Below are 51194 nucleotides of genomic sequence, written 5' to 3'. Positions count from 1 at the left end.
TTGTTGTTCCTAGAGTATTTAAAAGTAGAATGGGAGGCAGAGCCTTCAGTTTTCAGGCCCCTCTTCTGTGGAACCAGCTTCCAGTTTGGATTCAGGAGACAGACAATATCTCTACTTTTAAGATTAGGCTTAAAACTTTTCTCTTTGCTAAAGCACATAGTTAGGGCTGGATCAAGTGGCCCTCCTCCCTTACCAGAGGTGTTAAAAGTACAGACATTCTGTACTGAAGTAGAAGTACAGATACTAGTGTTAAAAATGCTCTATTAAAGATGAAGTACTGATTCAACTTCTCAACTTAAGTAAAAGTGAAAAAGTACTGGCTCTGAAATGTACTCAGAGTAAGAACTCACAAGTCAAAACTCCTTGAAGAACATTTCTGCCACCTATTGTTATTAATATTATAATAAAATAATATTGGTAAATCAGAATACAACATTATTTCAGTCTAAATTTTTATTCCAATCATTCTAATTCTAATAAATGTGTTCAGCTCAGAAAAGTAGAACATGAGAAGAGAAAAAGAAGTAAAATAAAAATAGCTCTGTTTCCTGTTGCCTCCATTGTAGAGGGGGACTTTAAACAGGAAATAAGCAGGGAAGAGGTGGATTCAGCAGGGGGGGGGAACCTAAAATCAGCTGTTATGTCTCAGTGTGGGGAAAACAATCACAACCATTCCTACTGAGAGCTTCAGCTGAATTCACTCCCATTACTGTCAAAAATTCTGGAAAAAGCAGTTGCAGATCAACTTACTGCTTGTTTAGAAAAACATGAAATTTATGACAAATTTCAGTCTGGTTTTCATAATGGTCAGTCAACAGAAACCACATTAATTAAGGTCACTAGTTATATTATGATGTCAGCTGACTCCGGAGCATCCACAGTCATGGTTTTGCTGGCCTTAACATTTGCCTTTGACACTGTTGACCATAGCATCCTGATTAACACCGGGTGTGTCCGGTCTCGCTCTGGAGTGGTTTCAGTCATAGCTTTCAACAGATCTTTTAGTGTCTTTGCAAATCAGTTTATATCACACTCTAAGAACCGGACATATGGGGTCTCACAGGGTTCAGTTATTAGTGTTTGTTCTTTTTTAACTTGCAGTTCTAAACTGGAAGATTATTGTGATCTTGAAATATAAAAATAAAATTATATGTTATTATTTTTTATCGCTCAAATTAAGTGTCACACTCGCATACACCATACCCGCCGAAATACCGTTCATTTATGGAGACTTTCAACCCCAGGCAGGCCAATTACATACGTATGTAAACAGCTAATCTCCACTATGAACTATGGTAAAAACAAAAACCGCTCACGCCTCAAACATGACAGCTTACAGTCCTCCGTAAAGATGAAGTGACTTCATACAGCCCCAGTTCGCAGATGCTGTGCGCAGACGGCCGGGGGGCAGAAGTCCCATTGTAAACATACCACGGCAGACCCAACAATGTTTGCGTGTAAATGCTTTCTTCTTTATTGATCACTGTAGCAGCCCTTGGCATTAAGAACGACAGAAGAGTCTCTAACGGGTGCAGCCATTTATTTCCTCACCACATTCGGCTCATTCTCTGAACATTGAGCACCGTGAAAACTATAAAATAAGAAAAAAAATTGATAACCGTACAGTCCTTTTGAACTATAACAATGAGTAATAACAACAATGAGCTTAAGTTAATTCAGGTAAGTTCAAACAAGTAATTCTGAGATATACAGTCACAGATTAAATAAAACAAAAGGGGTTACACAGTTCGGTTAAATAAAATATAACAACAGATCACTTCTCATCACATACCTCAGTCCGCTTGCCAAGGGTGCAAACTCCGGTAAACACTTAAACACTTCGGCCCGTTTCTCATGGGGTGCTGCTAGCTTGCATGACACACATGTCTAGATGGACTTTGTACAACTTATTCCTGCCACGACAGACTGCTCCATACACGTTACGGGGCATGCCTCTGAGCACATCTGTCCTTAGTGCGACTGCGCATATAGTTCCGACAACCCCCGCAAGGATGACTTATAGTTAGGGATGGGTATCGTTTAGGTTTTATCCGATACCGGTGCCAAACCGGTACTTTTGAAACGGTGCCGGTGCTTAAACGGTGCTCAAACCGGTGCTTAAAGAATGGAAAACACAAAATTGGTCCAAAAACCTCTCATGTTCAGCTGTTTTTTTGTAAAAAGATAACAATATTAGCCTTTTCTGCAGCTATGGGGCATATGTGGTATCATTCTTGGCTGGAAGCAGTGCTTAAACAATGGGGAAAAAACACAAACTTTGTCCAAAAACCTCTCATGTTTAGCTGTTTTCCACTTTTTCTTTGGTCATTTTAGTCTTTTTGGCCAGGGTGAAGGGAGTATCTGCCATCAAACAAGAAGGCAGCCGCATGTAGCTATGATGGTGTTTGCTGTTCACCTTACATGCATTAATGTAATAACGTGGTTAGCCTATTCAACGTAAATTACACACGAACAACATTAAGCTACTCACGCAGAGAAGAACGGCTGCTGCTGCCATCATCATCCGTCATCATTTCTGCTACACTGGCAGGGGTAGGGGCCAGGACTCTCCTCTTCGGGTTTTTGGGGGATGATGCTAATTCCGGGTCCGATAACAGGCAACCCACAAGCAGTAGATGTGCACGGTGTGAGGTCTCGCAGCAAGCTATCAAATACGGCGCATTTCTCGGCTTTAAAAAAAAACACTATGCGTCGCCAGGTGTTTCATCGGATTTGAGGTGTTACCTCCTTTGACAGTATCACAGTATCAGCTTAAAGCACTTGTTGCAGCTGCTGAGTTTGCATCTTTTGCTGTGAAGCACAGCCAGACTTTTGACAGCTTCGCCTTGGGCATTTTTAATCTGTAGCTCTGCTCTAAAAGAACGTACGTACCTGGACCCGCCTACTATTCTCGGAAACTTAAAATGATTGGCTAGAATCTAAAGTGTATCATTCCATACCAGTTGGTGGCGGTAATGCACCTTTCAGTTGTTTGCCAACCGCCAATACAAATGTAAGGAAGAAGAAAGTGTATCACAGCTCAGGAAAAAAAGCACCGAAATAAAGCACCGAAATGTGCGCTGCTTTTCGGTCTGGTTACTACCGTTTATGTCAGAACCGGTGCCATCATGGCACCGGATACCGGTACCCATCCCTACTTATAGTACAGATCAGCGGTTCATTACACTCACTTTTCACACATGGTTGCTGTAGCCACACAGCAAGCTGTAGTTTTCCAGCTCACAGCCCGACACATACCAACACAACAGCAGCGAGAGCACAGACTTTAAGGTGGCGAGGCGTGATTGTGGATGCCGCTCAGGTGCGTCCACCTCTCCTGCAGCGGCACTGCAGACCACGCCCCGCCACACACATCAACCACGTGAAATAAATGTTTTTGCAGATATTTTGCAAATATTTATTTTTCTTTTTTTTTTTTAGCAGTTAAGTGATTTCCCCCCCAATTATTTTTAAAATTCGGGTCAAGGCTCCGCTGCAGGCTGCGAAATCCCAAAGGTGATATAAGGTTGACGGCTCACTACAGTTTTTGTTTAGTATATGAATAATTTAAGTTCACCTTTTGAATTCATTTAAAAGAGACCTTCAACTAGGTGTCTTTCCTTTTTGTTATATTTTATTAAGAGTTCAAAATGTGTTCATTACATAAATAACATTTAATTTTTTATATTTCAATATTACAATAATCTTCCAATTTAGAACTACAAGTTAAAAAAGACCTAAACACAAATAAAATACACTTCAGCTAAATACTTCTAATCAGTAGCGGTTTTAGATACGGGCGACACGGGCGGCATGGTGGTGGGGGGCGGCATCACGGGCATCTGCAAAAAAAAAAATGCTCGTACTCATGCTGCCCCGACGTCAGCCAGCGCATACTGGGAATGTCACAGGCACCGATCGGTGTTCTATCGCCCATTTGCTGGGAGTAAGGGCGCCTCCGTTCGCGAGGTGCGCCTGCTGCTTGCTGCAGGGAGGAGAGGGCGGGGCGGCGGGGGAGTCTCTGGTGGCTGGAGCAGCGTCTAATAACCAACTCACAAAATAAAACAAAATAAAAACAAACAAACACGAAAACACCAGACATCATGATACAGACTTATAATCTGCACCGATGTTTTTTCTATACGTGAAAAGTGAGAGCCCTCGGTGCGCCTGCTCGCTGCTGAAGTCAAAGTAAACTTTATTGTCATCTCCGCTACAGACAGTCCAGTTTATAGAGAGACGACGAGGCTCCAGTTACAGCAGCGCAAGTAAACAAACAATAAATATAAGAGTAAGAAAATAAATATACACTTTAGGACTCGGGGTAAAGGGATCAATAACAATTTAAAATGTATAATTTACAGTTTACAGTTTGATGATTTAAAGTCTCACACAAGCCGTCGAAAGGGGAGGGGGCGGCTGCTTAGAGAATGTTTCATTCATAATGATGTAAATCCAAGCCCATCATGGATTCATGATTTGAATCCTGGGTTGTGCGAAATCCCAGAAATGCACCCTAGACAAAGGGAGTCTGTGAACTAAGGTGTAGGTGTGTTAGGTTATGTTGTGTTGATCCTCGGGTTGGGGGGTTTGTGTTCATACTGGAGTGCAAAATTCAAACCAAGATGGACAAGAAAAGTTCAAAGCCATCAGGTGCTCAGTTTAGAAAAAAGAGAAAAGAAGAGGAGGGGAAACGAGCAACAGATGCAGGTAAGCAGATGTGTGATTGGATAATGGCAGGTCATCCTGAACCAATCAGAATCAGAATACTTTATTAATCCCTAAGGAAATGATGTGAGTTACAGTTGCTCCAAGAAGAAATGGTAAAAATAGCAACAGTAACAGACTAAACTCCAAACAATACATTATGTTACAGATTTTAATATTAATGAGTCATTGTCAGTTGTTGATTTGTCCTGTTCTCATTGTGTGATGAATTATGATGGCTGTTTGCATACTATGCATACTCTCTCTCTTCATATGTGTGTGTGTGTGTGTGTGTGTGTGTGTGTGTGTGTGTGTGTGTTTCTCTGGTGAAATGCAGTATGGCTCCGACAACAGTTTTATGTTAATAAAACATATTAATCCTTAGTATGTTTTATGTGTGTGTGTGTGTGGGGGGGGGCGCCAGAGGGAGTGTTCGCCCAGGGCCCAAACAGCTAGGACCGCCACAGAAATGAAGCCCTTGAATCATGTTTTACAGTCCTGTGGTCTCAGCCTCAGATACTCAACTAATCAAAGTGATGTCATGACAAAAATGAATGACCAACAAAACATTTTTCTCCTTCATTTCTGTCAAACAAAGCTGTATGAAACGTTTCTCGCGGTTAGTACCATGGTTGCTAGGCAACCTGAACAGCGCGACGAAGGCTAGACCGTCCCATTTACAAGCCTCTCACTTCCGCACTTCTCGTACTTATAGTACGCACGTACGTAGTACGTAGTGCGCGTACTTCAAGCGTGCAGACCCTGAATTGGGACACAGCCACAGGCTACAGGCAGAAGACGTTCAGGTGGGGGGTCCGAAACACACACCCAGCCCTGCCCCCCTCATTTCAATCCCACCTGCAACAACAAAGAAAATACGCGTGTGCGTGAGAGAGAGAGAGTTGGGGGCAGGGGTGAGGAATTTCTTTTGTCTGTGGACCTGAGAGGGAGGAGGGGGAGAGTGGGGGGGATTACCGAGTTTCAGATGAAAAAAACTTTTTATATGTTTTAAACAGCTGCAGAGACATTAATCAATCAATCAATCAATCAATCAATCAGTCAAATAACGGCAATTAACGATGAGGAGGGCTAACAGCAGTTTACTCTGCGTGTGCTGGAATCGCGTTACTGATCACTTTATTCTGCTCCAACAGTTTGAACTCTTTAGTTCTTGGTGTTTTTCTCGCTGTGAGCACAACCACGTTACTCGGGCCGGATGTTTTAATTTGAAAGTCGGCCGGTCTGTTCGGAGGTGTCTGTGTGGAGGAGGAGTTTGAGGGGAGCTGAGGAGGTCCGAGGAGGTCCGGGGGGTCTTCAGACTGTGAGGATTTGCAGCATGTTTCAGCTTCAGCTCGCGCTGCTGCTCGGTAAGTTAAATAAAGTTCAACTTTTCCAATTTCAAACTTTCCTTAAACACGTCCTGTCGGATCCGTTTGATTTAAAACATCCAGAGTTGTATCTTCGTGTTTCTTTGTTGAAAATTACAAAATGCTGCTGCTTCCTCTCAGCCGCTCGTTTCATTCATGATAAAATAATCTAAAATGAAAATAAGTGTTAGACACTTTCAAACTTCGGGAAACTTTCAGAATAAAATGGGCTCGGAGGGCTTTTTTATGAGTTCTAGTGGAATAATCTTTAGGAATAATCTTTAGGAATTTGTCGACATGTTTGATGTGTAAAAGAATTCAGAAGCTGATGATCATGAAACTCAAACCAAACGCACACATTTTGCCAATGTGTGATAAATAAAGTTTAGTTTAAATCTGTGCAGTTTGTGTTTGTAACATGTTTGGTCCTCTCAGAGATCAGCTTAGACCGTAATCAGTAATCTGTAGGCTGCAGATATCAGATAGTCACTCGTGAAGGTTTGAATCACTGATCTTTCTCTCCTCATGATGTCCTCCAGAATACAAGCGGAGAAGCAGCTCTGGGTTTAGGTTCCAATCAGCTGCGCTTTGTCTCTTTAATCAATAAATGTGGGCGGGGCTTCGTTAATCCTGCTCTCAGATTTTTACCATTAAAGCCTTTTCTCTCAGGTCTGCAGGTGTTTACCTGTGCTCAGGAGGGTGGGGCCGCGGACGACATCGGCCAACCCGAGCTCAGTGATGTGTGCACTGAAGGCAGCTGTTACCCAGCAACAGGAGACCTTCTGATTGGCCGAGCCCATCAGTTGTCATCCACCTCCACCTGTGGAATGAACCGACCCGAACCATTCTGTATCGTCAGCCACCTGCAGGTAAATTTAATGGTTAACAAGATCATGACTGAAGGTCTCAGACAGAAAAGTCCAGAGAGACCCAAGAAGAACGCAACTGGGCAAGGAGGCAACACAGGGGGCAGCTGTGGTTAAAGGGGCACAGCAGATCGCCCAGCAGACTCCGCCCCCGGCCCCTCCGTGCTCCTCCATGCTGCATGTCAGAGTGTACCAGTCTATTTAGCTCAACAATCACCAACTCATCACTTCAGCTTAGTCTTTAGCTTCAGAAATACTGAAAATACTGTAACTTAAAAACTGAGACAAGTCGTTGGTGACCTCTGACCTCTAATAAGATCCTATATGAAGGATTCAGGATGAATTTTCCATTGAAGTCCAAAGAATGGGACATTTATGCTGCTCAGGTAGTCTTCATCCATGGATGAAGTGTAAGTGATCACTTCAGATGTCTTTAAACATTAGGTGGTCTAATTAGGTCTGAGTAGAGTTCAGTGCAGCGCTTTTATCAGGGCTGTTTCAGTACCGGAGACTCGAGCGACTTTACCGGAGGATCCAGTATCATCAGACAAACTCCAGCCATCCAGTTTAAACGACCTCCAGCTCAGTCCCACTCCCTGTGTGTTACAGTCTGAAGTGTTTCCTGTGCAAAATGAGCTCCCTATAAGGAAACCGCTGGCTGCAGACAGATGTTTGTCCAGATGTTCCTGTGGAGAAAACACAACAAACTTTGTAGGTCAAAGGTCACACTGTTTTCATCCAATCAAAAGTCAATAAACCACACAGGCTGATTGTAAACATCAGGTTTTAATGTTTGAGGCAGATGTGTGTGGACATGTCATACATAGATAATAACAGCGTGTTCGCTCTGAGTCGCTGACATTCTTCCGTCATGTGACTTTGATTATACATCCTCTAATTCCTTCCTTTCATTCAGTCATTCGTCCCAGATCCTCGCTCTGCGTGGTTGCTGCTTGAACATCACAAACTATAAAATGTATTGGTTAGCACTGGATCGCTCGGGTTTCCCCCCCTGAGAGAAGTCTGAGCAGCTGAAACACGTTGGGCTGTCAGGGAATCAAGCAACTTTCTGACATCTCTTAATGACTGAGACGTTCCAGGAAGGAACTCTAAAAACAAAACCAGTGAAAAGCTTGCATTATTTCAGGTGAAATCAGACTTTTCATTTGTGGGAAGTTTGTGGTCAGAAAGTTTCCTCTTATCTCACTCAGGAATCCGAGGAATTCACCTCCTGTTAACCTTTTCCTCCCCCTCTATAAACCAGGAGGAGAAGAAGTGCTTTGTGTGCGACTCGTCAGAGCCCTACAACGAGCTGGCCAATCGCACCGACAGCCATCGCATCGAGAACGTCGTCACTACGTTTGCCCCGAACAGACTGAAGACCTGGTGGCAGACTGAGAATGGTGAGGAAGAACATTCAGAGAGGTCAAAGGTCAGACATGTCGTTACAGGTTTAAAGACTGAGAGCTTCAGACATGTTTTCACTGTCAGAAGAAAGGCTGTGTTTTATCACCCTCTATCCTCCATGATTACAGGTTCTCAGGCTGTGGGGCGGGTCCCTGCTGGAGGCCATGTAGTTATTCCCAGGGGTGGGGGATGTTCAGCTTTAAAAAGCCCCGCAGTGAGGAGGCAAACACAGTCGACCTGCCGTTTGTCCAGGTTCATCAAACAGATAGTTTTACTGCAGAACAAACCTCTTCTTCATTGTGCTCTTCACCACAAACCCAGTGTGGTGAAGCTAACCAGGCAGCTTCATGTCTTTGTTAATTTTCCATTACTCGCTGTATCTGTATGTCTGCACTGATTGGCTGATGGTAGGCGCTGTGAGCTTGTTGCCTCGGCCGAGCTCTGCTGCCCAGATGAACTCGCTGTTCCCGTGATGAGCTAGCGCGTCTAAACGGCAGCTTCAGAGCTGCGCCGCGGTGTTTTGTGCAGAATCAGGTACTCGCTGCAGTGTTTGAGACACTTTATGGTGTCCGTCATCCTCTGACAGTGGGCGTGTTAACACAGATGCTCTGCTGTTACCTTTGGTCGTCACTCTCTGGAGTCCTGTTGTCCAATATAAAGCACCTTGAGGCGACTGTTGTTGTGAATTGGCGCTATATAAATAAAACTGAATTGAATTGTTGGTTCTTGGACACAGATTTAGTTCTTTTCTCAGCTCCGATCATGTTAATGTGCAGCGACTGCAGCGTGTTGTTGATTTCTGGGCTCTTTAACCGATGTGGCGCAGAGTCTGATCTACAGAGTGTTGGTGACTGATGATCTGCTGTCTGTAGGTGTGGAGAACGTCACCATCCAGCTCAACCTAGAGGCTGAGTTTCACTTCACGCATCTCATCATGACCTTCAAGGTGAGTTCTACACATGCAGCAGGGGATTCTGGGTAGTTGACAGGTGATTCTGGTCTCTTTTAATCTGAAGAACCAGGTCCACACAGTGATTGAGGAGTTGTTGTGAGTTGTGTATTGAAAGGACATAGCAAGTACTCCATAATCGGAAGGGTTACGACCAGGGCTGGACTGGTCGGGCATTGCGGTGAGCCGACACACGATGCAGCTGTCTTCTCCCAAACCTTTGCTGTGTGCTCACGTAGCTTGTAGAAAAGTTTAGTGTGGAAGAAAGTGGAGCTGAAAGTCTGAGAAAACAATAAAATAATGAATTAAAGTGAAATTACTAACATGTTAGCTGCTGTTAGCTGCTGTTAGCTGCTGCACCGTGAACAGCAGTACCAGTAACAGCCAGTAACCAGACCTCACAATCACAGGAGGCTACAGCTGCACCAGCTGAGGAGAAGTGAGGAAGAGGAGGTTAACATGGTAAGAAAACAGATGGAGGGAATCGGGACGACAGATTCAAGGATTCAGGCTGCTTTGACCACGAGTCACTACTAACAGCTTAAGTGTAGACTTTAATTATTGTCACATGCTGCAGTGCAACTAAGGACAACACCTGCGCCAACCTGATTATGTATCAATGATCTGAAATCAAACAGAATGTTTGCATATGACGCCTCTGGTAGAGGACCCAAGCTTGAAGGATAAGTCCCGCCCACAGCGCCAGAGGGGAATGAACTCTAACTGGGGTTTTGTCAGTGATCATGGTGCAGTCCAGCCCAGGTCTTCACCACACCATCATCCTCACCACATGATCCTCAGTTTTCCCACTTTTGTCTTTATTTCCTCAGACCTTTCGACCTGCTGCCATGGTGATTGAGCGGTCAGCTGACTTCGGGAAGACGTGGCAGGTTTACCGTTACTTTGCTTATGACTGCGAGTCGTCCTTCCCGTCCGTGTACCGGGGTCCAATGAGAAAGGTTGACGATGTCATCTGTGACTCGCGTTACTCTGACATTGAGCCATCCACTGAAGGAGAGGTACATCTGCTGCTCCTGTGAATAATGCTAACATTATTCACACTGCTGCGGGTAATGCTGTTTGTTTCTTTTCCTCAGGTGATTTTCAGAGTTTTGGATCCAGCATTCAGGATCGATGACCCCTACAGTCCCCGAATCCAGAGTACGTCTCCTTCTCTGCGTCGCGTAGGGGTGTTGACCAGTTATTGATGAATTTTACTGGTTCTTTGTTTAGACATGCTGAAGATCACCAACTTGAGGGTGAAGTTCACCAAACTGCACACGCTTGGAGACAACCTTCTGGACTCCCGTATGGAGATCAAAGAGAAGTACTACTACGCCATCTATGACATGGTGGTCCGAGGAAACTGCTTCTGCTACGGACACGCCTCTGAGTGCGCCCCCGTCCAGGGAGCTGGGCAGATAACAGAGGGCATGGTGAGGACGATTACGGACTGTATTTATATGGCCACGTTGCTATGACGACAACCATGCATTAGGAGGTACCCGATCGTGATAGGAAGCGTCACGCAGATACCTGCCAATTAGTGTCTGTAACATCCAATCAAATCAGGGACTCTAATTAGCTGAGGTGAGGCCTCGCAGACAGCTAGCAGCTACGTCCACCTGTCAGTCAAAGAGGCCACGCCCCTAGTAACCAACACTTTAAGCTTAAAGCAGTTTAAACATGTGAGCAAACAGCATATCAAGTAAACATGTTGACTTCTGCTGTAAAATTCAACATGGCGGTCTGTGGGTGAAGTGTAGGCTTTGATGCTGAGCCGGTTGTGAAAGTAGAAAAGTATAAAATCACACAGACACTGGAAGAAACGGTGCAACAGGCAACTGACTACATGTAAAAAAACCCAGCTTATGACCAGTAATGTAAGTGAACGCTGATTGATTATTGATTATTTGTGTTTCAGGTTCATGGTCACTGCTTATGTAACCACAACACCAAAGGTCTGAACTGTGAACAGTGCCAGGACTTCTACCACGACCTCCCCTGGAGACCCGCAGAGGGACGCAACACCAACGCCTGCAAGAGTGAGTCTGCACCGGTCCATACTGGGCACAGCCCATATCACTGCTGGGAGTAGTTTAACTGTCCCTTCTTCTTCTGTGGTGTCCTCAGAGTGTAACTGTAACCAGCACTCGGACTCGTGTCACTTTGACGGGGCAGTCTTTGCGGCTTCGGGAAACGTGAGCGGAGGAGTTTGTGACGACTGTGAGCACAACACGGCTGGAAACAACTGTGAGCAGTGCAAACCGTTTTACTACCAGCATCCAGAGAGTGACATCAGAGACGCCAACATCTGCCAGCGTGAGTTCACCGCCACTTTGACTCTAACACACCGGTGGAGGCCAACAGAGCCTGCAGCTCCACCAATTATTCTAAGGGTGTTTTTTAGCGTCAGAGTTTGTAAACCGTCGTCGTTTTACTGGTGCCAGGCTAAAAGTTAAAAGCATCTACCCAAAACTTCCATCGAGGTCGTTTTTTTGGCTCTTTTGATCATCTTCTTTGTTCTTTGAGGACTTTTTGTCCTCAATGTTTGCTTTCACATCAACAAAGAAACTGAATGTTGGCTGTTTTCTGAGGAAGCTCACGTTTCATGATGACACAGGCAGACGCGGATAGGAGGTTGTTTTGTCAGCAGGAAGTAGATTAAAGGCTGGATCTCAGACTAAACATGGAGGAGGAGGGTTTTTGATGTGACACATGAAGGTTTGTGGTTTCCCTCAGGCTCAGACCTGCCCTCCTCACAGGGATCAGTTCAACATAGCTCGCACATCCCTCTCTGAGGGCTGAACAAGCAGCACCTTCTGTTATTACTGCCACTGCATTTCTTTAATTAAAGTAGCAAAGGATTGTGGGTGATGTGAGTTAAAATGTGCTCCAGAGATCAAAGATGGAGGCGGGAGTTTAATTTCCAGGACAAAAAAGAAACTTATTTTGGGTCAAAGTTAGACACATTCACGGTTTTTGTGATGATGTCATTCCACGGCACTTTTATGTCCTTCATTTAACTCATTAAATTATAAAATGCTTCAACATATCAGAGACATGCCTGCGTCTGGGCTGGTGGTGGCGCTGTAGAGAAGCTCACAGTATGTGAATCGTGTCCTCGTCTGTCTGTGGTGTCACAGTCTCACACCTGAACACGCCCTGTTGTGGTTCTGGTTAAGCTAAACGTCCTGTTTCTGCAGCCTGTGACTGCGACCCCGTGGGCTCTCTGAACGGAGGACTCTGCGACGGCACGACGGACTTCCGAGCCGGGCTGATCGCCGGTCAGTGCCGCTGTAAAGCCAACGTGGAGGGAGAGCGCTGCGAGCGCTGCAAGCCGGCGCATTTTGGGCTGAGCGATGAGCCTGCAGGCTGCAAAGGTACGAAACGTAACGAAACACCTGCAGGACCAGCTGACACCAGATTACCCAGAACTCCCCCACAGACGCCTCACGCTGTAAAGCACCTCGAGGGGGCGTGGCTGGGACTAACATTGTTGTTATGAATGAAGCTGCGTTGCCTTGGTGATGTACTTTTGTGTGTTACTGTGTTGGACAGCGTGTACCTGCAGTCCTCTGGGAACTCTACCTGGAGGAAACCCCTGTGACAGAGAAACAGGAAGTTGTTTCTGTAAACGTCTGGTGACCGGGCGAGACTGTGACCAGTGTGTGGTGAGAAACCCGTTCAGACCATTCATGCTGGTTAGACTGGAGTCAGACCAGCAGCAGAAGGAACATTTGTGTCGTCTCGCGCCTCACTCTCAGCTCCTGTCCTGTAAGGCTGCGCTGTTTTCTGATTGGCTGGTTTTCACGAGTTGAATCTGTTGCAGTGTGAAGGGGATACGAAATATCCCGTTTGCCTCTGCGGTGAGTGCGACAGGATGAAGAAGGAGCAGTTCTTCTTCATATTAAACAAAGCTCCCAGTAATGAGGGACCAGTATGTCATACAGAGCTGCTCCAATCCAGTTAGAGGATAACCAGTTCACACCAGCAACAAAGTCCTTAAAGGCTTTGAACATGGGAGCGGTGTTAATGCTGCAGAGGCTTCGTTCTGAAGCCACATTCATGCATGAAGTCATCGGGTTCATGTTTGCTTTTGCTCTGTTACACAGTCAGCCTGAGCTGTGAGCTCTCAGACATTTACAGAAGACACGTCAGGAAGTGAGGCGCAGACGCACACACACACTCTGCAACATCAGTCTTGTTTAATGAGATTTATGCAAGGGCGTAGATTTGGCATGGACGGAAGGGACATGTCCCCACCAATATCCAGCGATTATTGTTTTATCCCCACCAATAATTTTTGGTGGGGATAAAACAAAAACAAAACAAAACCGATAGAAATAAAATAAAAAAAACAACAAAAAAAAACGATCTGTCAACGTCTCACCCAGCGGTGCAGAAAGAGTTAAATTACGTCCTCTACTGGAGTCCTACGTCATGTGACAAATATGGCCAGTGTGATTGGCTGAGCCTTTCAGGGAGCTCTGTTTAGTTTCAGCAGCGGCAAACCTGCTGCGAGGAGGAGAGGAGGCAGCAAAGAGGAAGAAGCTGGATATAAGAAAGTATTTTTCAAAGAAACCTGTAACTCACTTAAAGTCAAGTTCACTCATAAAATCTGTCCATCATAATAACGTTACAGGCTATGCTAGGACATACATGCCCCTCTTATTGCTCTTTCTGGGTTGCAAAATAAACTTTTAAAAAATTTTCAGGCGAGCATGTAGCTGTGCAAACTTCAAATATCTGAACCTGGGAGAACAGCAAACTCACACATCGTTTTAGGCTTTGGCCCACATCAGTCTAAAGTTGTATGTAACCATGAATAACGTGTTACCATGGCCACCAGGAGAGACTGGACAGTACAGATGTAAAACAAACATGCCAGCAGTTTATCTCTGTTAATGAGAGGAGCAGGCATGTGTTTGTCTGCTTCACATAGTGGACGTTGAGTTGTTGTGTGGGGCATGTAGTCCATGTCTGTTGCTGTAACAGTGGTTCATGTTTAGAATAAAAAATCCCAGCTCACTGATCTGATCGGGGCAACAGTGCCTAAAATGTTGCATAATTTTGCTGAGAGATCTTTTACTCTGTGGTAATCTTAGACGAGTAGTTTTATGGACAAAACCAGCAGGTCATTCAGTGTTCCCTTAGTGCCAAAGTATAACAGATGTTGGTGTAACTGAAGTAATGTTGTTAAGTCCTTAAAGTCATATTCTTTTATTGTCATGACTGTATTTGAAGCTATTTTTACTTTTGTATGATACCTGATTTATAAGGAATATGGCTGAAGTAAACTAAAGCCTAAAATACTTAGTCAGTCATTTGTTTAATAGTAATTTAACATTATATCATTCACATATAAAACTATGAATTGTAGTTTTAAATGGTTTAAAAGCACGTAGAATAGCACATGTAGGCAAGTACATTTCTCCTTTTTTATCAAGAAGCAAAGACAAAAAGGGAAAAAAAGAAACAGGGCAGGGTTTGGTGGTTGAATCATCCGTCCCCACCAACCCACAACCAAATCTACGCCCTTGGATTTATGCAAACACACTATACATCACATCAGTGCAGAGAGATGACTGTAAACAGTGTGGGAGTAACCAATCAGACCTGTGTGTGTGTGTGTGTGTGTGTGTGTGTGTGTGTGTGTGTGTGTGTGTGTGTGTGTGTGTGTGTGTGTGTGTGTGTGTCCAGCCTGAACACTGGGGTCTCAGTAATGACATGGACGGCTGCAGACCATGTGACTGCGACCTCGGAGGCGCCATCAACAATCAGTGAGTTCAGTATTATGTCACATTTGCTCCGTCGGGAGTTGAACCAACAATTTTATTTTGTTGTGATGTTTGTATTTCCTGTCTGCGTGCAGGTGTGATCACGTGACCGGTCAGTGCGTCTGCAGAGATCACATGTTCAGCCGCCGCTGCGATCAGGTGGAGTCTGGGTTCTACTTCATTGCTCTGGATCACTACACCTACGAGGCTGAGGACGCAAAGTTTGGACCTGTGAGTGTCCTTTCAGTCTCTGACCGTACTCTGGATTACAGGCCGGCTGTTACAGGTGGACCTGCAGCCTGTGAGGATTGTTTCTCCTCAGCAGGGTTATGTGAGGTGTTGAGGGTCTTCATCAGCTTTGTGTCTGCATCTCTTTAGGGAGTGACGGTGGTCCAGAGGCCACACCCTCAGGACCGTAGTCCCACTTGGACAGGCATCGGGCTAGCCAACGTACCAGAGGGGGCCTTCTTGGAGTTCACTGTAGACAACGTCCCTCACTCAATGGAATATGACATCCTGATCCGCTACGAACCGCAGGTGTGAGTCTGCCATTGAACGCGTGTGTCGTCATGTCCTGAATCAGTGGGAGAATTTTGGCGCTTATCTCGTAGTTGTAGCCTTCGTTGACCCGTGTACCTGCCTCATCTGTTAGCCTGGAAAGATAAACGTGCACGCGCCTGCTTATTTATGTGCATAGAGGTAACATCTCTGCGTCTGTCGGCTCTGCAGCTGCCGGACGTGTGGGAGGAGGTTCTGATGACGGTGATGAGACCCGGACCGATCCAGCCGGACAGCCGCTGCATCAACACGGTGCCTGACGACGACAACCAGATGATCTCGCTTCACCCAAGTTCACGGTCAGGAGAGAAGTTTCTAAATCGTGACAAGTTTGAAATGTCAAGTGTGAAATATAAGACTAGTTCCTGCAAGCCTTCTTCACCATCTCAGCCCATCATCCTGTCACGCTGACCCTCTGCGTGGCCTCTATCTGCTTATCTCGCCTCGTTTCAGTATCTAACCCGATCTCTCCCCACAGGTACGTGGTTCTTCCCAGACCGGTTTGTTTTGAATCGGGTCTGAACTACACAATCCGCCTCAGCCTGCCACTGTACGCTACCTTTGGGGATGTCCAGGCTCCATATACGCTGATCGACTCGGTGAGCGTGCTCAGATCTTCTACTTCAGGAAGTAGAGCGTGAAGTCAGTCAGAGTGAAACATGCTGACCTGTTTATTTGGGATTTTCCTCAGATCGTGTTGATGCCTCACTGTAAGAACTTGGAGATATTCACAGGCTCCGAGGGCGGGGACTCGGGCGGGAATGTCGCCTGGGAGACTTTCCAGCGTTATCGGTGCTTGGAGAACAGCCAGAGCGTCATCAAGACGCCGATAACTGACATCTGCAGAAACTTCATCTTCAGCATCTCCGCCATGTTGCACCAGGGAGCTAAAGGTAGCACGGCTTAGTGACTTCACTTTAATAACCTCGCTTCCTGGCTGGAGTTTAAAAGCAAAGGGATGCTTGTGAGGCACTCAGGGCTTAGAGCTTAGGGCAGTGTCTGTATTTATGGTGACTTTGGAGGGGTTGGGGTTTCCTCCCGTTAACAAACCTCCCGGGAAAATCAGAGAGAGTCAGAAAGAGAAGGGGAAAATATTTCTGCTGTCCAACTCTGGACAGGAAGGAGGAACCCAGAATCAGATTCAGAGAACCTTCCAAACAGTTTAAAATCGGGAACAAAAACCTCTTCCTCATTCCAACGCCGACCTTTGATCCCTCACATCTTTATCCCTTCCCCTCCTCCCCCGCTTCACGTCTGTCACCCATCCTCTCACCATCGCCTCAGGCTTCACTTCCTCGACAGGACCCGGCAGGTTCCTCCTCCTCCTCCTCCTCCTCCTCCTCCGCATTCCTTGCAGTCATAAATCTATTGTCACCGAGGCTTTAGCGTCTTCTCGTTATTCTGACGTGTCTCCTTGTCTGATGCCATTTCCCAGAATGCCAGTGTGACCCTCAGGGCTCGCTCAGCACCGTGTGCGACCCCCACGGCGGGCAGTGTGAGTGCCGCCCCAACGTGGTCGGCAGGAACTGCGACAGGTGTTCTCCGTCCACGTTCCAGTTTGGACCCAACGGCTGCCGAGGTCAAAACCACCTCCATCTAAATAAGTCTGTTTACAATCAGCGCTGAAGCTTCATTGACCTCTGTGTGACCTCGTCGTGCGTGTCTTTCAGCGTGCGGGTGCGACCCTCAGGGCTCTCTCAGTGTGTTCTGCGATCAGCTGACCGGACAGTGTTCCTGCGTTTCGGGTGCGTACGGTCGGCAGTGCGACCGCTGTCTGCCGGGTCGCTGGGGCTTCCCCGCCTGCCGCCCCTGCTCCTGTAACGGTCACGCCGATGTCTGCGACCCCGACAGCGGCCGCTGCATCGACTGCAGGGACCACACGACGGGACGCGCCTGCGACAGGTAACTTGCCCACCGTCCGTCAGCCAATCGCCGTTGGGTTTATTTAGCAGGATGATGCCATTGGTGCTCTTGTCTGTCTTTCAGGTGTCTGGATGGTTACTATGGTGACCCAGCACTGGGGTCAGGTGACCACTGTCGTCCCTGCATGTGTCCCGACGGCCCCGGCAGCCCGCGGCAGTTCGCAGGAAGTTGTTACCGCAGCGATGACTCTCAGCAGGTCACCTGTGTCTGCAACACAGGATACAAAGGTGAGAACTTTATTTACACAGACGCTGACACAGAGACCTCATCACAGATATTTAGATGCAGACGCTTTGTTGGTCGCAGCGCCAGTCCAGCTGCCATGTTGGTCTGGTTGAGGCGGGGCTTCTGGTGCGCATCTGTTAGAATCATTGAAAAGCACGCCAACACAACACCTCTTCAGTCCACTGACGACAGCATCGCAGTATTTCTGATACGTTATCATCAGTGTAAAAACTTTATTAACACGTGTGTATCGAGGTAAGCGCTGATGACACCGTGGCGCTTGGCGTGTGAGCAGAGACTGGTGACAGGTTAGCCTCCAGCTGCTCTTTTCCACAGGAAGTATTCTTCTGCTTTATCATCCTAACAGCTGCCACTGGCAGGCTTTTGTTTTGAAGGGATCAGGTCTGTTATTACAGATTCCTGTTCACCTGAAGTCAGCCGCTGACAGATGTCTGAAACATTTTCCCACTGTTTCCTCTGAGACCCTGTGATCTGATTGGCTGCCAGGTTTATAGGGAACCCCGGCTATTAACACATGTTTGCGCTAAAATATGTACTGTGCTTTCAATAACATATATGTGGTATTAAAATACGCCAAATGTTTTCCTTTTAAGCACATTTCATATAAAACCGATTTACACACTGGAAATGGCTTCTGTTCGATCTTTCCAGTTTGAACCAGAGCAAACCGAGAGAATGGAAATAGTCAACCAGCACTTAGTTTAGATGAAGATGAAAAGTGCTGGTTGACTATTTTCTTTCTCTCGGTTTGCTCTGGTTCAAACTGGAAAGGTTGAGCAGAAGCCATTTCCAGCGCGCTGCTAACTGTGAACTGCATGCGGTGCAACCGTATGACGTCACTACCCAGAGTGCATTGAGAAGTAAATGACAATGGCGGAGTACTGGTAAATCGTTTGGCGTATTTTAAATGGTAAATGGCCTGTAAAGCGCTTTTCTAGTCCCTAAGGACCCCAAAGCGCTTTACACATCCACCCATCCACACACTGGTGATGGCAGCTACATTGTAGCCACACCCACCCTGGGGCGCACTGACAGAGGCGAGGCTGCCGGACACTGGCGCCACCGGCCCCTCTGACCACCACCAGTAGGCGGTAGGTGAAGTGTCTTGTCCAAGGACACAACGACCGAGACTGTCGGAGCCGGGACTCGAACCAACAACCTTCTGATTACAAGACGACCTGCCAACTCTTGAGCCACGATCGCCCTATTAATACCACACATATGTTATTGAAAGCACAGCACATATTTTAGCACAAACATGTCTTAACAGCCGGGGTTCCCTTTAAATAAGCATGAATCTCTGGCTGCTGATTGGCTGTTAAGTTTAAAACTGTAGTTAAACGAACTCGAACCTGAGGATGAAGCTCGATGTGAGGCATGTTGCTGGTTCAGGTTATGTGATGATGTCACACCTGAGGAACGATCACCTGTTGGTCATAAATGGTGTCCAGCTCTCACCTGGCTGTAGCTGAGGGGCAGGTCACCTGGTCTTACTCAGAGTTTGGTGGTTCGATCGCTCGCTGCTCCAGCCCGCCTCCCAAATATCCGTGGGCTAACCCCGAGTTGCTCTGCGATGCATCCAGTGTGAAGTGGTGTGTGATTGTTATGCTACCTGTCTTTATAAGAAGCATTTGCTACTGCAGGTACTCGCTGTGACGAGTGCTCGCCTGCTCACTATGGAAACCCCGAGGAGGCGGGCGGGCAGTGTCAGCCGTGTCAGTGCAACAACAACATTGATATGCTGGACCCCGAATCGTGCGACGCCCGGACCGGGGAGTGTCTGCGCTGCCTGTACCACAGCGAGGGTGCCGCCTGCGAGAGCTGCACGCTGGGTTACTATGGCAATGCCCTACTCCAGGACTGCAGGAGTAAGTATGCCGGGGTTACCATGGTAACCATATTCACAGAATCAGGCGAACGATTGTCGCTGAACCTTGGCGGTTGTGTACCCGCAGAGTGCGTTTGTAACCGGCTTGGCAGCGCTCCCTCCAGCTGCCCGTCCTCTGACTGTCACTGCGACCGCAGCAGTGGTCAGTGTCACTGTCTACCCAATGTGGTTGGTCAGCACTGCGACCGCTGTGCACCTGACACCTGGAATATGGCGACGGGCACCGGTTGTCAGACCTGCGACTGCGACCCCAAACACTCGTACGGGACATCCTGCAATGAGGTGAGCAGCAAATGACCGAAAGTCCTCGAGGTGAAAACAAATGTTGTATTTCATTAAAGGTTTGTCGTGTGAGCTTGATCTGATGGGATCATACTTCTGTGCTCCGTCTGACACGTCTGACTGCAGTTTGTTTGTTCACAGATCAGCGGTCAGTGTTCCTGTCACACCGGCTTCGGAGGAAGAACCTGCAGCGAGTGTAAAGAACTGTTCTGGGGAGACCCTGAGGTCAAATGTCACGGTAGGCTTACCATGTGCTCATGAGACAGCGTGATAGATGTGATGGTGTAATGAAAAATAAAGCGGACCTGACAGACCTGGAGCAGAGTCCCGATCTGTCAGGCCCCAGGTCAGAATCCGGTCCAGAGTTTCGGTGCAGTCTGGGACTTGTTTCTGACTGAGATCAAACTGCAGACGCTTTTATTGTGGGATCCTTTCAGCTCCCAGCATCCTCGGCGGCTGCAGCTCAAATTAAACCCAGATGTTTTGAGGCCCAGCTTCCACAGAGATGGGACCAGTCTGTCCGTCTCAACCTCCAGAAGTCCACAAAGACGCTTTGTTCAGTGAAGCTGAAGGTCAGGAGGAGGTCTTACAGAAACAAGGAGGAGAGAGGAAGAAAAACAGAGCTGAGACAGCAGCCTGGAGGAACACAATCAGTCCCTTTGTTTGTTTTCTATCAGTTCACATGAGAGAGTAGCGCCCTCTGCTGGAGATGAATTAAACAGCAGTTTGTGTTTCCTTCAGGTTCTTGAACTCGTCTCCTGTCAGAGCCTTCGGACAGAGCTCCACATCAGTCATCCAGACTAACCCTAACCCCTGTGACTCTCTGGCCTTTCAGGGCTCGCCTGGTCAGAGTGAATCAAATTTAAAACAACAAAAATTAGCCTTAATTTGTTGTTCCTGCAGCAGAATAAAGCTTCAGATGTTTGGAGCCAAATGCTGAACACATGTTCTTAATGTGCAAACAGAGGTGTGGTTGGACAGGAAGTCACTGTGAAACTGTGTTTTTGCACTTGAGTGTGTCTCCTGCAGACTCTCATTGGTTATTGTTCTCCTCAGCCTGTGACTGCGACCCTCGTGGGATCTCCGAGCAGCAGTGCAACAAAGTCAGCGGTCACTGCGTGTGCGTGGAGGGTGTGTCCGCGCCGCGCTGCGACACTTGCGCTCGCGGATTCTCAGGAACTTTCCCCAACTGCAGCCGCTGTCACGAGTGCTTCGCCGAGTGGGACAACATCATCGGCCAGCTGACCAATCAGACACACCGCCTGGTCAACAAGGTAAACGCCCTCAAAGCTAGCGGCGTCAGCGGGCCGTACAGGAAGTCCATTGAAAGCATGGAGAGGAGCGTTGCCGACATCCAGACCATCCTTGATGGGAATCCGGCATCACAACCGCTAACGGAGATCCAGGAGCTGCTGCAGGAGGCCGGGTGGGATTGCATTTATTCTGATTAATGTTTCTCTCAGACTCGGTTACCAAAACGGTCAAAGTGCAGTCTGACACATTTAGATACGCTCTTCGAGTGTCTGTCGACCACTCTGATGATCTCTGACCGTGCTGATGAGAGCTGAACATCAGCAGAGGTGATAAAAGTACAGACATTCTGTACTCAAGTACAAGTACAAATACTACTGTTAAAAAATACTGCAGTAAAAGGTGAAGTACTGTTTACCCTCCTTACTGTTGTCTGTTTTCATGATTTCAGACATAGCTAATAATCAGCTGTGTATCACAGGCCTTCAAGCTGTAGTTAAACCTTAAAAAGCATCTCTAGACCCAGCAGTCTTAGCTAATTATAGGCCAATCTCCAACCTTCCTTTATATCAAACATCCTTGAAAGAGTAGTTGTCAAACAGCTAACAGATCATCTGCAGAGGAATGGTTTATTTGAAGAGTTTCAGTCAGGTTTCAGAGTTCATCACAGCACAGAAACAGCTTTAGTGAAGCTTACAAATGATCTCACTTATATTTCCTCTGTATAACTGAGACATGGGTAAGGTTAGTCCAGCGTCTTCACAGATCTCTTACCGGAGGACAGCTGCTCTTTAAACTCTCCTCGAATATCAGGCAGAGGAGGACTAGCGGTTGATAAGAAGCAGTATAAATGTAAACCACTGCCCTCATCAACATCACCTAGTAGCTTTGAACTGAGTGTTTGAGCTGGGTCGCTCTCACACAGGGCTCTGTGTCGTGGTTTACAGACCCACAAATACAATAAGGACTTCTTCAATGACTTTTCTGATCTGTTGGCTGAAATTATGCCAAAATATGATCATGTCTTTATTGGTGGGGACTTATTCACGTGTGCTGCCCCGACAAGCCAGTGGCAAAGGACTTTTTAAATCTTACTGACTCTTGATCTTGTGCAACCTGTGTCTGTGCTACACAACAATATGGGCACACGTTGTTTTAACTCGTGATTTACCCGTCTCTAACCTAGAGGTTTGTGACATGGTCGCATCATGAGCCTGTCTTGTTTGAGGTTTCCCTTCCTTGTACCAAAGTTAATCCTGCTGTTGTTGCTCGGTGCTGTCGTATTTTGAACCCTTCCTCTGGTTTTACTCCGTCTGCCAAACCCTTTTAGATTCGGTGCCCGTTTAAGCTTTAAGTTGAAGCCAAATCTGAACCCTGGCTGAATGAAGACACTCTTAAACTTGAAAGCCAGGTCAGAGCTGTTGTAAGAGCTAGCGTTTTTCATTTGAGGCAGTTAGCCAAAATAAAGCCCATCTTATCGAAGCGGCTTTGTGAGACAGTAGTCCATGCCTGTGTGACATCTAGGCTGGATTATTGTAACACACTTTATTGTGGGGTTAGCGATGCGTCCATGAGGCGTCTGCAGGTTGTGCAAAACGCTGCAGCTCGTCTTTTGACTGGAACAAAGTCTGAGCACATTACCCCCATTTTAATTTCACTCCACTGGCTACCTGTACATTTTAGGACTGTTTTTAAATCCCCCCACCTGGTGGGTAACAGGCATCTCCGAAAACATCAGAGCACTTTTGGAAATATGTCCTGATAAATCGAGCAGGTATTTGAAGTTCACACAGAAACATTCTCACATGAAAATATCTTAAAAGTTTATTTTGTGACACAGACAGAGTAATACTTCAAACTCCGCCCCTCTGTGCTCCTCCGCCACTGCCTCCTTTGAGTTTTGGACAAAATGCATTCTGGGATATTGCATTTTGTCATTTCGAGCTGATTGGAGACCAAAACAGCCAATCAGATTTTTTTGCACAAATATAACAGAGTAGAGAGAGTTGAGCGCGCACGGGCAGAAATGTTGAGAGCGCGAGCAACACATTGCAAACAAGTGCAAATGCAACACCTGAGCGAGAGGGGGCTGCTGTTGTGTGTGTGTGTGTGTGTGTGTGTGTGTGTGTGTGTGTGTGTGTGGATAATAGCAAACACTGAAATACGTTTTTGTACGCAGCAATGAATTTTGCTGCGTGCAAAATAAATTTCTCCTCAAAGTGCAACACTTGCACCTGCAACCGTTTGTACGTGCGCTCAGAATAAGAAACAAGAATAACGCCGTATGCATGAAGTGTGATTTTTATCGTGGTGAAAGCAAAACTAAGAGGGAATTCATGACGATGTTTACGTGAAGCGTAGTTTGGATCTTCTTTTGCTGCTGGTTCAGTCAATATTGTTTGGAGAGAGATCAAACCTGCAGCTTCTGAATCAGCGCAAAAAGGACGTGAACACAAAGCTCAACTCGCCGAAACATCAGAATCAGCGAGCTGTCGGCTTTCAGCCCCGACCGTGCCGTCCGGTGAGAAAGGTGATATCTCACTGATTCTGATCCGTCGGCGCTTTGTGTCTGTTCTCATTTACTGTTTCAGCTGTTTGGTGGTTGTTGAAATTTTGTGAGGTTTAATTCGAGATTCTGGCGTTTCGAGCAAAATAAATTTATATTTAAAAATCGATTCAGGATTTTAATGAATCGATGTCACGTCAGCCAGAATCGATTTTAATCGAATAATCAAAACCCACCCCCAGTGGAAGCCTTTTCCAGATTAAAAGTGAAATAATCTAGAATATTGTGTCAATTAAATTGGGTTAATATTTCAAAATATAACAAAACTTTTTTACAAGCCAGTAAAAATGTACATGGGCCATTAGGTCATAAGAACTCTTAGTTTGGGCGAATCCTCACCACCTCTAATTTAAACTACATATGTGCTTCAATCTCATCTCCTTAAAGCTTGGGTTCTCTAAGTGTGGCCTGCGGGTCGTTAGTGGCCCGTTCAAACATTGTTTTTGGCCTGTGGACTTTGAGAACTCCTGTCAGCAGAGGGTGAGAGTCTGCTGAGCTGGTAAAGGCGTGTGGCGGTCTCCGGTTAGCACTGCATCAGTGTTTTATGAGGAATCATTAATCTTGGTGGTCCAAAGATCCAAAGGCCATTTGCTGAGAACACGTTTGTTGCAAGAACTCTGAGCACTAAAGCAGCTCATGCTAACCTCTGACCCGTGTTTGTCCCTCAGTGACCTGATGGGAGCCCTGAGCCACACATTGAACCTTACTGAACAGACTCTGGTCCAGGTGGAGGACTTGGACTCTGCTGCAGGAACTAAACTGGACTCTGTGATGTCAGAGGCACAGAAGCTGGAGGGGACAGTCCAGGAGCTCCTGGACCAGGTCGAGTTCATCAAGAACTCCGACATCAGAGGTAAAGGGTTAAAGGTCACAGGGGAAATAGGTGGGCCAAGGAGTACTAAAATAGGTAGTACAGGGATTTCAGAATTTAAATAAAGTTGCCTTCAGCTGATTTTGACTTCCTGTGTGTTGCTAGGTGCAACAGACAGCATCACTAAGTACTTCCTGCAGTCCCAGGAGGCCGAGGCCCGAGCTAACGCCTCCACCATCGACAGCGGCAGCCCGGTTGAAGCCTCTGCTGCTCTACGGCAGCTCACAGAAGACAAACTGAACCAGACCCGAGAGAAGTTCATGAAGAGACAGTCTGAGCATGCTCAAAAACTGGATGACCTGGCAGGAGAACTGCAGAGTCTGGACCTAGCAGAGCTCAGCAGCAAGGTGGGAGAGCGGCACAGGTCAGGTTGACAGAGTTCAGTGTATTACAAACACAAACGTTTGTTAGTATAAACGCATGAACACTGAGTGTCGTCTGTCCTGCTTCTGCCAGACCTGTGGCAGTCCATCTTTGGGTCAAGACGCATGCGGGTCTTCTTCCTGCGGTGGTCTGGGCTGCGTGAATCCTGAGGGCGGGGCCAGGTGTGGAGGAGAAGGCTGTAGTGGTGCGGTAGCAACGGCCAACAGTGTCCTGAGGAAGGCTCGGGACTCTGAACAGGAAATCGTCCACGCCATGGAGGAAGTGGAGAAGCTGTCTAAGATGGTGGGTGTGAGCCCTGCTGCTCCGTGTTCACTCCAGGTGAACTGTGGTGGGTTTTCTCACCTGAATTTTGTCCTCAGGTGTCAGAAGCAAAGCTAGAGGCGGACAAGGCCAGGCTGAGTGCTCAGAATGTCCTGATGAAGACCAACAGGACCAAACAGAAAGTTGACCAGAGCAACGAGGAGCTGCGCAGCCTCATCAGACACATCAGAGACTTCCTCACCCGTATGTGTCACTTCCTGTTTGGTTCAAATGTCTCCGTAGTTACGGTTACATCAGTTTTCCCAGAGACAATCAGGAGAGATCATTGGAAGGAAGTGAAATTGATTCATTGACATAAAGACTTCAGTTAAGGTATTTAGCGATTAGGTTCTGATGACCCATTGAAGCAGAGTTGACCCCGTAGAGTCTAGACATTGGTGGTGGAGATGAAGATGGAGGCTTGGATGGAGCCTGAGCAACATGGGAGAGGGTTAGGGGGGTGGGCTGCACAAAGGTGCACTGAGACTGAAAGTAGAGTCCAGCTGATTAGACTACAGATGATTGGACTCGACCGGTAACATTGATCACTGTGAGAAAGTGATCGTAGATTAACCACCAAACACCTGGACAGCAAACAGATGTGTGACTACAGATCTTCCTTATTGAACTATAAGCTTCTTTTTATGAACGTCATGTCTGATGGTGGCCATTATGCTCCCCGCCCTCTTCTCCTGAATGAAACGTTTTTATTTCAGGAAAAACTAAATCAGTCAGACTTTTTCCTGAATCATTATTAAACTGCTTTCATTTAAAAAGCAAAGATCACAGATTTATTTCATGTTGAAAAAACAGCCCTCTTACATAATATTAGCAGGCTTCTTACAGCCTGCTCAACCATCACATGACATTACGGGGAAAAAATCAATTCAGGTTATAGCCGACACCTGGATCCAAAGCTGCTTCCAGTGCTTAATACAACCAAAACTCCCCAACTGATGGAAAAACAAAACAACGTTTGTTCTTGTATTTCTGCAGGTCTCATAGATCCTGTTTAACAAACATGAACTCAGAAGCTCTCTGACTGTCTGTGCAGCAGCATTAAAGGATCCTAGATCATGTAGTGTACATGAAATCATCAGAAACTAAACCGTCTACTCTTATGTGTCTGGGACGCTCTCAGAGGCCACCACGCTCACACACTCGTTCCTTCGTGTCGTCTGCTGCGTACGACACATTAAAGAAACCATAAGAACCTGCATAGTGTAAGCTAACGAACGCTGAAATTATTTCTGATAACTGGTTTCTGATAACCTGACAAGCTTTCAGACACGGTTGGATAGACTGAGAATAATTTCAGGAATTTATTTTCATTGATCGGAGATTAAAAGTTATTTTTAAAGAGGCTGGCTGCAGATAAACTAACTGCATTTGTGGCACTTCAGAGGACGCTGCAGATCTTGAGAGCATTGAGCTTGTGGCAAACGAGGTTCTGGACATGCAGATGCCAACCACGCCGGCTCAGCTGCAGAACCTGGCCGACGAGATCCGGCAGAAAGTGGGAGAACTGGGACATGTGGAAAACATCCTGCAGGAAAGCGCCGACGACATCCAGAGGGCCGACAAGCTGCTGGACGAGGCTCGCCAAGCCAGGTGAGATTTACCTGTCCATCAGTAATGTTTGCCTGGTTTAGCTTCAGGGGATGATATCTTACAAGTTCTCCAGACTGAAATCTGTCTTTCTTTCAGAAGGGATGAATATTGTTGCAGCTCAACAGGATGCTTTTGGTAGCCATTAATAAGCTTCTGTCTGATATCTGAATTCATTCGTTCATAGTTTGTCTTCCTGGCACGGACCCAGCCTTTAGGTATACTCCACAAACTGATCCTGCTCTTGAATACCATTTTTCTCTCTTCTGTGACAACTTGGATCTTCTTCCAGATCTCTGCGAATCAGTCACATATCGGAAAAACCGTGCTTGCGTACACTTGTTTGAAATTATTGTCTTGAAATATGCTGTTATTTTCTGCCGAGCAGTTATGTTTTTGGTAGTGTTTGCATGTAACCCATTCGTGTCCGTGATGAGTGAATGGATGAACCTTCTGCCCACAGCTGTACGCGTTTCTCTGCTCACACACAGCTGCATTTGCTTTCCTTCCTTTAACCAGCGGCTTCTGAGATGAAGAATCTCTTCTGTGTCAATGCCCTGAGCCGACACGTGTAAGAGTGGCCGAGCTGGGTTCAAGCCAGCAGACTCTGTGAGGCAGCAGTGCTAACCACTGAGCTACTTCAGTGTGGCCAGTTTGGATTCAGGAGACAGACACTATCTCTACTTTCAAGATTCAAACTTTCCTTTTTGCTAAAGCATATAGTTAGGGCTGGACCAGGTGACCCTGAATCCTCCCTTAGTTATGCTGCAATAGATGTAGGCTGCCGGGGGATTCCCATGATGCATTGAGTTTTTCCTTTCCAGTCACCTTTCTCACTCACTATGTGTTAACAGACCTCTCTGTGTTGAATCATATCTGTTATTAATCTCTGTCTCTCTTCCACAGCATGTCTTTATCCTGTCTTCCTTCTCTCACCCCAACCAATCACAGCAGATGGCCCCGCCCCTCCCTGAGCCTGGTTCTGCTGGAGGTTTCTTCCTGTTAAAAGGGAGTTTTTCCTTCCCACTGTCACCAAAGTGCTGCTCATAGGGGGTCATATGATTGTTGGTTTTTCTCTGTATCTATGAAGCACCTTGAGGCGACTTTTGTTGTGATTTGGCGCTATATAAATAAATTGAATTGAATTGAATTGGCTGCATTTAGCTATGTGCAGTGAATTAAAGCGAACCTGCCTACCTTCCTGTCCTGTCGGCCATGATCAGAGAGCTCAGACTGCCTTTTTGTCAGAGTTTCTCAAAGTTTTAACAGCTGGTACAATGAATTAATGATTAATAAATATTGATAGCAGCACAGTTTGTCTTATCAACACTGCAGTACTTACTAACAGGTCAAATTTATTGATTAAAAGACCTGAACGTAGGGATGGGAATGGAGGAGAACTGGTTCCCAGTAGTCCAATTCCTTGTTCCTATCGATCACGCTTATCGGGTCTTGCAACCTCGCTACAATCAGCTGATTTCAGTTTGTGTGTCAGAGGAAAACAGTGGTGCCGTCTCCAGTGGGGACATGACTTTTATTTTTATTGCATTAAAAGATGAGAGCATGATGGTAAAGTGGAGACTGCTCCAGGACAGAAACAGCTCCATTATGATGCTAACAGACTTCAGCTCTTTGCACAGACAGCATGCTAACTCTAAGCTAGCCAAGAACCCAGAGTGATGCTAAAGCTGAGTGTGTGCAGACCTCAGCCCAACACCCAGAGCCTGAACTTCAACAGGTAACAAACTGTTGAGCAGTCAGGCTGCAGCCTCTACCTGTTCATGCTTCTACAGTAGAATCACCATGACGACCGCTGTGTTCATACCTGAACAGAAAGATGATGTGTGTCCTCATCAGGAACGGCTTCGTGTCGGTGTGGGGCTGAAGCCTCAGGTTTATAGTGTTAAATGATGAGTTTCAGTTTATTCTACGGAGAAACTTGAAAATAATGTAACAAATTTCTTTCTCCTGGGTGTAACTAAGTAACGTACTGCTTTACTTTAAAGAAAAGTGTTCTGTGTAATATGTGCAATAATTACTTTGAGTAACAGCGCTGATCACAACAAACACCTCCAACATGCACAAACATGTGACCCGCAGCGATCGTGGCTCAAGAGTTGGCAGTTCATCTTCTAATCGGAAGGTTGCCGGTTCGAGCCCCGGCTCCTTGGACAAGACACTTCACCCGTTGCCTACTGGTGGTGGTCAGAGGGCCCGGTGGCGCCAGTGTCCAGCAGCCTCGCCTCTGTCAGTGCGCCCCAGGGTGGCTGTGGCTACAATGTAGCTGCCATCACCAGTGTGTGAATGGGCGAATGAATGTTGTGTAAAGCGCTTTGGGGTCCTTAGGGACTAAGTAAAGCACTATACAAATACAGGCCATTTACCGCAGCAGGCAGTGTATGTGACCACACATCACAGTGAATGTCCATGAGTGTAATGTCTTTGAGAGGCTGCTCAGAGATGGTGGAGCCAATGAAAATCAATAGGAATCGAATAGATAAGCGATTTTGATAATGGAACTGGAATCACTAAATTCAGATTCCCTGGTCTACCTGAAAGTTTCACCTGTCCTCTGAACCTGATCAGTTGTCTTCCTGCATTCCTCAGCGAGGAGGCGCGTGACGTCAGAGACTCTGTGGAGAAAGTGAAGCGAGCACTGGAAGAAGCGCAGAAAGCTCAGACGGCTGCCAGCAGCGCTATCCAGCAGGCCACGGCCAACATCCACAACACCAGCCACCTGTTGTCCTCGGTGAGTCTCACGGTTACTGCCTGTTTACTCTGCACACGGCTATGTCCTATCAGAAACATGCAGGTAACATGTCAAATGTGTTGTGTTCAGGTGGAGTCGGAGACAGCAGATGCTGAGTTGAAGCTTTCAAATGCCACCCAGAGGCTGCAGAAGCTCGAACAGGATGTGACGCTGCTGAAGGACAAAGCTGTGAACGTTACTCTTAGTGCCAAACTGACCAATCAGGAATCAGTGAGCGTCAGAAGCATGGCAGAGGAGCTGAAGAAGGTGAGCTCACCTGTGTGATCATTAGAGGCTTTCAGGTTGGTCTGTTTCCTTTGTAAAATTAGGTGTTTGTGTTAGGAGCTGGACGGCGAGCTGAAGGAGAAGTATGCCACCGTGGAGCAGCTTATTGGTCAGAAGACGGGAGGCATGGTTGACGCCAAGAAGAGGGCACAGTCACTTCAGCAGGAAGCCAAAGAGCTGCTGCTGCAGGCCAGTGACAAGCTGCAGCTGCTGAAAGGTGACACCACACTGTACTCCTACAGGAAATGTTTCAAGCTGAGGAGGCGGGACATCCCTTCATGTATGCTCTTCCCTTTTCAGATTTGGAGAAGTCTTATGAAGACAACGAGCGCGCTCTGGAGCAGAAGGCAGAGCAGCTGGTGGAGCTGGAGGCAGCAGTGAAGGGGCTGCTGCAGGAGATCAGCCACAAGGTGACCGTCTACAGCACCTGTGTGTTTTAGGATCAGACTGAACGTCTCGAGGACAAGAACTGCTCCACGTGTATTTTCTTCTATAGTTTTTACTTCCATGTTTAATCCTCGTGTTAATCTCAATAAAAAGATCAAATCAGACTCAGTTTGCTGCTCATTTATTTCGACAGGTAATTTTACCTGATTGTCACCAGCAGTCGGTAAAACTGAACTCCTGGTTAAATATATCATTCTGCATATTTCCAGTTTACAGCAATAACACAAGAAGGGCTGAAAGTAAAGTATTCTATATATTGCACGCCCTTTGTTATTTTAGATTGTTAGATGTAAGATTGGTCAAAATCTTTGCTTCTTTTATTTCATTGTTACTTCATTTTCGTGGGCGATCGTGGTTCAAGAGTTGGGAGTCCGTCTTGTAATCGGAAGGTTGCCGGTTCGAGCCCCGGCTCCGACAGTCTCGGTCGTTGTGTCCTTGGGCGAGACACTTGACCCGTTGCCTACTGGTGGTGGTCAGAGGGCCCGGTGGCGCCAGTGTCCGGCAGCCTCGCCTCTGTCAGTGCTTCCCAGGGTGGCTGTGGCTACAATGTAGCTGCCATCACCAGTGTGTGAATGTGTAAACAATAATTATAAAGCTCAATAACATTTTAAACATGTATGCGCTTCACAGCTGCTTCCTTATTTGCATTTACACACACACCGTCTAAAAATAGCAGCAGGCCTTCAGTGCATTGCTGACTCGACTCACAGCCTCCTCTCACACCAAACTCTCTTATTTTATATCACAAAGACGTCTTCTAATTACAACTGCAGATTCTCAGGCCTTTTAACACCTACACAATTTCGACAAATTTAAATTAACGATCCAACCGATAAACTCCCTGAGTTTTTGCAATCACTTAACCAGTATCCGTCCCGGACGGTGGCCGATTTCTAGTGCCCTAACTCAATTTAAAAGCGTAACACGCCCGAGGTCCGACCTCTGCCACACAAAAAAGCGCAAACCACCGTTCCAAACGGTAAAGAGACTCAAACTCTTAGCTTATTTAGGAGTGTCCCAGGTCTCCACAGTAGCCAAACTGGACTATACCTCTAATTCGAGGACAATGCCTACACGTCCGTGGCATTGGCAAGCGTCACCTCTGGACCCTGCGCTTCCTAGCAGCCGCACTGCCGTTCTAGAAAAATTTATAATACTTTGAAACAACAGTCAACACCCCAGAACAAGTGTATGACCGACGAAGATCTAACCTGATAACCAATGGGGACTTTAACCCGCAAAATGACCAATTCCCTATCTTTCTTACTTGGGACTTTAACCCTTTTACCGTTTTTCCTTTTTTTAGGGACTTTAACCCTTTAGGGACTTTAAAAGTAGAATGGGAGGCAGAGCCTTCAGTTTTCAGGCCCCTCTTCTGTGGAACCAGCTTCCAGTTTGGATTCGGGGGACAGACACTATCTCTACTTTCAAGATTAGGCTTCAAACTTTCCTTTTTGCTAAAGCATTTAGTTAGGGCTGGACCAGGTGACCCTGAATTGCCAGTTACCATTGCTCCATTGTCAATGGCCATGACATTTTGCATATTAATGACCAAGAAACTGACCTCACAGCCCATCGTTCATTCAGTGGTGCAATAGTCAGTCATTACTGTTTATGAGGTTGGAAACTGAAGAAGTCACCTGGAAACACCGAGATTAGAGCCCACCACCTGAACCTGCTGAACTGTTAAATTGCATTCAAAAATAAACAAATAAAATAAATAAATAAATAATGTTCAAACAAAAAAACAACTAGAATTTAGGAGAGATGAAAACAAAGAGAAATGAAAATGATTTGAAAAAAAAAATGAATTAAGTATCCCCCCCTCTGCTTGGACCCTCCATTACACCAGTCTAACTTTATATTCACACAAACATGAATACAGCTCATAGACAAAGATCTTAAGAGCTCTGTCAGCTCCTTGCTTTTATAAATGACCCTCAGGTCACTGAAAACTGTCCCTGTGCAAGACTCTAAACTGAAAGGATCAAACTCGCTGTGGAAACAAATGGAAACTAGACTAAATCCAGTAAATCAAGACAAAACAAATTAAAAACAGTGTTTTTGCTGTTTACTCATTAATGAAGGAAGGTTGCCTCTAATATCAGCTGGTTTTCTACCTTCACACATATTTAGGCGAACATGGATGTGAACTGGCTAATTTGAGATCAGGGTCTCGTCATGACTTTAACCCAGCTGTCAGCTGTCCTTCTGTCTCATGTCTGATACTGTCGGCTCTGGGTGAAGCTTTTTCAGACGAGTGTTGTTGTGACGCGGATCAATATAAATAAAGCTGAACTGAACTCGTCTCGTTCTCGTTGGCTGTTTTTCTTCTTCTTTTCTGACTAACTAGTCTCACACTTGTAGGTTGTTAGGAATAAAATGGTTAAATAAAGCTGTTTTTGTGTGAATTTTATATAAACATTGGAATTGTGCTCATTAAGAGTTGGCACTGTGCAATGAGGGTCAAAAGTCCATTCAGAGCTGTGATTAAACTGAATTACTGAGACTGACATGTTGAGCTGCAGAGGGATTTGCAAACATCATTACTGGTTAGAGTCAGGGGGATATTTTTCTGGGCCAGAACTTCCCGGACTTGGAAAATAAATAGGCTGGATAATAGGGAGCGAGGTGTTTTTTTTCTTTTTCCAGGAAAAGGAGCAGATGCAGACGAGATCAGTGGTGGATGCAGTGCAGGAGAAGATCCACTGACTGCAGGACCAGCTGCGTTATTCCCAAGAGGAGACAGTCATAATAATACTTGTTTTTGTTGTGTTATAAAACTGTATTACCTGCTCACAGGGTCATCCTTTGTGTGAAGCAGACAGCTGGTTCACATCGAGGTCCAGCGTGCTGTAACTTGTAATTTCAACTGCTGAAATGATCTTTTAAAAGACAGTCACTCACCTGGATTCCTTAAGCAAAGACAACGACCGCTCATGCTTGTGTGCTGCATGCTTGTGTGCTGCATGCGTGTGTGCTGCATGTTTGTGTGCTGCATGCGTGTGTGCTGCATGCTTGTGTGCTGCATGCTTGTGTGCTGCATGCTTGTGTGCTGCATGCTTGTGTGCTGCATGCTTCTACTTTCCAAAACACTGTTTCTGGTAGCAAACTTCCACTAGCTTGCTGCCATCTCAGGCGCAGTACATTTGTGGCCTATTAAAGTAGCTGCCCATAATTTATGAGCAGTCTCCCTTTCACTGTGTTATCCAGCGTCTGTAGAAACGGGAATTCCAGGTCTCGTAAGGCTGTTTTGTTGTACCAGAGGTCTTGGGATTTGTCAGGTGCAGCTTTGCAAACCTAAGTCGTGTTCTTTTAGAGAGAAGATACCATACTTGTTCAGTCTTTTTCTTATCGTGCCCTCATGAACTTTCACATTTAACACTTGCTGCACTTTCTCTGAATAAGCTGACTGTCCAATACTCACAGAATACTTGTTATAGTACATGGCAGCTGCCATAACAGGAAATCCAGAATAAATCTACTAAGCTTTAGTTTGAACTAAACAAACCTGAGCTGCTGCTCTCCATGCGTTTCCCATCCTGACACTTTCAGCAGTCAGTCGAGGCTTGGAGCCCACAGAGCGGGGCAGGCAGTTCAGATAAAATCCAAAGCACGTGTTTTCATATGCATGTGTTTATTGTGAGTTACACTTGTGTTTACAAACATTTTTTTAAAAATACATGTAAATGTAGAGCAATACAAATGTTTTAATAACTAGTATATTAGAATATTTTGATATATACCTTTATTAACATTATTATATAAGATGATGGTTCACAACAGACACAAAAAAGCAACAGTTACATGAAGAATAACCAATCAATCGAATAATCATGCAGTCTGCTATGTAGGTGTTATTCATATAATTGGATTGGATACTTCCTGAAGGTGAGTTGTGTTAGTAGACTACATGAAGACATGCCACATGAGCACATTGGGACCAGAAAAGTACATATGCCATATGTTCTGTGACTGAGGAGCGTTTGAAGGACAAAGACAATAAAATTCTGAGAAAGAAATTAAACATTTGAACGTTTTGAGAAACACATTAGTTGAACTAAAGTCCATTTGGAAATCCCCACAGGCAGTTATTTTGAAGTTTTAACTTAAACAACTTAAAATCCTAAAGTCAGCAAGTCAGAACGTGAACAAAAGATCACATGTGTGTGCTAATCAACAGGATAGACTGTAGCCTCAGGTGCATATTGTTAACTGGTGATTATGTGACGATGCATTTTATGCAGCGGCATTTTGAAACAGCTGCAGATGTGAGAGCAACGACTGCCTGAGCCTCACATAAAGGGAGTTACAGTCGTCCAGACAGGATAAAACAAAAGCATGGATCAGTGTGCTGCCCAGAAAGAAAGGATTTCCCTCCTGCCAGTTGCCTTACATGATAAAAAATGGACTTCACTGCTCTAATTTGGCTGTCAGTAATAACAGGTTTAAAATATTATTGTTTAATATAATAATAATAATAAGTTTAAGGCCAACCAGGTTTTACTGTTATCTAGAAATGCCAAGAGAGGTTTAATGGAGAGGCCATCCTGCTTTAGTGGCAAATAAATTTGGCAGTCATCAGCGTAACAATGAAAAGAGATCCCATGCCTTCTAAGGATGGATGCTGTTTTCATCTAGAAAATACTTCAGTTGACAAAAAACAATTTTCTCTAAAACGTTGGGAAGTAAAGGCAGCTTGGAAATAGGCCTATAATTAGCTAGTACCTTGTCATCAAGCCAGGTTTCTGAAGCAGTGGCTGCACTACTGCATGTTTGAAATTTGCAGGAACCATACCAGAAGACAGACTGCTGTTAATAATGTCATGGACATACTGCCCTATACTAGGAAAAATGTCTTTGTGGAGGGAAAAGATCCCGAGGGGAACCTGCGGGCTTAATATGGTGGACCACATCCTCTAAAGTGGAGAATGTCACAAGCTCAAACTGAGTAAAAACAGCAGTGTGAGGGTCAGAGACAGAGGGGTCAGGAGCTGTGACCTTTTCAAGAAAAAAAATCATTGCAAATATCAGGCGAAACTCCAAACAGACATTCAGTGGAGTATTAAGAACAGTGTCAATGGTCCTAAATAACACACGTGGGTTATGACAGTTGGAAGAAATAATATTTGCAAAATATTCCCTTTTTGCCTCTTTAACAGTGTTCTGGTAGCGATGCCAGCAGTCTTTGAGAATTTGAAATGATACATGCAGTTTATCCTTTTTCCACCTCCGTTCTGCTCGACGACAGTCCCTCTTAACAGCACGACTGCTCTCATTAAACCAAGGCTCAGGTTTAGCCTTAGGCTGCCTGGTTTTTAAAGGAGCCACAGAGTCCATGATTGTTTGACAGCAAGAATAAAACCAGGAATTTAGCTCTTCTGTGTCAGAGGAGACAAAGTCAGAAGGGCCACAGAGCTGATTAAAAGCAGCAGAAAACTGCATGGCAGTGGAGGGGTTAATAACCTGACAGCGCCGAGCAGGAGCGCCAGATTTAACTGCAGTATGTGTCAAACCAATGTTGAATAACACAGGCATATGATCTGAGAGTGCACAGTCACAAATCTCCAAGTCAGTGACAGGCAGACCATATGACAGGACAAGGTCAGTGTGTGTCCGTGCTCATGTGTAGGGCCAGGCACGGACTGTACCAAAGAGTCAATAAGGCTTAAAAAGTCCTTTACCAGTGGCTTATCAGGACAACATACATGCATATTAAAATCTCCAATAATAAGAACACTATCGTAGTTGGGCATAATCCCAGCTAAAAAACTCAGAAACATCATTTATGAAGTTCTTAGTGTATATAGGGGGGCGATAGATGACAGCGCAGAAAACCGGGTTTGTGCGACTCACCTGAAACGAGGTAAGTTCAGAGCTGGAGAACGAAGGCTGTAGAAAGTGTTACGATATAAATATATATTCTTATTTTCTGTTTATATTGTTTTATAGAGGCCAGACTAGGAGAACGCCAGTTTGAGCACAATGTCACAGAGTACTGACAGGAAGCTGCATGCTTTTGCAGAGAACAGGAAGTTTCAGTGCAGAGCTGCACTGACGTATTAATAAACCAGACAGAAAAAGCAGAACTAAGTAAACTGTGTGTCGGTGTGATGCAGTGCAGAAATATATATACGGATTTAGCTGGCAAAGAATTCAGACCTGTGTGTGTTCGTGTGACAGGTCTCCAAATGTAAAATAAAGATCATTTTTGGAGCTTGACCACTCTGAGTCCAGTCTTTCTCTGTTGCCAAAAGAATTTAATAAGAGCACTGCTTCCATTTGTAATCCTGTGCCTCCACCTCTGCCTCCACCTGTGCCTCCACCTCTGCCCGACGTTCATGGTGAGTTAAAATAGCAACAATCGACTGGTAAAAGTTCAGATATAGCATTGGACTCATTGAGACACGTCTCAGTCACAGAAAATCCAGATCACAGGAACTGAAAAAGTCCCGAAGAATAAAAGTTTTGTTTAAAACCAGGCAAACCGAGCTGGAGCACGGGCTTCAGCAAGTCCAGAAACCTGACGCAGTGCTCTCAGGTTTCAGAAATGTTCTCGGCTGAGGTTTGGGTGGGGAGGACGCGCGGTAGAGTATGGACTGATGGATGGAAATATTTTTTATTTCACTATAAATCACATAATCAAAGTTCGTAATGTAATAAAATCAGCTTCAGCTCCTTCTTCTCCTCTCTTGGGTAGCTTTGCTGTTGTAGTTTAACATAATATTTGTTTGTATACGCAGAACTGGTTTTATTCTTGTCACAATAATAACTCATAATAAGGGTTAATAAGTGTTAGTAAAATAACTGGTGTTTATGTGGGTCTCAGGTAATTGCCCCCACACAAACCGAACTGTCAGAAGGGAAAAATCTTTGGCATCATCGAGAATGAGAAGAAGCACGCTTGCACATTTTTCCTACACATTTTGCTCTGATCTGGTGTCACTGAGTCCTCGCAGAAGAAGAGTCGAGTTCACTAACAGGAGAACGAAGGAAGGAGGTAGAAGTAGTTTCTCATCTCACTGTAAGTCTCTGCCCACAGTCTGGACTATGATTCGCTCAGCATCTCCACCGTGCACATGTTTCTGGATCATGTCTGTCTCCTCCTGTGCTGGCGAGGTGGTTGATTCACGTGACACCTGAGGAAAACAGGACTCACCTGTTAGAATCTCTGCTTCATGTAGTTTTATTGACCTAGTTAGTTTTGGCACAGTGTCCTTAGTTATTTAAAGATTAAATTGGCCTGATTGACTTTAAAAAATTAGTGGTTAACTTATGTGTCTGTGACCTCTCTGCAAGTGTGTTCCTTAAGCTTCACTGAGACCCAGCAACCATCTAAAATACAGTGGGGCTATAATTATTCAATCCCCTGCTGGATTTATAAGATTTCTTACAAAAAAGGACAGTCCCTTATTTTTATGGTAGGTTCTGAAAATCTGGTGGAGCAAAAGTTAAATTTTTATAGCGGTTTTGTTGAAGGTCTTTGGGCATTTGCATAGAGTTTTTTTTTTCTTTCTAGTAAGTGCCCGGAAAAAGAGCAACATTTTTGGGCCCATTTTTGGGCCCATTTTTGTAACGTTTTCACGCTGTGGTGCTAGCGACCAGAAATATGCGGAAGTAAGGGCGGGAACAAATCAAGAAGGCTAGACTGTCCAATTTCACAGCCGCTCATTTCCAGCTTACTGGCCTCGTGAGGACCAAGCCCACGTAGCCCACAAAGGCCGGGTCCTCCGAAGGATGTGGCCTAGGTTTTCGGAAACAGCAAATACGTGAAAAGGCGTGTCTAAAAGTATTCTTAAAAACAATTTAAAAAGTATTAAAATGCGTAAATGTAAATAATCCAAAGAATAATCACTGAAGAGTTTCAATATTCCAGCTGAAAAGTTTGAGACAACTATTTTTTTCATGCTGAATAAAATCAAACCTGAAGCTCTGACTTTTAATTTATTTTCTCTCATTAACCTGTTGCAAAAAATCCGTTGCAATGATGTGTTTTTAAAGTTCACTAATATATAGAATAGAATAGAATAGAATAGAATAGAATAGAATAGAATAGAACCTGGCTGTGAATCCTGACTATTTCATCCAGTTTGGCTTTGAGGGCATCCACCTCTGCTGGTTCATGTCCTGGGGTGTCCTGCAAACACAACAACATCAAAAATCACAATAAGAATAATACAAGCAATAGTTATAGTTTATCAACAGGCCACCTGGGCCACCATAAGTATGATTCCTTTTTTGTCCTTAGGTGAGGTTAAGAAGGCCTTTTTTCTGTATTGAATGAAAAATGTATTTATTAAAAAGGAAAGTCCAGGATGTGTACATCCTCATCACTGAAAGAGTGGCCACTGGCCTTTAGGTGCAATTGCAGCCTTTTCCAAGCACTCTGTGAAAGGTACTCATTGATCAGTGGCTGTTGATCAATGAGCATGAGTGACGTAGATCAACCGGCAAATTAAGAGCTTCGCTTTTACGCTCAGCTCTCTCTTCACCACGACGGACCGGTGCAGCGTCCGCATCACTGCAGCTGCAGCACCAATCCGTCTTTCCATCTCCGGCTCCCTTCTCCCATCACTCGCGACCAAGACCCCGAGATACTTTAACTCCTCCACTTGGGGCAGGAACTCATCCCCGACCCGGAGTGGGCACTCCACCCTTTTCCGGCTGAGAACCATGGCCTCAGATTTGGAGGTGCTGATCCTCATTCCCGTTCCAGTGCGAGCTGGAGGCCATCACTCGATGAAGCCAACAGAACCACATCATCCGTGAAAAGCAGAAATGAGATTCTGAGACCACCAAAGCGAAAGCCCTCCGCCACTTGGCTGCGCCTAGAAATCCTGTCCATAAAAATTATGAACAGAACCGGTGACAAAGGGCAGCCCTGGCGGAGCCCTTTACCCACCGGGAACGAGCCCGACTTATTGCCGGCAATGCGAACCAAGCTCTTGCAACGGTTGTATAGGGATCAAATGGCCCATAGCAATGGGCCAGACACCCCATCCTCCAGCAACACCTCCCACAGGACACCCCGAGGGACACGGTCGAATGCCTTCTCCAAGTCCACAAAACACATGTAGACTGGTTGGGCAAACTCCCATGCACCCTCAAGTATCCTCAAGAGGATGAAGAGCTGGTCCAGTGTTCCGCAACCAGGCCGAAAACCACATTGTTCCTCCTGTATCCGAGGTTCGACTAGCGGACGAACTCTCCTTTCCAGCACCCTCGCATAGACTTTCCCAGGGAGGCTGAGGAGTGTGATCCTCCTCCCACATAGCAAGCAGGTCTGGCCCGGATCTGGCATCAAGCCGGCACTGCTGGCTGACTTCTGGCATGATAAGACGTATGTCATCCAGATATGGGCCAGGCTTGGCATAGATGGCACTGTTTATGCGATGGCATGCCATATCTGGCTCGATTGTGGTTTGGTTTATGTGGCCCAGGCTCATAGAAAACAGGCCTGGCTGGGTCTGACAGCTGCAGGGAGGAAGGACCTGTGGAAACGCTCCTTCATGCATCGAGGATGCAGCAGTCTGTCACTGAAGCAGCTCTGCAGCAACATCTACATGCATGGGGTGGGAGACTCTGTCCATCAGAGATGTTATTTTGGCCAGAGTCCTTCTGTCTCCCACCACCTGCACTGGGTCCAGGGTGCATCCCAGAACAGAGCTGGCCTTCCTGATGAGTTTATCCAACCTCTTCCTCTCAGCTGCCGATAAACTGCTGCTCCAACATACAACACTGTAAAAATGACGGACGCCACCACAGAGTCATAGAAGGTCTTTAAAAGCGCTCCCTGGACTCCACATGACCTCAGCAGGTAGAGTCTGCTCTGACCCTTCCTGTAAAGAGCATCAGTCCAGTTTATTATTCAGGTGAACACCTAGGTACCTATCCACAATGGGCCAGACACCCCATACCTCCCACCAGGTGGGAGTCCACTATCCCAATGGATGTTCACCAGTGTCACCCTGGTGGGTCTGCGTCTCCGGAAGTCCACCACCAACTCCTTGGTTTTCCCGGCGTTGATCAGCAGGTGGTTCTGCTGACACCAGTCCACAAAGTCCGGAGTCCACTGTCTGTACTCTGAGTCGTCCTCACCTGTGATGAGGCCGACTATGGCAGAGTCGTCAGAGAACTTCTGTAGGTGGCAGCGTGGGGAGTTGATGGAGAAGTCTTCAGTGTAGAGGGTGAAGAGGAACGGTGCCAGCACAGTTCCCTGTGGGGCCCCCGTACTGCAGACCAGTGTATCAGAGACACAGCCCTGTGACCTCACATACTGTGGGCGCTCTGTGAGGTAGTCCAGTATCCACTGGGACATGTGGTGGTCCACTCCTGATAGCTCCAGCTTGTACCTCAGAAGTTGTGGCTGGATGGTGTTAAAAGCACTGGAGATATTAAGGAACATGATCCTCACAGTGCTTCCAGGCTTCTCAAGGTGAGTCAGTGCCCTGTGCAGGAGGTAGATGATGGCGTCCTATCTCCCCGATGCCAGGCTGGTAAGCAAACTGCAGATCCAATGAAGACCTCACCATGGGCCGCAGATGGTTTAGAACCAACCTCTCAAGGGTCTTCATCAGACCTGGATGACCGCTAATTTTCTGCTTCTAAATTCAGATTAAACTGAGGGTATTGTACCATGGTATCTAAGCAGATTACCAGCAGATTCTTACTCTGGAGGGCAATGCTTTTGCCACCAGTAATGCTGTGAGGAATCTTGGTGTTGTTTTTTGACCAGGGTATATCCTTCAGTAGGCATATAATCTCTGACTCTTTTCCTCAGCGTATCTCTAGTCATGCCTACCTGGTAGCAACACATAGCTACACCTCCCTCAGCCTGTTTGGGCCAGGAGGTTTTCTTCCCACTTAAAACAAGATCTAGAGTGTGATTAAAGTGGTGGGTGGGTTCTTTTACAGTTTGAGAGAAGCCAATTGAGTCTAATAACAGATTAAATGCCATGTTGAGGCTGTCATTTTTAGCATCTACATGGATGTTAAAATCACCCACAATAATTATTTTATCTGAGCTCAGAACTAAATCAGATAAACTGAGAGAAACTCTGTGTAAGGCCCAGGTGGACGATAGATGATAACAAGTAAGACTGGTTTCTCAGTTTCACAACTGGGGTAGTGACCGAAAGAACAAGATCGCGGATACAAGCGGCGGAAATGAGCTTCCTCCGAAGGGTGGCTGGCCTCTCCCTTAGAGATAGGGTGAGAAGTTCGGCCATCCGGGAGGGGCTCAGAGTAGAGCCGCTGCTGCTCCACGTCGAAAGGAGCCAGCTGAGGTGGTTCGGGCATCTGACAAGGATGCCTCCTGGGTGAGGTGTTCCAGGCATGTCCCACCGGGAGGAGGCCCCGGGGCAGACCCAGGACACGCTGGAGAGATTATATCTCTCGGCTGGCCTGGGAACGCCTTGGTGTTCCCCCGGATAAGCTGGAGGAGGTGGCTGGGGAGAGGGAGGTCTGGGCCTCTTTGCTTAGGCTGCTGCCCCCGCGACCCGGCCTCGGATAAAGCGGATGAAGATGGATGGATGGATGACAGCTAAGGTTGGACGAGGCTAAGCATCAGGCTTTCAAATGAATGTCTGGGTCTTTGGTTGATTAACAAGATGAAAATAAAAAGGAAACCTAAAATTCTTCAGTAAACATTTAAGGAGACGACTTTAGAGTGGTTTTAGTTTAAGGAAACAGAGTTTAAGAAACATGTCAAAGTGTTGGCAGCCCATCCCAGGTGACCTTACCTGTGTAGTAATTGTGCGCAGAACATCCAAACAGCTGATCTGGTCTCCAGGAAACAGAGGCAGATTCAAGTGAGTCAGTTTTATGGTGTTTGGTTTGGGAATCCTCAAAGGATCCTGGAGGCCATCACAGAAGTCTGCCAGCTCACTGAGGAACACATTAGAGAATATTAAAGTCCATTAGAGACTATTAGACTATTACAGTGGAGTCCATTATAGTGCAGAACCATTTTTGATTAGTGTTAAGGTTAGAAACCTTCACCGAGCTCAGTCTCACCTGTACTGTATGACCTGCGAGCCACTGGGGTCAAATTTCCTCCAGGTTTCATAAAACATCTGGAGGTGATCATCACTCAGCATCTCAGCGTCCTCAGGGCTCGTTGTGTTGAAGAGCTCCAGGATGACAACGACGAACAGGTGGATCACCAGCAGGCAGAAGAGGAGGATGTAGGAGCTGAAGAAAACAATCCCCACCGTCGGGTTGGCGCAGTTACCAGGCTCAGGTAATCGCAGGTCGCAGTCTGGAGGCGTGTTCATGATGGGACTCAACAGGTCATGCCACCCCGAGGACGTGGTGATCATAGTCATGCTGATGATGCTGTTTCCAAATGTCTTGAAGTTAAACATGTCATCGATCATCATCTCATTCTTCACGTAGGCAAAGTTAAACATCCCAATGATGGAGAACGTGAACACAATTAGGAAGAAGAGCAGGCCGATGTTGAAAAGGGCAGGAAGTGACATCACAAAGCCCATAATCAGCATCCAGATCCTTCTGGCAAACCGAATGTGATGGAATGCTCCACATAAGGTGAACAAACGACCCAATCGCATAACAGAAAAGAGAAAGGGACTGCCGAAATATTTTTCCAAGATGTCAGCTAAGAAGAGACCTGCAACAACAACAACAACTATTTGTATAGCACATTTAAGACCAAAGGTACACCGAAGTGCTTCATAAAAAGAAAAAAAAAAGTGGGGTATACATACAGTGGTACATCAATAGAAGATAAAGATCAGCTGGATAAAATATAGGGAATGTGCACTAACTAACCGAAAACGCTCGGTCAAACAGCTAAGTTTTTAACTGTGATTTAAATGAATGGATGGAATCAGAGGCGTGAATGGCAGCAGGAAGATTGTTCCAGAAGCTAGGGCCTGCCAGGGCAAAAGCACGGTCACCTCTGGTCTTTAGCTGGGATCTAGGCTGCACCAAGACTAATTGTCCTGATGATCTTAGGGCTCTCCTGGGGATATACGGATTAAGGACTTCAGTGAGGTAGCACGGCGCAGTATTGTTTATGATTTGAAAGGTGAGCAAGAGAATTTTGAACCCAATATGGTATTTGACAGGGAGCCAATGCAGGTCAGCGAGGACCGGGGTAATAGAGGCAAACCTTCTGGTTCCAGTCAAAAGGTGTGCCGCAGCATTCTGGACAAGCTGCAATCTATGAAGAAGGGCAGAGTGGAGACCAAAGTAAAGGGAATTACAGTAGTCTAATCTAGAGGTCAGAAATGCATGGGTAAGTTTCTCAAGGCCCTATGTAGTGCTTGGCCTTGGATATTTGGCGCAGTTGGTAAAAACTAGATTTAACTACCAAGGATCAATGTTCCCTCTAATGTTTCATGTGTCTGAGCGAACACACAAACTCCCTGAGCTTGGACCACTGTGAGCAACAGCAGACGTGTGCACTGTGGTCACGCCAGCATCAAATCCATCCAAGTTACATGTTTATTAAAGTAATCAAATTACAGCATTTACATTTATGTTTGACTACTTTTAATTAACTGCTTTAGCCCACTTACTATGAAATTTGGTTTTGTAGCATGTTAACACTATTGGAAGTAAAAATAACTTGAACTCCAATTTTGAAAACACAACTTTCTTTTTCTTTTTTTTTTTTATAAAGCTCTGAAATGTATTATGAGTCTGTGGTCTGGGAGAGAGTCTGTAACTCTGTCTGCCAAATACAGTAAATAATGACCAATGTTGGGCAGTTAATGATATAGTTACTTCTTCAAAAAAGTTACTGAGTTATGCAAACAGCTGTTTACCTAAAAATGCAGCCAAGGCGTTTTTTTAAATAAACATTTCAAACTATTTCCAGAACAATCAGCTGTTCTGCATCAAATCTGATGCCACACAAATTATTTGTGTCACTCCAAAGAATAATTTGTGTCACTGTGAGATGAAGGAGAACAACAGCCTGATACCTGCAGGCCTGACAGCAGCAGATGTGTCACTGCTGTAACACCTGTAACACTCAGCAGTCGCCTCATTGTTCTGACACACAACAACACTATTGACTACACTACACACTAACTACACACTAACTACACACTGACTACACACTGACTACACACTAACTACACACTCACTACACTCTAACTACACTCTAACTACACACTAACTACACACTAACTACACACTCACTACACTCTAACTACACACTAACTACACACTCACTACACTCTAACTACACACTAACTACACACTCACTACACTCTAACTACACTCTAACTACACACTAACTACACACTAACTACACACTAACTACACACTAACTACACTCTAACTACACACTCACTACACTCTAACTACACTCTAACTACACACTAACTACACACTCACTACACTCTAACTACACTCTAACTACACACTCACTACACTCTAACTACACTCTAACTACACACTAACTACACTCTAACTACACACTCACTACACACTAACTACACACTAACTACACACTCACTACACTCTAACTACACACTAACTACACACTAACTACACTCTAACTACACACTCACTACACTCTAACTACACACTAACTACACACTAACTACACACTCACTACACACTCACTACACTCTAACTACACACTAACTACACACTCACTACACTCTAACTACACACTAACTACACACTCACTACACTCTAACTACACACTAACTACACACTCACTACACTCTAATTACACTCTAACTACACACTAACTACACACTCACTACACTCTAACTACACACTGACTACACACTCACTACACTCTAACTACACTCTAACTACACACTAACTACACTCTAACTACACTCTAACTACACACTAACTACACTCTAACTACACACTCACTACACACTAACTACACACTAACTACACTCTAACTACACACTAACTACACACTCACTACACTCTAACTACACTCTAACTACACACTAACTACACACTCACTACACTCTAACTACACACTAACTACACACTCACTACACTCTAACTACACACTGACTACACACTCACTACACTCTAACTACACACTAACTACACTCTAACTACACACTCACTACACACTAACTACACACTAACTACACACTCACTACACTCTAACTACACACTAACTACACACTCACTACACTCTAACTACACACTAACTACACACTCACTACACACTCACTACACTCTAACTACACACTAACTACACACTCACTACACACTAACTACACACTCACTACACTCTAACTACACACTAACTACACACTAACTACACTCTAACTACACACTAACTACACACTCACTACACTCTAACTACACACTAACTACACACTCACTACACTCTAACTACACACTAACTACACACTCACTACACACTCACTACACTCTAACTACACACTAACTACACACTCACTACACACTAACTACACACTAACTACACTCTAACTACACTCTAACTACACACTGACTACACACTGACTACACTCTAACTACACACTAACTACACACTCACTACACTCTAACTACACTCTAACTACACACTAACTACACACTCACTACACACTCACTACACTCTAACTACACACTAACTACACACTCACTACACTCTAACTACACTCTAACTACACACTAACTACACACTCACTACACTCTAACTACACACTCACTACACACTAACTACACACTAACTACACACTCAAACTACACACTAACTACACACTAACTACACACTAACTACACACTCACTACACTCTAACTACACTCTAACTACACACTCACTACACTCTAACTACACTCTAACTACACACTAACTACACACTCACTACACACTCACTACACTCTAACTACACTCTAACTACACACTAACTACACACTCACTACACTCTAACTACACACTAACTACACACTCACTACACACTCACTACACTCTAACTACACACTAACTACACACTCACTACACTCTAATTACACTCTAACTACACACTAACTACACACTCACTACACTCTAACTACACACTGACTACACACTCACTACACTCTAACTACACACTAACTACACACTAACTACACACTCACTACACACTCACTACACTCTAACTACACTCTAACTACACACTAACTACACACTCACTACACTCTAACTACACACTAACTACACACTCACTACACACTCACTACACTCTAACTACACACTAACTACACACTCACTACACTCTAATTACACTCTAACTACACACTAACTACACACTCACTACACACTCACTACACTCTAACTACACACTAACTACACACTAACTACACACTCACTACACTCTAATTACACTCTAACTACACACTCACTACACACTCACTACACTCTAACTACACACTGACTACACACTCACTACACTCTAACTACACACTAACTACACACTAACTACACACTAACTACACACTAACTACACACTCACTACACACTCACTACACTCTAACTACACACTAACTACACACTGACTACACTCTGACTACACTCTGACTACACACTAACTACACACTCACTACACTCTAACTACACTCTAACTACACACTAACTACACACTGACTACACATTAACTACACAAGATTTGTGCTAAACGTCGCAACACACGACAACACACGACAACACACGACAACACACTAACTACACACTAACTACACACTAACTACACACTCCAAACACGCTAAACGTCACAAATCTCTCACATCTCAAAACTCGCTCTCTCTTTTTTTCTGCTGTCTCTCTCTCTCTTGCCGTCTCTCCTAAAACTTCCTCCTCTTCCTAAACAACTAAATGCCATGTCGCCATATCATTTTTTGATTGGTCGACATAGTACATTTTTCCACCAATAGGAAAGGGTGGGGGTTGGTGTTGTTTTTGCTCACAGGCTTTCGAGCGTTTTCCTTATAAAACGCTGTTTTTACCGTTTCTTCCCGCAGTAAATATAAACAATGACAGTATTCAGGAAGAAAAACAAACATTGCAGATATTTTATCATAACTCTGGTTTTACGATCAACACAATTTAAAAACTGGTATAAAGTCCACACTTTGTCCGTCAGTTGTTTGTCTGTCCTGCTCACATCTCCAATGGTTGTTCACGTTGTCATTAACTTCACTCCACATCAGCCGCTTTGCTAAAACACCGGTGTCGGCACATAAGGACGCTGTCATAGCCTGTCGGCGACGTTGATAAGCTGCATATATACGAATGTGAATCGCATCATTGGCTGGACTTTGGGATAAGGTGGCATCGTTCTGATCCCATACAGGAGCAGCCAGTCACTGACTCACACTGCAGAACAGGATTGAGTTTTAATTTAATTTCAATTCAGGTTAGATTTTTTTTTGTGCGCAGAGATCGTGCCAGCAGTGCGCAATTGCCCATGCGTGCAGCTTAGAGGGACCATTGCCGAGGATACTTGTTTGTCAAACTTAGCAGTTAAAGAGGACACCTAAGTTGTTAACAGTGCCAGAAAGAAAGGTGCCAAGGGGTCCAAGAGTATCAGCAAATTGGCCCTGTGAAATATGGTTGTCGAACAGCACGATTTCTGTTTTCTTCTTGTTCAATATAAGAGAGTTATCAGAGAGCCAATCTTTGACCTCTCTCAAACACTCTAGCAGACAGTGTACTGATGACCAAACATCACCAGAGAGCCGAAAGTAAATTTGAATATCATCAGCATAAAAGTGATAGGAGATATTATACTTCTCTAAGATAGAGCCTAGGGGCAGCATATACAATGAAAACAACATAGGGCCCAACACAGATCCCTGGGGCACACCGCACTAGAGGGGAGCAACAGAGGAAGAGCAAGTAAGTATGTAAGACCTGTCCGACAGATACGATCTCAACCAGTTCAGGGCATTACCCATTATGCCTACTGTATGCTCAAGCCTCAATAGGAGGATATTATGGTCAACCATATCAAAGGCAGAAGTCAAGTCCAATGAAACTAAGAACGTAGAGCACTCTGAGTCGGCAAATAAAAGAAGGCCATTAAGGACTCTCAGCAGCACTGTTTTGGTGCTATGGTGTGGTTTAAAGCTAGACTGGAATTTATCGCTGATATTATTTGCATCCAAGGAGGCCTGCGTCTGCGAGAGGACCATCTTCTCCAATGCTTTAGACAACAATGGAAGTTTGGAAATAACACAGACACTCCACACTCTTTCTTCTGCTTTTGATGCCATAAGTGGAGGTTTTCCACACAGGCTAGGTTTGGATTTGGGGGTTTTCCTCTTAATAATAAACACATTCATTTAGAAACTTCAGTTTGTGTTTACATGTGTTATCGTTGACAAATATTTTCATTGTTTGATCTGAAACATGTAAGTGTGACAAACATCAGGAAATCAGGAAGAGGGCAAAGACTTAAGACATTTTAAACTGCAGAAACGATGACACGGACTGACTTTAGAGTAAAAACAGGGAACATTGTACTGCCTGTTACAGCCCGCAGACATTTGCAGTAACTAACCAAACTGAGATCAGATAAGAAAAGAAGATTGTTTCTGTGTGTAGGACTCACCTATAATGGACAAAGTGAGAACCACAAAGTCCACAATGTGCAAGACATTTCTGAAGTAATGCTGTCTGAGTGCAATGATCTTCAGGATAAACTCAACAAGGAAGATGGCCAGAAGGATGAGATGGATCCAGTTCAGGACAAGTGACTTCTCCTCACTCTCATCATTAGTCTCCACCATTAGAACCACCATGTTGAAGAAGATAACCACCACCATGAAGATCTCAAAGTACAGAGCGGTGACCAGGTCAAACAGCCAAGCCAGGCAGCAATTCTGGAGACAAAGACGTAAGCTTTAGACACTCCGGCAGTCAGTCGGTTTGCTAACACTGCAAATAGTTTTCAGTAAAAACCCTCTTACAGGAGAAACTTTGTGATTCAATGTTATCTCAGTCACTGCTGAAACAGAATTTGTTTCTTCACCTCCACAGTAGGAGGCAACAGGCTAATATATGAAGGCTGGTGTAAGAGTCTGATTGACAACTGATGACTCTCTCTAATGCCCATTCCCTCATTATTCAATGAAAGTTTAAGCAGTTACAAAACCTGAAACTGATTCAAGGTGTTGTATTTAGGATCAGAGCATCTAATTGAGTCAAGAGGATTCTTGAGGAGGTTGGTGAAACTCTTTGAAAGTCTACGATCAATACAGAGAGTTTACAACAAGATGCAAACTACTGGTTACACTCAAGAAGAGCTAGAATAGATTTTACCAGAAAACATCTGAAGGAGCGTGCACAGGTCTGAAAAACATCTTTGGGCCGATGGAAGTGAGATGAACTTTCAAATCAAATTACTTTTATTGTCACATCACATGTGCAGGTACTCTGGTACAGTACATGCGAGTGAAATTCTTGTGTGCGAGCTTCACAAGCAACAGAGGTGTGCAAAAATACAATAACATAAGAACAAGCAAAATATAAGAAATCTGAGAGTAATAAATATATGTACAATATAAGAGTGTATGTGCATTACTGGATGTGTATACTAAATATAAATATCTACGTGTGTGTGTGTCTATACATATTTTAAAAATTAAATAGAGTAAACAATAAAATAAAATATACAGAGGTTGGCAGTTGGATATTGTGCAAAACAAGTGGCATTTATATACAGTGTGGAGTGCATAATGTTGAAGCTCCAGTAGTGGAGGTGAGGTGTCTATGAAGTGTTCAGCAGTCTGATGGTCTGGTGGAAAAAGCTTCTCTCAGTCTGCTGGTACAGGACCGGATGCTGCAGAACCTCCTTCCTGATGGAAGCAGTCTGAACAGTTTATGGCTGCGGTGACTGGAGTCCTTGATGATCCGCTTTCCTCAGGCACCGCTTCCTGTAGATGTCCTGGAGGGAGGGAAGCTCACCTCCAATTATCCGTTCAGAGCACCGCACTACTCTCTGGAGAGCTTTGCGGTTGTAAGCGGTGCTGTTGCCGTACCAGGTGGTGATGCATCCAGTGAGGATGCTCTCAATGGCACAGCGATAGAAGGTCCTGAGGATGCAGGGGCTCATGCTGAATCTTTTCAGTCTCCTGAGGAAGAAGAGGCACTGCTGCGCCTTCTTCACTGTTTTGTTTGTGTGTCCTGACCACGTAAGATCCTCAGCCAGATGTACACCAAGGAAGCGGAAGCTGCTCACTCTCTCCACAGCAGCTCCGTTGATGGTGATGGGGGCGTGTACTTCTCTGCACCTCCAGAAGTCCACTATCAACTCCTTTGTCTTTGCGACGTTGAGGGTGAGATGGTTGTCTTGACACCAGTGGGTCAGGGCACTGACCACCTCCCTGTAGGCCGTCGCATCACCTTTGGTGATAAGACCCACCACTGTAGTGTCGTCCACAAACTTCACAATGATGTTGGAGTTGTTAGTGGCCGTGCAGTCGTAGGTGTAGAGTGAGTACAGGAGAGGGCTCAGTACACACCCCTGTGGAGCACCAGTGTTCAGTGTGATGGGGGATGAGGTGATGCTGCCCAGTCTGACCACTTGGCGTCTGTCAGACAGGAAGTTAAGGTTCCAGCTGCAGAGGGAGCTGCTCAGTCCTAGATCCTGCAGTTTCCTGTCCAGCTTCGAGGGAACGATGGTGTTGAATGCTGAGCTGAGTCTACAAACAGCATCCTCACATACTCGTCTCTCTTCTCCAGGTGTGACAGGGCAGTGTGTAGTGTCAGGGCTATGGCATCATCGGTGGACCTGTTGTGGCGGTATGCGAATTGTAGAGGGT

The 51194-nt window shown here is 45.3% G+C and overlaps 2 protein-coding genes across 2 annotated transcripts in view; one reads left to right on the top strand and one right to left on the bottom strand.

Annotated features, from left to right (window-relative positions):
- The first annotated feature begins 5774 nt into the window (after nt 1-5774).
- LOC102781042 (laminin subunit beta-1-like) lies at nt 5775-30538 on the top strand. Its single transcript, XM_087844307.1, has 33 exons — nt 5775-6074; nt 6744-6943; nt 8205-8343; nt 9220-9293; nt 10127-10315; nt 10394-10457; nt 10530-10732; nt 11221-11341; nt 11430-11618; nt 12503-12679; nt 12858-12970; nt 15000-15079; nt 15172-15307; nt 15455-15613; nt 15806-15933; nt 16113-16233; nt 16326-16527; nt 17070-17213; nt 17305-17536; nt 17621-17784; nt 19447-19671; nt 19759-19973; nt 20115-20211; nt 21030-21399; nt 24459-24643; nt 24767-25008; nt 25118-25327; nt 25405-25549; nt 26749-26956; nt 29561-29702; nt 29793-29969; nt 30045-30204; nt 30288-30538. Exons 1-33 carry the CDS (start codon nt 6044-6046, stop codon nt 30425-30427), a joined length of 5382 nt encoding a protein of 1793 aa, XP_087700433.1. The 5' UTR covers nt 5775-6043; the 3' UTR covers nt 30428-30538.
- A 3516-nt stretch (nt 30539-34054) lies between these two features.
- LOC102781335 (sodium channel protein type 4 subunit alpha B-like) overlaps nt 34055-51194 on the bottom strand; it is a 54604-nt gene continuing 37464 nt past the window's right edge. The window contains exons 27-31 of the mRNA XM_087844306.1: nt 48983-49253; nt 42450-43065; nt 42176-42320; nt 38494-38571; nt 34055-37573 (exon numbers count right to left, since the gene is read on the bottom strand). Of these exons, the coding sequence (XP_087700432.1) occupies nt 37454-37573; nt 38494-38571; nt 42176-42320; nt 42450-43065; nt 48983-49253 (1230 nt within the window). The 3' untranslated portion in view covers nt 34055-37453. The remainder of the gene's footprint in view (nt 37574-38493; nt 38572-42175; nt 42321-42449; nt 43066-48982; nt 49254-51194) is intronic.

This window comes from Neolamprologus brichardi, chromosome 7, assembly GCF_056152115.1.
Source record: "Neolamprologus brichardi isolate AB-2024 chromosome 7, ASM5615211v1, whole genome shotgun sequence".
In the NCBI taxonomy this organism is placed as follows: Eukaryota; Metazoa; Chordata; class Actinopteri; order Cichliformes; family Cichlidae; genus Neolamprologus; species Neolamprologus brichardi.
The sequence above is the reverse complement of the archived record's forward strand: the minus strand, read 5'-3'. Positions and strand labels throughout refer to the sequence as shown.

Bases quoted from the DNA above. Each gene is read 5' to 3' on its own strand.
- LOC102781042 (XM_087844307.1), top strand. From the start codon at position 6,044: ATGTTTCAGCTTCAGCTCGCGCTGCTGCTCG. The intron at 10,458-10,529 runs GTACGTCTCCTT...TTCTTTGTTTAG, and splicing joins CTACAGTCCCCGAATCCAGA to ACATGCTGAAGATCACCAAC. The intron at 24,644-24,766 runs GTAAAGGGTTAA...GTGTGTTGCTAG, and splicing joins CAAGAACTCCGACATCAGAG to GTGCAACAGACAGCATCACT.